This window comes from Condylura cristata, unplaced genomic scaffold, assembly GCF_000260355.1.
Source record: "Condylura cristata isolate star-nosed mole 26May11 unplaced genomic scaffold, ConCri1.0 scaffold00010, whole genome shotgun sequence".
NCBI lineage: Eukaryota > Metazoa > Chordata > Mammalia > Eulipotyphla > Talpidae > Condylura > Condylura cristata.
Genome location: NW_004567111.1, coordinates 58,662,941 through 58,719,709, shown reverse-complemented (window position 1 = coordinate 58,719,709; position 56,769 = coordinate 58,662,941). Strand labels below are relative to the sequence as shown.

Here is a 56,769-nt window from a genome sequence, read left to right as displayed (position 1 = left end):
ATCACAACAGACACAGCAGAAATCAAAAGAATAATCAGAGATTATTGTGAATAGTTATAAGCAAACAAGATCAACAATCTAGAGATGGACAAATTCATACAACTTTACAATCATCCAAAGATAAATAAAAAATAAATAGAACACTTAAGCAGACTGGTTAGAAGCAGTGAAAGTAAAGCAGTAATCAAAACTCTCCTAAAACACAAAAGCCCAGGGTGAGATAGCTTTACTAATTAATGCTACCAAACATTCAGAAATGAGCTAGTTCCTATCCTGCACAAACTCTTTCAAAATTGAGAAGGAAGGAATAATACCAAGCATGTTTTATGAAGCCAACATTACGTTAATACCAAAACCAAAGACATCACAAAGAAGGAAAACTATAGGCCAACCTAAAGAACACTGATGCAGAAATCCTCAATAAAATTCTAGCCAGCAGAATACAATTCATCAAAAAAAAATAATACATCAAGACCAAATGGGATTTATTCTAGGAGCACAAGAATGTTTCCACTCCCCCTAATCAATAATGTAATCCAACAAATCAACAAAAAGAAAAATAAAAACACAATGATCATATTAATTGATGCTGTGGGAACATTCAACAAAGTTCAACACCCATTTGTGATAAAGGCTTTCAAAATTCTCAGTATAGAAGGATCATTCCTTAACACAATAAAGGAATATCCAATATCATTCTCAATGGTGAAAATCTGAAAACCTTTCCCTTAAGATCAGGAAAAAGACAAAGATATCCACTCTCACCACAGCTCTTTTATATAATACTGGAAGTCCTTGCCAGAGTACTAAGACAAGAGAAAGACATAAAAGGAATCCAAATAGGGAAAGAAGAAGTAAGACTTTTACTATTTGCAGATGATAAGATAACATTCATAGAGATACTAAAGAACTCCACAGAAAAACTAATACAAATAATCAACCAGTTTAGCAAAGTAGCAAAATCTAAAATCAGCCCACAATAATCAATAGTTTTCCTATTCAGAAATAATAAATCTGAAGAAGAAAAAGTTAAGAAAATGGATCTTTTTTTTAATTGAAACAAAAAATCAAATACTTGGAAATAAACCTAATAAAGGTTTATAAAGGGCCTACACAAAGAAAATCATAAAACTTTGTTAAAAGAAATAAAAGATGGGTCCTCCCTGGTGGCGCAACAGGTTAGGACACAGCATTGCAAGCTGTCAGAAGCCACTTCAGTGCAAGTTTGACCCCTTGCCCTGGAGGTGATCCACATGGTGTGGCAGACCTCTCCTGACCCACCGGTGCTCCCCTCAGCAGGTTACTTCATTGATCTGCCTGTTCTGCTCCCCTTTCTATCTCTGGTGGATCTTTTTACCACCCCAGCACCTCTGGCCTGTACCCCAGTTCTGTATGCATTCTTTAATTAAAAAAAAAAAAAGATGACATAAAGAAATGGAAAGACGTCTCTTGTTCATGGATTGGAAGAGTCGACATAATCAAAATGGCCTCCTACCAAAGGCAATTTACAGACTCAATGCTATTTCAATAAAAATTTCAGTGACTTTCTTCAGAGAAATAGAATAAATATTGATGAAATTCATATGGACCACAAAAAAAAAAAAAAACCTGAATAGCTTAAGCTTGCCTAACACAGAGATCAATGAAATCAAGAGCAAAGAATATTCAGTGGACAAAAAAAATGTCTGTTCAATAAATAGTGCTAGGAAAACTAGGCTGTTACATGCAAAAAAAAAAAAAAAATGAAGCTGGACCACTACCTCACACTATGCGCAAAATCCAACTCAAAATGGTTAAAGACCGAAAACCATAAAATATCTAGAAGAAAATATAGGCAAAACACTATATGACATTCACTTCAGTAACATCTTTAACGACATGTCTCCAAAGCAGAGATAGTGAAGGAAAGGATAAATAGCTAAGACTACATCAAATTAAAGAGTTTCTGTACAGCAAAAGAGATTTTAACCAAAACAAAGAGACAGCCTACTGACTGGGAGAAAATTTTTGCACACAATAATAATAAAGATCCACAAAGATCTGATGAAACTCAACAAAAACAAAGTAAACAACCCAGTCAAAAAATGGGCTTTAGAACTAAAAAGACACCTCTCCAAAGAGGAAACAAACAATAAATCTGAAGAAAAAATTGAGAAATCAAAAACTTGGGAATAAACCTAACAAAGGTTTTCTAACAAATGGCCCAGAGACATGAAAAAATGTTCAACATCACTTGTAATCAGGGAGCTGCAAATCAAAACCACAATGAGATAATATCTTACACCAGTGAGAATGACACATACTAGAAAGATTAACAGCAGATGTTGGCAAGGATGCAAAGAAAAAGGAACTCTCCTACACTGTTGGTGGGAATGTAAAATGGTTCAACCACTATGGAAAGTTCTTTGGAGTTTCCTCAAACTGCTAAAAATGGAAGTTCCATATGATCCAGCAATTCCATTCCTAGGAATTTACCCAAAGGACACAAAATCATTTATTTAAAAGAGCACCTGCACCCTTGTTTATTGCTGCACTATTTACAATAGGTAAGCTATGGAAACAACCCAAATTCCCCAAAATACATGACTGCATCAAGAAAATGTGGTACCTATACACAATGGAATATTACTCGGTAATCAAAAAGATAAACACATGTCATTTGCAGCAACATGGATGTAGCTGGAATGGATCATGCTCAGTTAAATAACCCAGAATGAAAAAGAAAAATACCAGTGGTTTCACTCTTAGGCGGAATATAAAGGGTCCAAATAAGGGCTGGGGGGGATTATAATATGGTAAATATCAAAATTAACAGATAACTATAAGCCAGAGACATTCTGCAGAGGGGTAGAGAAGAGTAGGATCAATAAAGGGGTGGAAAGAACACACAATACTATGTTGATGGTACACAGGTGAACTGGTAGTGGGAACCCCATGGGGAACTACACTTGAGATGAAAAAGCATACATTGTACAAAAATGAAAAATCATGTTAAAATAGATATATAATAAAAATTTTTAAAAGGCAAAAATACAAGAAAATTAATATTAAATTTTTTTAAATTGTGTCTATGAGAAAAGAACAGTTAATGATAGAATCTGATTATGACAATAGTACTAAAGCTTTTTCACATAAGCCCATCCTAGATGTGGTTGATCTTACAGGGTTTCAGGAGGCTGCAGACAAATGACTGCAAATTGCCTCTGGCATTTAACTTATCTGTTGACTTGATATTCCGTGTGACTTGCTAGCTGATGAAATGAAGGAACTCAGATTAGTTTAGGACTCTCCAGGGACAGAAGCAATAGGATGTTTAAAGAGAAACTGGTTGATTTTAAGGTACTGGTTCATACAACTGACAGGAGTTGGCAAGTCCACAATCTACTGTGCAGGCCAGAGGCTATACCTAGGGAACACCTGAGGTAGCTCTCAAATCTCAAGACAGTCTCAAGACAGTCTGAAGGCAGAATTCCCTCCTCTGTCTCTTATTTCTTAAATCTTTCTACAGCTGAATCAGACTCACTCAAATGCAGTAGATCTGCTTTACTCAGCTTCTGTTAATTTAACTGATAATCACATCCCAAAATACCCATCAAAGCAGATGCTAGGCTAGTGTTCAATCAACAGCTAGAACCATGACTCAACCAAGAGACATGGAACATTAACCATCACAGCTTTTTGACCCAACCAAGAGACACGGAACATTAACCATCACAGCTTTGGCAGAGTGTCTAAGAGCTGAAAGGCTGCATTGGGAATAAGATGGAGAGAAAAAACTATAACCAGTTTCTCATTTCCATGTGACATGCTTCCATCACTTGCTGACATGGAGCAAACAACACTCTTGTCACAGCATCAAGCCAGCATCTCAGATGGGTGGAGGCACAGCCCAGAATCTGCACCTCCAGTCCAAATTCAACTCCAGCCAGTCTTTTCCTGCCATGCAGGGAGGAGAGCAGGGGAAAGAGAAAGGCCTCTAAGTCACTACATAGATTTCCCTCATGGTCATCCTATGAGAAGAAGAGGTTGTATTAGCTATCTAAACAGCTTGTAATCTACTAGACCCATAAGATGTCCTGTCTATCCCATGGAAAGGTACTATTCTCACCAGCCCCTACATACTCCTGATGAGAACACCCAGACCATCTAACTCATCACAGAATATGGAAAGCAACAGCAAAGGCCTGGCACTGACTGAACTGAAATGGAAAATCTCCTAAAGAAGTCAGAGGGCTCACATCCTTGAAGGGGTCTCTAGGAATCACAAGCTGACAACATGGATGTAAGCTGTGTGTCCTATTGTCCCTTGCCCCAAATGTTCACACAGGTCCTCCAGCTATCCAGGGTCCTGGAAGTGGCCATGCACAGTTCCTCCATGCACTGCCCTCCACACCAGTTTTGATCACCCTCTACAGAAAACTGTCTTCATGCCTAGGAGACATCAAGAGCCATTACCATTTTCCCTCAAGCTCCTGCTGAAGCTCAGTATCCACAAAGCATAGCCTCTGTCCATGCACAGGTCCGGCAGAAGACAAAACCTCAGTCCTTACAGAGGGATGTGACACAGACTTCATACATTCATGTCAGTCCTCTTTCTTTCCCAGATGGGTCCATAAGCTGGGCCTTGGGACAAAAGGGAATGAGGACATTCTGATGTATCCTTCCAGTGACTGAAGTTCTATTCTGGACCTCTGTTTTGGATCCTTGGAGATCTTGTTTCCTCTTCATTGCAAGGAGATACTGCCACCTGACTACTTTCTTTTGTCTGGCTTACCAGGTACACATGTGTGCTACATGTGTTCTAGTGGTAGACACAGTAAACTCATCCTGAAGTCCTGTCATGCTGCAATGTGTTCCTCTGCAGTTATGTAAAAACACAAGTGGTGAATTTAAAAATACAGAAATAATTTGAACTGTGGTTACTTGTAGTCATTGTAGTTTAATATGATTGTTTTTAAAATAATTTGACATTCCTGTTTATGAAAATCTATACCTCACCAAAAGTCAGCACATAGCTGACCAAAAGTCACCACTTGCTGTTGATGAATGCACACTTCCTCTTCTCTTTCTGGTACTTATAATTGGCTTGTGTTGACTCTCCCAAACTCCTGCATACCCTCTGTCTATGAATAAGAGTGGCTCCTTGCCAGGGGGTAGCTGACAAGAGATATTTGTCATTTAGTCCACAGTTCAAAAGATCAAAATTTTCGTTGAATGCAATAAACTACCACATTAATACTTATAAAGGCCTGATGTAAAGCTTGGTAAAGAGTCAGAGGAATCTCAAGCATTATCTAGTCTGGGCCCTTGACCTCTGCCCACATCTGACCCTGAGTGACACTGGTGGTCCAATATCGTTATGCACAGTTCTCAAGTCCCCTGGTTCATAAGAATTAAACTATATAGACATAAATTACCAGAACCTACCCCAAAGCTATTGGAGTATAGGGTCCAGAGGAGTTCTAAATCTCCTGGAGATTTTTGTCTGTATCCAGTCAGACTTGAGATCTTCTGATTCACTTAGCTCTGATTTTTGGGGAACACAGCTATGTCCAATGTCTGTCCCAGCAAATAAACAATAAGTAGTATGAAAGCTAGATCTTGACTTCAGGCTTATAAACTATGAACGTAACAGCATTACTTAAGAAATTATTAAATTTCTGTGTCAATCAGAAAAAAATCTCCATATTATAGATTAAAAAAACAAACAACTTAAACTGCTCCATCAATACTATTCAAATCTAGAAATAAATGCCAGTTGTAAAATGAGTCTTTTCAGTGGGTTGTAAGGAAGACTTTCCTAAATGCAAGAGCCAATCACTGAAATCAAGATTTATGAAGGGAGATTGTCAGATCCTCTTTTTAAAATGATCTTTTAAAAGTATTCTTTCTTTTCTCCAAAGATTTGAGAAATAGAGATAACTACTACAGTGCCTAGCCATGTCTTTGAAACCTAGAAAAAGTATAAGATAGGACAGCAAACAGCATACTTCTTAGAAGGAGGGAATGATGTAGGACCAGAATGACTATTAGCAGTTGTAAGGGCTACTGAGTGTGAAGAGAAGGCTATTCAGTTTGCTTCAGGAAAGAAGCAAGTCCTGAAAGGTTGGACCCAGTGTTTCCCTGTCACACACCACAATTGGATTTTCCTCAGGCCTTGTAGTTCATGTTGGTTTTGGATTTTTTTGTCTGTTTGTTTGTTGTTTGATTTTTGTCTGTCATGATCTTTCTTTTTCCTTTTTTTCTTTTTTTTCCTTCTTATTCCCCTAAGGTACACTTTGTCCAGTCAAAAATGAAGAGTTCTGCAAGCAGTAGTGAAGCATAATAAATTCCAGTTAGTCTCATCCTGGGCTCTGGGCCCCAATGTGCAGTCTCTGCTGCTCAGCTCTTAAAGTGCACCTCAGTTTTGAGAGCACTGAATCTCACAGAGCTCTCCTCAGTTCAGAGGAAGTATCTTTAGTCCTTCTTGCTAAAAGGATTTGACTTAGAACAAAAAATTTTACTCCTGCTATCATTAAAGTTGACTATCTTAAGACAACTCCGCTCACTTAGGCTCTGCCCTGTCCCTGGGAGAGACAACCCTGATATAAAGAGAAAATTTGGAAGTATTTTTATTTTGTTTGACCTAGCAATGAAGAGATCAGAAGGTGTGTCTGTAGATGAGCACCCATCCTCAAGGCACTGTGGCAGTAGGTATGCAGGGTTCCAAGCAAAAACATATAGTTCAATTAGTTCTTTGGCAAAACAACAAATATTTTTGTGTAGTAAAATTATATCCTATGCCATGCTTGAAACCTACTAAATACTGTTAATCTGAAATGTAACTGACAGTTTTTCTCAGAACCCTACAAGGGAGGAGACTGAGAGGAGAAGAAAACTTGGTACAGTGTCTGTGAAGGCTCATAGACAATAAGGCTCCAGGTAAAAGAAGCTGTAGTCAGTGACACTGAGACATTAGGCCTGAGATGATAGCAGTCCACTAAAACCTTTATCATTTATCCTCTCCCTCTGACTGGACACAGTAGACCTACTCTGAGCATGTGCTGATTAAGTACATAGAGCTCAACTGGTTTTCTGACTGAATTTCCCAGGCAGTGATCCTACTGGTCATATGTTAACTGACACTGCGTCCAATGGCTTTATCTCCAAAGAGGATACTTAGGCAGCCCCAATAACATTACCTATAAATGTACCAAGCACCTCTTCTTGCATGTAGGGCATTCTACAGTTCAGCTGGGCCTTCCCTGCTTCTGCCACCCCAGATACCACATGCACTTTTAGGAGTTGGCATGATGCTTGGCTGCTTGACAGAGAGCAAAACTTCCAAAACTCAGCTACCTACTCACTTATTACAGGAGCTTCTCAGAACAATTTGCAGCTAAGCAGCTTCTAGTTTTTTCCTGATTGTTCGATGAAAATAGTTTTTCATTCCCTTGTGTTTTATTTTCTCAGGTTTGTATGCAAAGTACCTGAAATCTCCAGCCATGTTTTGAATTCTCACTGGATGTATATGGGCCCACTCCTGTATGCCTTTCTGGATCAGTAGCCCTTTATGGGCCCTGATATTGATGAAACCATGCTGTTCTTTCTCTTCCCATTTGCTTCAATTTTTGTTATTTTTAAAATTGATCCCAGGACAAATGTTAGATTAACCCACCTAACGTAGACTTGACCAATGGGTGATCAGATACAATTATTTAAAGTACATCAGCTGTTCATCATCTCTGCTTGTTTGGACAATGAAAATAAAAGCAAAAAGATATCAACTGATACTTATGGAAATAGTTATCATCCAAAGACAAGAAGCAAGTGTTATCAGTTGTGTGAAGAGCGAGACAGGAGCCCTTATACACTGTTGGTGGGAATATAAATTGATACAGTCATTATGAAAGACCACATGGACATTTCTCAAAGAATTAAGAATAAATCATATGGTACAGCTATTGCACTGTTGGGTATTTGTCTTCCTCAAATGCTGCTTTCATCATGTAACTCTTGTCTCAACACTTTCCAAGGCCTACGGTTCCAAGGCATAGCCAGACCTCCTGCTACTCCCTGAGAGAACCCTTCCTCTCCTCTCCCTGAAACACCCCCCTTTCAGTTCTACCTTTGAGCCACATCTTTGCAGAAGGAGCCAGGACCCAACTCTCCTCTCCTACTGCACTGTTGCCCTCCTCCTCCAACTCCATCAGGTTACTTAGCCTTTAAAATGCTCTTGCACTTAGCCCATTTCAACATGTACCCATCTTTCCATTGCACAGAGCTCCTTCTTTCTCATTTACTCAGGAACCTGGCTCCCCTCCTTTACTCCCCACACCCAGAGTTGGACCTTGTGGAACTTTGACATGTCTAATGTTGACATTTTTGAGGTGATAGATCTTATTTCCTCAACCAGGCTGGAAGCTCTTTTGGAGCAAAGGCCTAGATGGCTACCCACATGTTATAGCCTCCAATAACTATTTCAGGGATGAATAACTGAAAGTGGCTGCTTTTGGCTCCCTAACCATGCAGAAAATGGGAAGGAACAGGTGGCAGGCATGCATGGCCTGTCAGAAGAAGGAACACATTCCTGCCAAGTTACCTGAAAATGTTTCTGTGAGAAATGACCTGTGACTGAGGTACATATAAGGATGATTGGCAATGGAGACAACAATGATTTTTACCCTAAGATTAAAACACAAAAATGAGAAAATTTCAATGCAGTCATTTTTTTAAAGATATATTTATTTATGCATACAGAACTGGGGTACAGGCCAGAGGTGCAAGGGCAGCGAGAGGATTCACCAGAGACAGAGTGGGGAGCAGAACAGGCAGATCAATGAAGTACACTGCTGAGGGGAGCAGCAGGTGGGTCAGGAGAGGTCTGCTGCCCCATGTGGAGCACCTCTGGGGTGGGCAAGGATCGAATTCTTGCTGAAGTGGCTTTAGCTTCTTAGTGCTGTGCTTTAACCTGCTGCTCCACCAGGGAGGGCCCTGCAGTCATTTTTTAAAATTACCTGTAAAAAGGAAAATAGTGCTTTCTGGAAAAGGATCTTATTACCCACAGTGAGTCACTGAGAGAATACTGTAACAACCTAACATTTGGGGGAGATCTATGCAAAGAGGGCAAATGTACCAAATGTACCCCTGGGCCTCTGCAGGCTTTCTCCGCCACAGTCCCTGAGCCAATAGCCCCAGTAAGAGCCTTACTGTAGCAATGCTGACTGATTGCTGAGCCTGTTCCTTTCTGTGGGATGTTCATACATCAGTTTTAGGGCTTCTTATTAATGAAGAAACAAGGAAGCAGTAAAGTGTGCTTGGCTGAAGTTTTGTTTGTTGTTTTGTTCTTGCTTCCCACAGTCAGTCACCGCCTGGCACACTGGGCGGATACAGGTGTGGGGATGGCCCTGTGTGTGGGAGAGGAATTCAGGAGAGAAGGAGAGTGGGCAGCAGCCACACTGGCTCATCCAGACTTGTGGCAGGAAGTGAGCCTTCCTCTTCCAGCATCACCTGGCATCTCTTCCCTGTTCGTGAATCTTCACATTCACAACTCACAAGCCAGCTGGCAGACACCCCTTCACAGGGACTCTACAGCAGAAGTCTTACAGGGAGCTGAGCAACGACAAACACAAACCTTAAATCAATGTTCCTTCCATCTTTCTCTCACCTCTCACGGAACATGCAAAGGGATAGAAAAATCCCAAATAACGCATTCAAACTAATAAATAGTGTTCCACCTTCCCCATATTTCCTTTCACCCTTTCAAACTCTTCACATCTGTACTACTTAGTGTTAAATTCCTTCCTGTCTCTGTTCACTGTCCATCAAGTATTCATTAATATAACTTCTGCAACTAAATGTGAGTTCCTTGCAGGCAGAAAATGATACATTTTAGTACCATTTCTCCAAGCACACGATCTGTCTAGTATAAATCAAATACACTAAGTGAATTAAATGATTAAAATGAATAGGAATAGTTACATGTATCATGACAGCTGCCCCAAATATGTATCATTTGTCAATCAGAACTGTCCTGGAAGAGACTCCAGGCATGAATGGGCTTCTTCTGGACATAGAAAAACCTAGCCTCAAACTAAGCACATGTCCCAAGATGTGCCCTGGTCTGTGGTCAGCCCCAGGAGGTCACAAAATAAGTTGGAGGTCAGGGTCAGTTGACTATATCAGTTCTGGCTCCAAAGAGCTGTGAGGCTGTGCTTCTGAGGGGAATCTATTTCCTAGATCTGCCCAATGAGGACTTGTGCAGTGAGAGTCTCAGCAGCAAATCAGTGACCAGTGTTGTTGTTGACCAGCCCTCAGGACTTTACGATTGCAAGGCAACTTTCAAGAACAGCATCAATAAACTGAAGAAAATCAGTTTATAATTTACAAGGCTTGTAATTACCCAGCATACTTGCAGACAATGAACTCTCAGGCTTGCTGCCCTGCTTTATTGGGATTTAGAAATTTGGGTTTCCAAAGTTCAATCTTTGATACTGACTATCAGTGGAAATCTGAAGTGTGAGATGCTATAAAACAGTGGTCCTTATGATCAGTTATGGAGATTCAACTGAGATCTCTAACAGGAAGGAGACTCAGTGGGGGGGCTGGGCCCTTTAGCAGGTTGTGTGGCTGTCACACACTAATGATACAATTAATGATCTTATTGAGATTCCTTCTCTGAACTGTTGCCTTCTTGGAAATGGAGGTGCCTGTTATCAAAGCTTTCCAACTGTCTGGCTGATAAAATGGAACAACCCACAACACAGATAACTGCAGACCTTTCTCCCCAAGGATGATGGGATATCTATATCATGCCAGCCCCAGTGGATGTTGAACAGGTCAGATACAGCATATGAAAAACTCTGGAGTTAGGGTGAGACTGTCCTGTCTGGTAGAGGCCACACACCAGATGCATGACAGCATCAGAGACTCCCCCTTGGGCCACAACAGCCATAGTAGAGATTGGCCTATGGCAGAAGCTATGTGCTTCTATCTCTCCCGAGATAGAAAAGTGCTGTAGAACTTGACAATGGAAAATCTTTGTCTGTTTGGTAGCAACAGACACTTTACCAAACCTGACACTAGCAAGAATCAACAGCATTCTTCTCTTAAGGGACTGGTTACCATAGGAACATTTGAACCTCTGCTTTCACCCCCCATCAGCCCCTCTTCTCTTTCCCTTCCATTCCTGTACCCCACAGGACTTTGCTCTTGAAAACTGAACCAGATGAGTTCAGGAGCACCTCTCAAGGCACCCTGCTCTTCTGCTCTGTACCTGACCACAAACACAGAAGGAGCCAAACCAAGTGAAAGTATGCAGCTGTTCCTGTGCTTTTTGCAAACTGTCCTCTTAGGGCCCCAGCAAACAGTGGGGCTAGCATGGCAGACAAAGTTTGCAAATCCTTTCCCATCTTCAAGTCTTTCCCTGTACAATACTCAGGGAGGAGGACACAGAGACCCCTTGGAAGGATACACAGAGACCTCAGAAGTGCACCAGGTCTCCAGTACAGACTCAAATGTCATGTCCCCTCCACTCCTAGAGACCCTATGATGGGTACTAGTAACCAGAGGGGGTCTTCCTGTCTCGTGAGGGTTAGTTTAGTTAAGAAGCAACTCACTGTTCTGCCCTTGCCCAACAGAGGGAGGGTGCCTTGGACTTCAATTCTGCCCTTTCAAAAAGAAAAGCCACCTGGAAGGTCTGAGGAAAGGAGCACTAGGGTAGCATTCCTGGGAGCAGGGGCTCTTCAGGGGGTGGTCAGGGATAGAGTGGGGTATTTATGGACCCAGTCCACAGCTTCCAATCAGCCTCTTCCTAGCCTACTCTGACTTCACAGTTCCTTGGGTCTATCCACCCACCTCTCCTCTCCATCTCTCCCCCCACTAGTCATTCAGAATTCTTGAATTTCTCTCTGGACCCTACGAAGTCCTTAAGACTCTCCTGGGAAGCTTGCTGGGTTACTCCCCAATCTAGTTTGAGACCCTACATGGGGCCCTGTTTCTGGAAATCGAGGAGCCTTTTCTGGTCAGGACAACTTAGAGGCTTTTGGGAAACCTCGGTCTGCTGCTGTTCGTATTTGCTTTGCTTCTGTATTTGCATAGAAGGCTTTTTTATTGGTAAGCCTTTTTAAGTTCAAAAAATAAAAAAATAGGTCTGGGTTTTCAGAAGTTCGCCCTCCCTCGGGTAGGGGGCTGGACCCGCCGGTATCTCACCCTCCTCCCGGTGGCGACCTAGTCTGGAATGTAGGGCCCGCCGCGGGGCCTCTGCAGGACGCGCAACGCCGCCTCCCCGCCTCCTAGCCAGAGAGGGGGCGGGCGCGGTGTTTAAAACCTCTGCGCCTCTCTGGGCAGCGGCTGCAGCTCCGCAGCTAAAGGTTCCCGCTGGGTCACCGCAGACACCCGACGGGACCAGCGCCGTGCCGCCGTCCCGGAGCCGCGCAGCGCCCGCGGAGCCACAGCCAGCCATGCGTCAGGTGCGTTCGCCCCCGCGCCCTGACAGCCCCACGGAGGACCAAAGGAAACAGGGAGACACTTTTTTTTTCCCCAGCGCGGTCCAGCTGATGCTAGTCTCCGATCTCTTACTGGCTGCAGGGCGCCCGCAGTGGGAGTTCATGGCTGGCTAGGTCTCTGCGTGACCGGGTGGCTGTATGGCTAGGTAGCTGAGTGGACTGCAGACCCTCGTCCAAATGCATGGGAAAGGATTCGTGATTCCTAAACCTGCTAGAATTTGGAGTTTGGCACAAGACTGGGACTTCCGAGAATGTGTTTTAGTGTATGAAGTCCACCTGCACTAAAATGAGTTCAGTGTGCATCCCCTGTCCAGGAAGTGGGGCACACCTCTGCTGTGCCCTGTGGGGGACAAGATACCAGTGAGACCCTGGGGTCCTGGGAGGGAGCTTGTCTCAAATTACGGGACATAAATTTCCATCTTCCCCAATGTTACCCTCAAGAGACATCTGCAGGCTTGTGCCTACCCAATCCTTTGACAGAAGAGGGAAGGGCTGGAAGTTGCTCAGGGAAGGTGGGAGGGAACCTAACTCCAGTCCTGTGCCTTCCTCTCTCAAAACAGGGAAGGAAAGAGAGGCCTGCAGCTCTCTACTTCTCTGCAGAAAACCCATCTTGACCAATATTGCACCTCTGCTTCTGTTTCAGAAAACACTAGAAATTTACTCTGTGGAGATCAATGGAAATAAAGCCATGGAGAATGCAGACAAAGGGGATGGCAAGGAGAAGTACAGGGGCCTGAAGAACAACTGTCGGGAACTCGGAAAGAATCACTCAAAAGAAGAACTCAAGAAAGAATTAGATCTGGTCAGTCCATTTAGTCTTTACACAATAGACAGACTTCCCTTCCCTGAGAGCTTGCCCTTCTAACCTACCGCCTACAAAAGGAAAATCAGTCTTAACTATTTGAACACCCCTGGAGATTTGTTTCCTTGTCTTTTGTTTTGGTTTCTTCAAAAAAAAAAGTGTGATAACATCTGCTCAGAGGTCAGTTCTCTGCAGCATGCTTAGTTCTGGTTGTAGGCGCTTCCAGGTAGAACTCAGGGAAGAATCTGTTCCAGTCCCCACTGGCATGGCCCAGACCTAGCTCCTTCCTGGTGCTTCAGACATACAAGAAACCACTTTGCCAGTTTTTAGCTGACTGGGTAAACCATTTGAGCCAGAGCTACCCCAAAGGAGAACCTTGATCACTAAATATTGCTGGGCATATATGCTCTGGGAACTAATAGTTTCATGGTGAGAATATTGGATTTGTACTCAGGACCCAGCTCAGTTGAAGCTCTCCTTCAAAGACTGATCTGTCACTTGGAGCAAATGATCTGTCTTCAATGAAGTGCCATTTTCTTCATGTAAAATGGGAAATAAGCAATGCATGGGTCTGTGCAGGCAAAGAATGAGATAAGGAGAGTACTTTGTAGTTGACAGTACCTTTTGAAAGCACACTGTAATTATGATTAAGGCAGAAACTTGGTGAGGAGACTGCCCAGGGGACAGGCAGTCTTTCTTTAGTCAAATGTGACAAGTTAATCTCAGGACTGCAAAAGAGTACTTCCATACTAAACTGCAGGTTTTGCTGAATTGTCGTATTAGTTCATCGGAGACTTTAAAATTCTGATATTGGTTGAGCAGAAGCTAAAAGTGTGAGCTCCTTTGACCTAGAGACCACACATGAATATTATTAAATATTCAGGAATTTGACAATCTATTTGACTTCCTGTTAATAGGTTAACATTGGCTATGGTGAGAGATAGCAAATGCTATAAGTCAGCAAATAAAAGCTTTTCCTTTTCTTCTGGAGAGCAGATTCAAGTTCTGAAAGCACCTCTAAGCATTTGCCCATGTATATTCTGATAGACTTTTAAGAACAGCCCGGAAATTGAACTGACCTGAATCAATCCCAGTTTGACTGAAGTTGTGTCTCCTATTTTGAAAAATAGGGAAAATCGTCCCTATCTCTTAGGGTTAGGAAGGTTAAATGAGGTGAAGTAGGAAAAAGACTTAGCAAGCAACACACAACAGCCAGCCTTATCTCTTATCGTTATCATTTAGCATCAAAGAAGACACATGTAGATTTCCAGAAATGCTACTTATAACATGACTATCTATCCATTATCAATGCCTGTATAAATGAAGAGATTCGCCCTTCTTTAAAGATGGAAACTTCTAATTAACTTCCAAGTATTAGCCTAAGTTTCCCTACTAAGAGAGGAACATCTTTCTTTCTCTCTTTTCCCCTAACGTTCTCACAATTTCTGATAGTGCACTTGGGTACTCCTGCATCCAGACCTGTCCGGCAGAATGTAACTTTGAGGATAATTAAAGTACCTCTAGCTTCGGAATAAAGAAAGGGCTGATGCTAAAGATTCCTGTGCTATTCCAGCGCTGGCCAGCAGAGTACGCTCCAGAGCCCCTGGCGCCTCTGCCCTTCCTCCATGCACTATAAAACCGGGAATAAGAGCGGGAAAGGCATTCTGTCTGACAGTACAGGCCCGGGAAAGTCTGATGTCAGTTCACGCGAAGATGGCAATAATCATCTGTGGTTTGTATCTGCCCAGAACTAAGACTGCTGTATACAAAACTGTGTCCTAACTATTTAAATCCCCAGAAATATCATAGCTAGTTTGTAATGGTACAATCATAAATATGCAAAACAGCCTCTGGCCAAGAAAGGGACCAAAAAAATTGTGTTTGAAAAATCTAATCTCTTAATGCAACATGTGGCTATTTTATATATAGTTAAGAAAAGACATGTACAAAGCACAGTGTAAAAAAATCTCAATTTCTGAGATTAAAGAATTTCAGAGCTTAAAGAATCCTGTATAGAATAAGGTAAATAAGCATTTCCCTGGATTTTCTGCATAGGAAGAGGCTTCTTGTCCTTTATCCCAGTGGCTGTGAAAGGGAGAAGAGATGAGGATTTAACAATGCCTGGAGATGTGTTTCCAGTTACCCTTACTCCTGGGAGAGTGCTAGTGGGCCTATCTAATGGCTGGAAGCCCCATAACAAAGAGTTATTGGCCAAAATAATAATGCCACTCTACATTTAAAAAAAAAAAAAGATTTATTTATTTATTCATACAGAACTAGGGTATAGGCCAGAGATGCGGAGGGTGAGGGGGTTCACCAGAGACAGAGTGGGGAGCAGAACAGGCAGATCTAAGAAGTACACTACTGAGGGGAGCAGCGGGTGGTCAGGAGAGGTCTGCCTCACCATGTGGATCTCCTCCTCTCCTCGGGGCAGGAAGGAAGTGGCTTTAGCTTCTTAGTGCTGCGCTTTAACCCACTGTGCCACCAGGAAGGGCTGCCATTCTACTTTCATGATTCTGTAGCAAAACCAGTGAATGTGGTCACATTGGTGTGTATTTGGCAGGTTTTCAACCTTCAGAGCTTCTTTAACCAGTGAGCTGCTTTGCCCCCTGTACTAGAATGAGGGCAGGCCTGCTTCTCTCTGAGGTCACCCACCCAATAGGGCTACATGTCAGAAAATTTGTCAAAACATGAGAAATGACTTTACTGTGGTTTTGCTTCTCACCCACCATGCATTCCAGAATTCATTTTGAGCTAGAAATGTTAACGTAGTGATGTCGTTTTTTAAGAGTCTGGGGCCCTTGGATTCACACTGGGAAAGGCTTCACCAGAGCTCCCCTTTCAGCGTCACGTGGCAAAATCCTCCACAAGACATTGACTCAGTTATATTTAAAGAGTAAGTTTATTAGAAAGAGACAGGAGAGGGAAAGGCATTTAAATAGGCACAAGAGGGCAAGAAGAGCTGCCCCTTTATGGGTGTAGCATTTGGTTTTATCCTCTTCTTCAGGAAGGGAGGGGCACATCCTTGCTAGCAGTCAGTTGCTGATTTAAGTATTTATCTTAAATGAACTTCATCTCCATATCCTTATCTTTTACCTTTTTGGGTCTGAGCTTCAGAGGTCACCCCCAACTGTCTGTCATCTGCTAGAACTTCCCACTGACATCCCAGCATCCAGGCTTTGGTGCCTGAGGACCTTGATTTTTATGGCTGTGTCAAGGATCTTGATTTTTTATGGCTGTGTTAATTGCTACACTAGCCCCTTCTACCCATCCCCCTTGTGTAAATCCATGTTGTGGTGCCTCCCGCTGCATTCCTTCCTCCACCAGTAGCAACTACCTAGACAGCATGTGTGCTTGGGTTTGCATGAGGTGGAGGTGAGACTGAGTAAAAATGTCCATAAGAACTACAGAAAGCTACTCTATGCAGCACATGACAAGTTAAATCTGAACTTCTCAGGGATAGCCAGAAATCCCCTGGTGTGTAATCTAAAAAGTCTTTCCTGCAACAAGACTTTCTTCCCTCCCTGCAACAACACCAGGCCCAATGGGGTCTTTCTTCTCCCTCTCCTGGCCCCCTTCCCCAAACTTTCTCCCTCACTGCCACTCTCCACTTAACAGCCTGTCCAGTCTTTAAATGACTGAATTCACTCAGTTCTTTTTATGGATTTCAGGATGATCACAAACTCAGCAGCAAGGAATTGGAAAAGAAATACAGTACAAACATTGTTATGGTAAGTTTGGGAAAACTCTTATTTACATAGAGAAGCAGGCTGTGTGCTCAGAGATGTGAAAAAGTTGATGTGCCTTCAGCACCTCAGAAACAACATTAACCTGTAGCAGCTGTCATCCACAAGCACTAACTTGTCTCAACCAAGGCCCCAAAGAAGCCCCTGGGCTAAGCAACTGCTTTAGTGAATAATTATTTCACCGTGAAAGAAGAAAAACTCTGGTGTCCCCAGAAGTGTTCAGATGCTTCCTGATTACCATGACTAAAGGTATAATGGACTATCAAAGAATGAAAAACCAGGCCTAAAAAGCAAGGTTGTGTAACAACCATGTATCACCTTCCTTAGGAAGGAGGGACTCCACTGTGTGCTCTCACTTCTCAAACCTTGCCTCCAGGGAAGTGGTTGCTTCTTCCTGTGAATTCAAATGCAAACTAAATTTCAAAAGTGTTGGTGTCTTGACCTCAGGAGATGCCCATACATCTTTCAAATCAGCAAAAATATCTACTATTTGTGTTACATACTGAGTTAGTCATGAGAGGGAAAAGAATAACCTCCTGTCTTCAGAAGTGACAGTTCTGAAGGGAGGTGCCGCATAACCAAGTGCCATAGCATCTTCTCTGTTGGGGAACAAGAGATGTAAACTGTGCACTGAGAAAGCAATGAATTCTGACAGGGATTTGACAAAATTGCTTTTTCCAAAGGCAGTTCTGGTGTATGGAAGTACCTAGAAGAATGGGGCAATGTTCTGAGACTGTGAAACAGAACAGCAGCTGTAAGATAGTGTTACCGAAGGCCGGTCTCAGTTTTCCTCAGCCAGTAAAAGGAAACAGAGTTTGAGGAAAAGGAAAGTGGTTTTATTTGTCGACAAATGAGGAGGGCAGCAGCCTCATGTCCGAAAGCCCACCGTCCTGCTCTTTGGCAAGGTTACAGGGCTATTTATACAATGTTCAAGGAAGAAAAGGGGAGGTGGGCGAGTGTCCGCAAAAGGGAGGGAGTAAAAGTTAGTGCTGAAATGGAGAACAGTGGGCACCAGCCTTTATTTACACAAAGACAAACAAAAATGGGGAATCAGCAAGAGTAATGGGGAGGTGGCAGGGGGCAGCACAGGGAGGAAGAGAAGTTGGTGTCAGCAAGCTTTCTCACCATTTGCTTTTGTTTGGGATTCCTTTCCTTGAACCTAAACCTGTCAAGGAAGAGGAATTGCAAGGAAAACAAACTCACAATCAATTAAGAGCTCTGGGAAAACCAATTCTGTCATAAATTTGTCAAAGAAGGCAAATCCACAAATTCAAATCTGAGAGCCCATTTACTGTACCAGTAGGTAGGGGAATTTTTCAGTAAAAAAACTGATGGGCTTTGCCTTAATGAACTCTTTCTCAGGGTCTCTCTGGCGCTCAAGCTGCTGAGCGTCTAGCTAAAGATGGGCCCAACGTCCTCACACCACCCAAGAAAACCTCAGAGATGGTCAAGTTCATGAAGCAAATGATGGGGGGCTTCTCCATCCTTCTGTGGATAGGTGCCATCCTGTGTTGGATCGCCTTTGGGATTCAGTACTCTGAAGACCCATCTACATCCTTCGACAATGTAAGACCCTGGGGTCTGTTTCTTGGATTTGCTGAAATTGTGATGGGATCAATAGACCGTAAACTGTGACCCTTAGTGGGCAATGCCAGGGCTCAGTGTAGGAATCTGCTACTGAACATTACTATGGAGCTTGACAAGAGCAGTGATCATCCCAATTGTAAAAAAAAAAAAAAGTATCTCACTGCTGTCTTACAAGTAGTGTAAACATACATTTTTAAAAGAAAGAGAGAGACACTCGGTTGTTTCCATCTGTTGTTGATGGAAACAACAAAATAGACATAGAAGCATTTGGGGGCTTTCTCCTCAAAGGCTTTTCTCTTGCTTTATCATGGAGAGCCTCTCTGCCCACTGAGAACCAAATTCTCAAAGCCAAATCAGCTGACTTGACATTAAGAGATTACGGCAAATTGGGAAGCCATGTTCTGTGCTTACCAGAGGACCACACCCCAGCAGGAGGACCACAGGGATGGGACAGGGAAAGGGTGGGATGAGTGATGATGGGAGATAGAAGCTTGGATGAAGAAGTTGTCCTAAAACTGGATTTGGGGGATTCCCATGCATCTGTGTAACATATGTGACATTGATTTTTTTTTACTTTCAATGATTGGATGTGGAATTTGCAAATTCCACCAGGACACAGTTCTATCACTCTTTAATTTTTATGGCTCCATCATTGGTGTGACTCTTTCCTAATGCCTGTTTTTCTGATCCCACCTCTCCTCCTTACTAGCTGTACTTGGGAGCTGTACTGGTCCTGGTTGTTATTTTAACAGGGATCTTTGCATACTACCAAGAGGCAAAAAGCACCAACATTATGGCCAGCTTCAGCAAGATGATTCCACAAGTGAGTAGTCCACTCCCTCTGGTCTCTGTGACTTCAGGTGAAGAAGTCGCTGTGTGAATTCATGTAGGAAGGAAGACAGAAACAAGGGTCTAATCTCTACACTGCCTGCCCTTGCTTCCCGAGAAGTCAGGGGCAAGTGACCTTATCTCGCTCCTCTGCATCTTCTCACAGAAAATTGAGATGATCAACAAGTGAAGATTGAGAAACATGCTTAGTTTAGAAACATGCAAAGTGGAAGAAGTGTTGTTCCGTAACACCTCTCACTGGGAGCTTGGCAGAAGTGATTCAGGAGGTTCTGGGGAATAAACTAAAAGTTTAAGAAGGGCGATCACTGGTACCAAAAGCCCAAATGCCAATTCTTATCTGTAACATTTTTGCTTTCCTTAGGTTCTGAGGTTCCTTATTAGTGCCCCCAAATGTTCTCAGAGGGAAAGGGGTAGGGGATCTGCTTTCCTCTTTCCCCAGGAGCCTTGTTGTGTGTCCTCCAGGAAGATCAGGCACCCTTTCAGCAAGGTGGCCAATACGCACAGTCCCTACCATTGAGTTGCCAGCTGGAGGGGGCGAAAGGAGGCCTCCTTGTGTGTTGAGATATAGGAGATCATCCTCCTCCTCCAACCTGAGCAAGATTGGTCCAACTCTCCCTGAAGACTGAACCCCCAGCTAGGAATGCTTATCCTTCATCAGCCCCTTCCAGTCAGTCCTGGGCTCTCATTTTTTCTATATGCCCCAAGCAGTATTTTCTTTTTTTTTTTTTAAATATAAGTGTTTAATAATATATGTATGTGTAATATATCACATCACATGAAGGCAAATTTCTTAAAACAAAAGATACATAATATGAAATTTTCTTAAATGAAATATGCCTCTACATTACTGATAAAGTATGTAATAATGCAATTATTAATTATATTTGGATATATATTTGTATTACTAGTATTGGTTACACAAAATAATTTTTATATCCTAGGTTTCACTTATATAGTATATTCAACAAGAATATATCATTTCTAATAATTATAATTTCACATTTCATTTATTTACTGTGAAATGAGCTATATTTGTTTGCTAATTAGTAAAGAATAACTTCAGTATGCATTATTACAATATGTCTTTATGCTAATATATTGGGAATAATAAAGAAGCATAAAGGTGAATTTTAAGTCATGTCTAAATTTAGATGTATACCAGTTACTTAGCTGGTATACAAAATAAGAAGTACTTTCTAAAGGGAAGTCTAGCTGACATATCTCAAAAGTTCTAATAATCATAAAATTGTTGCATCATCTGTGGAACCAAATGTTTTCTTTTTTTTTTTAATTTTATAATAGTTTGTTTTTACATGTTTTTGTGGATTTTTCCATCTCAGTTGCAATCCCCTTGGGTTTCTCATTACCAAATCACCCATGTGCCATCACCAAAGTCCAGTATATTTCCCTCCCCTCACTATTTTTGATCCCACTCCCCACAAAATGTCCTGGCATATAGCTGTTCATCATTATCATTATTTTCTCGCCTGTTCTGTTATATTCCTGCTATGAGAGAAAGCATCCGGTATTTTCCCTTTTCTTTCTGGCTTATTTCACTAAGCATGATCTTTTCCAGCTCCATCCATGTTGCTGCAAAAGACATGTGTTTCTTTTTTTTGGTTGCTGAGTAATATTCCATTGTGTAATGTACCACATCTTTTTAATCCATTCATCCATTTTTGGGCATTTGGGCTGTTTACATGTCTTTCCAATTGTGAATAAAGGAGTAATAAACATGGGGTGTCGAAGACCAGCTCCAACTTTTGAGGTGTCTGGAGGCAACACAGGCAGAACCCTAAGATGGGAAGGCATCGGCATGCGGAGATTCGAAGAGGGGGAGAGGAGCGGGTGCGAGGAAGACACGGGAGTTGGAGTTGGGTGCAAATCTTCCTGCTCTGCCTTCAGCAGAGGTTTATTTTATACATTTCTAGTAGGCAGGGGGATGGCATTAGCATACGAAAGGGGTTGAGATCACAATCACCTTTTTTCTAAGAATGGTCTGGGGTCATTTGACCTTTACTTGAGATTATAACATTCTAAAATCAAGGTTAAAGAACAGATACATAGGTGCTCAAAGTTTAAGACTAATATTACTATAGTGAAGATAGATAAGAATAAAGTCCTTTAATCCTTATCTATTATTTGATGGTTTTTTCTACCTGAGACATCTTGGGAGGCAGGAAGAGCAAATTTCTTGCTAATCAAGTTTCGGAAAAGTTCTTTGAAGAAACTTGCTAAAAGGTTTTAAGTAAGTTTCCTACTTTGAGGAAACTGGCTAAAAGGTTTTAAGTAAGTTTCCTTGAGGTCTAGACAGTAGAAAGCATAATTTGCTCTGAATAGGAGACATAGGTGAATTTCCTTATCTAAAGACTAGATAGTAGAATCCTGAAAGACTAGCCAGAAAGACTTTTGTGGATTGCTTTGAAGTGTAGCAGGTAAAAAACTTGACTAGCTCTAAAACAGGCAACCTGGATGAATTTCCATATCTAAAGCCAGACAGTAGGAAGTTTGAGTAATTCTGTAGAAGCTGAATAGGAGGCTAGGTGAGATAGTAGAATAAGATTTGAGTTTTCCTCCATCAGGCAGTGAGAGACTTTGCAGAAACAGCTCTTTTGCTTTTATTGATTAGCCAGTTGTTAAGTCACTTTTGACTTCAGAGGAATTTCTCACCCTGGTGCAGTGCTTGCTTGTTAGGGCAGGCAGGCCTTTTGCAGCTGAGGCAATCCAATTGTAGGCTGAAAGTTGCTCAGAGTATTTTGATATTACGATCATACAAAAAAGGGAGGTCATAACATAAGTTAGCATGGAAAGTCTGATCTTTTAGAGCTTTTCCCGAGCTACCCGGAATCTGTCAGACGATAGCCGTCGCATAGCTTGTGTCAATGGGGGTGCAGGTATCTTTTTGAATCAGTATTTTTGTGTCTTTTGGGTAGATACCTAGGAGAGGGATTGCTGGGTCGTAGGGAAGCTCCATGTTTAGCAGTTTGAGGAACCTCCAGTTTTCCATAGTGTCATACTAGTTTGCATTCCCACCAGGAGTGCAGGAGAGTTCCTTTTTCTCCACATCCTCACCAACATTTGTTGTTGCTAGTTGTTTAAAGCTGTGCCATTCTCACTGGGGCGAGGTGGTATCTCATTGTGGTTTTAATTTGCATCTCCCTTATTACAAGTGATGTTGAACATTTTTTCATATGCCAAGCAGTATTTTCTACTTCAAAAACATTTCTCTGAGCTCTATCTCCAGAAAAAACAGTTACTGGGGTCTTTGGGCCCTGAGTAAGAATGTTTGATTACACTTTTTGCCATGTGGCCTCTGTGAACTGTGGGGCCCCCATTCTTGCTGTTTGGCATCATCCTGGAACTGATTCATTCTCATATTTTCTTTACCAGCAAGCTCTGGTCATCCGAGATTCAGAGAAGAAGACCATCCCAGCAGAACAGCTGGTGGTGGGAGACATAGTAGAGATAAAAGGAGGGGACCGGATCCCAGCTGACATCAGGCTACTGTCTGCTCAAGGGTGTAAGGTGAGGGTCTCAAGGTTCCCCCAATGTGCTCATACTCCTGTGTGTCTCCCAATCTCAGTGCTTTGGGGCACAGACTACAGGAACTGATCCTAAACTGTTCCCAATATTCCCTCAAGGTGGATAACTCCTCTCTCACTGGGGAATCTGAGCCCCAATCCCGCTGCTGTGAGTTCACCCACGAAAGTCCTTTGGAGACCAAGAACATTGGCTTCTATTCCACAACCTGTCTGGAAGGTGAGTCTGGCTGCTGCCAGAGCCTGTGCCCATCCAGGTCACTTCACCCTCGGCTTTGTGGCCTGTGGCTTTGTGTCTTTGCAGCTCACAGAGACATCCCAGAGCTTCTCAAAGTACAAACATGTAACTAATGCTTGGCTTTTAATGTAATGTGTTGATGATCATGTTACCACCCAAGAAAGGATGGCAAGCAGCTGTTGTCCTCTGACTGAGGACCTGGAAGAACTTGTCTTCTTCTCCTGCAGGTACTGCAACTGGCATGGTCATCAACACGGGTGACCATACCATCATTGGTCAGATCGCTTCCCTCGCTTCTGGTGTTGGAAACGAGAAGACACCTATTGCCATCGAGATTGAGCACTTTGTCCATATTGTGGCAGGAGTGGCTGTTGCCATTGGTGTCCTTTTTTTCATCATCGCGGTGTCCATGAAGTATCGGGTCCTGCAATCCATCATCTTTCTTGTTGGCATCATCGTAGCCAATGTGCCCGAGGGCCTTCTGGCCACTGTCACTGTGAGTCAGACTACTTGGTGGCCTTTTCCCCAATCCTATTCACACAATCCATCCTACTCCATCAGGTGAGCTCCCCCACAGTGCATCCTTCCTTCTCCAGAGCCACAGGACCTCTCCATCTCAAACAGCCCTGGAATTTTCCAAGTGAACTGTTTCTTAAGGGGATAAAAAGAATTGTGACCTTGTTAACACTTGAGTGCATTATTCTTGAAAGCTTTCATTTTAGTTTTCAGGAATACTATCTGTAAGGAATGAATGTGGCTGAGAACCTTAGATAGATTCTACCCTCCATTCCAGGTTTTCTAAAAGTCTGATGCCTTTCTCACATTTCCACATTCTGAAAATAAAAAAAAGAAAACTAACTTCTGTAGCACTTTATACAATTGAGGGACTTAGGACATAGTTCACCTCCCTCCCCCTCCCTCTCTCAGATTCCTGAAAGAATCCCTCCTACTCTTTTCTGCAAAGCAATTAACTCTTCTCTGATCTGACCCCCTAAATTCACCTTTTTGACCTCCCTTTGAAGAACCCATCAGAATCATCCTGAAACATAAGGCCCCCACCCCATCTCTCCTATGGGGCTTGGCCGTGGGGAAAGAGAGTTCATGTTTGCGTTACATGTAAAGGGTCCAGTGATCATCAGCCTGCTGTGCCCTGTGCAGAGGGAAAAGAAGTCTTTGACTCCAGTAGACAGTCATCTGAAGAACTTAGGGCCAAAAAAATGCTTTAGGATCTTGGGGGGTTTGTGGCTTTTTTTTTTTCTTTTTCTTCTTTTTTAATTTTTATAATAGCTTATTTTTACATCATTTTGTGCCTTTTCCCATCTCAGTTGTAATCCCCCTGGGCTCTGAGGTTTTAAAAGACAGAATTCATAATCTTTAAGTACAAGTACAAATACCTCTTGATTCCCCAAGAGCAGCAAATTGGAACAGGTTCTTTGGCACATGCTGTGAGTGACAGGAGTTAGCAACCCTAGTTCCCTTTACAGTTACCTAGTGTCTTTGCCCCCCAGAAGTCCTCAGGATCATGTTCACCAAGAGGTAAAACTTTACAAAGAAAAGTTCCTGGTGCTTAATACAAAAGGGTGGTGGCCCGTTGCACTTTATAGTAGCTTCTCAATTGCTGAATCAGTTTAGTAAAACTTCTGTGACGGCACTTCTATCTGACATTAGATCCACTCCCCAGAAAATCTGTGAACTTGAGTTCCCAGTGATTATTCTTCCCATAGCTCTCTCACTCACTCTCTCCCTGCTGTTCAGGTCACTCTGTCACTGACAGCAAAACGGATGGCCAAGAAGAATTGCCTGGTGAAGAACCTGGAGGCAGTGGAGACCCTGGGCTCCACCTCCATCATTTGCTCAGACAAGACTGGCACTCTGACCCAGAATAGGATGACCGTGGCCCATCTGTGGTTTGATAATCAGATCTTTATGGCTGACACCAGTGAGGACCATTCAAGTGAGTGTTTTGGAATATGTCCACTAACTTAAGCCAGGGACAGGAGCAGAGGGGACTGAACTCAACATGCCTCATGGATCTGTATCTCAGTATCTGTTGATGGCTGGCTGCTTCCTTGAGAACAGACCCTGCCCCCAAAGCTCCACTGGCCTTCTTTTTTTCCAGATCAAATCTTTGATCAAAGCTCTGGAACCTGGACATCCTTATCAAAGATCATAACGTTGTGTAACCGAGCTGAATTCAAGTCAGGACAGGAGAGTGTCCCCATCATGAAGGTAAAGCTTCTACATCTTGGGGCTCACTCATGGCTACTTGAAGGTCATGTTTTCTGCTCTTATTTGTGCTTGATTTAATCTCTACAACCTAATAAGAGTAAGAAAGAATGAGACTGATGATAAGACCTGAAGAAAATTCTCTTCACTCTTCTCAGCTTTGACAGATCACTAATTCACTGTTTTTACAGATCTGATACATAGCTGCATTTTTATGAAACCTCATCTCTCCTAGTTTGAATTTTTATGAATTTGCCTAATCCAGTGGGCAGTGCCATTAAATTTAACATTTTTACTATGGTTACAGCCTTTCCCCAGTTGCATTATAGTTTCCCTCTCTGAATACATTGTGAGCTTAGACAGGAGATGTATTGGGTCCCAGAAAATATTTCCTTTGATTTACAGAAAGTTGTGGTTGGAGATGCCTCAGAAACTGCTCTCTTGAAATTCTCAGAGGTCATTTTGGGAGATGTGATGGAAATTAGGAAACGGAATCGCAAAGTAGCTGAGATCCCTTTTAACTCAACCAACAAATTTCAGGTGAGTGTTTTCTCACAACTAACCTGTTATCACTAAAAACACACTTCTTATCTGCATTTCTCTTGGTTGATATATATTTTTGAATGACACTCAACTCAAAAAATAGCAGTCAGGGCCAGAGTCTGGGATTCTGGTAAACCCAGAGCAGATTTCCTTTGCTGGGTCCTTTCTTCACCTGAAACAGGGAGAGAAAAAGAGAAAGGCAGGCTCATGTCAGGGCTACAATCTTTCTCTCTCACACACACCAGCCTCTCCCACTCCCATTGGTAACATTTGCACAAGTGAGAGGACAGGTGTACTACAAGGATAAGTGACAGGTGGGGAGTTGAGAGAACTGATATTTCCTGCCCCCTCAGTTTGTCAGGTACTTTCTGCTTTAGTCCTTACAATGAGACTGTGATTTTAGAAGGAATCCATCTCAATAAATAGGTGAGAAAACAGGCCATTAGAAGGTGTAGACATGATCAGAATCACAACAGGCATCTTAGTGGTACAAGGATTTTCACACATCTGTGTGACTCCCAAGTCTATATTTTCTCCACCACAAAACAGAGGCCAAGCAGTTTATTTCAGGCTCTTTGAGGAAAGCTTACCCTGTGAAGATAGTTAGCTGTCTCTTGATGAACAGCCCATGTGCAGTGACAAGGCTCTCCTTCCCACCCACTCAAAAAAGCTGGCTAACTCCCATCTTTCCTCATTCCTGGGTGACCAATGATAAGACATTTTCATTTTCCTCACATTAAGACAAATAACAGTGGAGCCCAAAGAATGGTTTCCCCAAAGTTCTGAGGCTGAGAGTGAGGCGTGAGGCCTCCCTATTCAGCCTTTACATGACAGTCAAGTCTATAAAACACACTGTGCAAAAGTTCCTGGTGGCTGCCCACATGTTTTGTTTGGATGAAATTGAGAAAAGAATTATTTCTGTTAACATCTATGTGGCTAAAAGACCAATAAAGAATCATAGTTAGACAACTAACAAAAATATGGGGTGTAAAATATGAAAGCTAGGAAACCAGATCTCTTGTTCCACATACGTGGAAATAGTATGAGTAACAATTCTAAAATGATAATTAATGGGAGGTTTTTGTTTTGATTTACCAAGCTAAACCAAATACATAATTTGGGTTGAGGTGGTTTGATTAGTTACTTTTGAATGTCTTCATTTGACTGTAAAGTGTTTACCTTCTACTTTTTTTTTTATTATATTCATATTCATCTCTGATATCCCAAAGTCTAAGAACTGCTTATTTAAAATTAACTGATAGACCCCCAGGTACTAGAATTTTTCTTTGTAGATTACTCATTCTCTCCCCCAGTCCAACTTTCTGAAATTCCCTTTTCAGCCTTAGAAGAGTACTTGATATATAAAAAAGGCTACATAAGAGTCAGCCTCTGAGAGTTAGTAATTTTATTATTGTCTTATGCTTCTCACATTTTCCCCAGTTTTCACTAAAGTGAAAAAGTTAAGGGTATTAATGTTCAACTTATGATATCTATTCCTTAGATGCCCTTCCAGGCTTTCCTTGAGTTGTCCAGTGCCTCACACCCTCCCATTTCTTCCTGCCTAGACAGTCAGTCAGACCCCATAAGGTGAATCAGATGAAGAGACACAGGCAGTCCTGTTGCCCTCATGCTCCCTGAGTTCAGAATCACTTGGTTCTAAAAAATTACTGCTCAAAATAGTGAGGGACAGCATGGAGGCAACATGCACATTGCAGCCCCTGACCCCAGGAGTACCAGAGATTACAGTCAGGGGATGGGATTTCAGAGGTTGATAGCCGCATCCCATCTGACTGCATACAGCAATCAGTCTCTATGTGAAAAGTGATTTCCACTTAGTGTAAACTCAAACTGCGATCAAGTGTCACTCTGCTTATTCCTTGACCACAAAATATAAAGTCTAGAACTCACCTGTGGAAAGCACTCTGCTTCATGCTTCATGGACATATAGCCCAGTGTCATGTCATTAATCGAAAGATCTGACTATCCCAGATATTTATGGTGAAGATGGTGTCACTTTGTGGCAGGCTATAGTGATCTGTTCACCACCTCCCTCCAGCTCTCCATCCATGAAACTGACGACCCCAATGACCAGCGCTTCCTCCTAGTGATGAAAGGGGCCCCCGAGCGGATTTTAGAAAAGTGCAGCACCATTATGATCAATGGCCAAGAGCAGCCTCTGGACAGGAACACCACTGAGGCCTTCCATACAGCCTACATGGAGCTAGGGGGCCTCGGGGAGCGCGTGCTGGGTAAGTCCTTGCAATAGACTCTCACGGATCATCATCAGGGAGTTCAGTGATGGCTCAGGACACAACTGAGACAGCTTCTGTCTAGTAGAGTAGCTGTGACATCCATATGTATCATAAAAAATAAGGTATACACTGTGTCAAACACATCAGAGATGCTATGTGACATCACCAGGGGTCAGGCCACTTCCTTATAAGGAAAATTGGGGAAGATTTTATCAGGGAAGGTGCTTCCTTGTGAATTGGGCCTTGAATGACAGTATTTGAAGGGAAGTGGGAAGTAGTCACAGTGTCAGAAACCACATAGGCCAAGTTCAGATGTGGAAGAACATGGGCATTCATGTGCCTGATCTGAGAGCCAGTCTGTGAGTAGTGGCGCAGGTAGATGAAGTGACAATTGTGGAAACAGTGCTGAAAACACAGATAGGAAGTCAGGATATGGAGTGCTTATATGGGTGAGAAGCTGTCATGTCACTCTGCAGTTACTGAGAAGCTACTAAAGTAAGCAGTGTTTTCTAAAGGGTAATAATTCTCAGCAGCAACCTGAAAGTAGAGTCCTGAGTCTCAGCAATCCTCTTTCCCCTGCCTCATTCAGGGGAAAGAGGATTGAAGTTTGATCTAAGGCACCGAAGACATGAAAGATGATCAGATAAAGGAGATTCTATGGAGGCTGGATTGGTAGGACTTATCAACAATATTAAAAGGGAAAAGTAAATTTTAAAAAAAAAGAAGAAGAAGCTATCCACTTCATTATTAAGGGAAAGTGCTACCAGCAGCTGAGACGGGGATTGCAGAGGTGGAAGTAGCCTAAGAGATACACTGACAATGCCAAGAACCTGGTAGTGGTGACTTAAAATATGACAGGACAAACCTTGTCATTACAATTATGGGTTGACAATCCTGCACCTCAGAAAACCAGAAGGGTGAATTCAGGTAACAGAAGGTCATGGTTTATGATAAGGCTCATTTAACATTATGAAAGTTCTTGCCAATAGAACTGAAATCCGTAAAGTGTTTCTAGAGGATATTCAAGTTTTTAAAGCAGATAAGAGAGATAAATGATAATGATAATGCTCTTAATAAGCTTTAAATGACCTGTAAGTTTATGGACTCAATGCAAGATTGATCACCATCTACTAGAGCCATCTAGGAATTGAGATTCTAATTTGGCTCTCCAAATCATTAGTTGCTGAAACGTATAAAACCATAGACCATGCTAATTATAATTTGATATAAAAACAAATGAGAAAGTCACGTGATCACAAAAGTCCCACCACACACTGTGATTGCTTTTCCCTCAGCCTGTGAGGGCAGGTATCTTCTGAGAGATGAAGGTCCTTCTCCATTCCTGCAGCCATACTCTCACACTTACCTTGATTTAGAAGTTTACTTCTGTGCCATACCTCATCTTCCAGGGTCTTGCCTCATTTTGCATTAGTAGCACATATGATAATTCCTCTTGTTTCTGCCTTCCCACATCCAGCCCTCCCTTCTTTCCCTGGACAATATCTAATGCCTGTCTCAATAATCATCTTGCATGTGACCTTTTTGGGGAAGTCTTTCCTGATCACCAGGTACTTAAACATATCTCTACCTGTAATCCTCACTGTGCTGGGGCATCTCCAGAAATGAAGACTGCCCACTCTTTAAATGTAATAGAGAACTTGATGGTCACAAAAGACATGGTTTTGGGAGAAAATATGTCTTCCTTAACAATAACAATCATTATTAAAATGAAGAAATTAAGTAGTTCTGTGATATTCTAAAGTATTGGCAAAATAGTGGACTGAATATTTGAAAGTGACCCTCCTTTTCTTCTGTTCCCTCTTACCCAATTTTGATTGGCTCTCAAATTCATCCCCACTCTAGGTTTTTGCCATCGCTACCTACCAGCAGATGAGTTTCCAGAAACTTATTCATTTGATGTAGATAACATGAATTTTCCTACTTCCAACCTCTGTTTTGTGGGACTCATGTCACTGATTGATCCCCCACGGTCCACAGTACCTGATGCAGTCACTAAGTGCCGGAGTGCAGGAATTAAGGTGGGACTTACTTTTCTCATTTAAGAAATCCTCCTTTTATGTTGTGTCGTAAAGATGTTTGTTACAGGAGATCTCCTATGACAAATATTTAGAACTCTTCAAGTAAATATCATAATTCCTTTTCTCAACTCTATTTTTACTAGAGTAGGATTTCAATAACTATCCCATACAAACAGCATGATTCTGTCTGTGTGGAATTACTATCAGAGTAACTGGAAGAGTTCTTTTCTTGTACCATGAACTGACGTGTCTTGCCCTAGACTATGATAGTAAAAATATTTAGTGCTTGGGCCCTCCCTGGTGGTGCCACTGGTTAAAAGCACAGCACTAAGGAGCTAAAGCCCCTTCAGCATGAGTTCGATCCCCACCCTGGAGGTGATCCACATGGTACGGCAGACCTCTCCTGACTCACCCACTGCTCCCCTCAGCAGTGTACTTCATTAGATCTGCCTGTTATGCTCCCCACTCTGTCTCTGGTGAATCCTTTTACCACCCCTGCACCTCTGGCCTGTACTCCAGTTCCATATGCATAAATAAATATATCTCTTAAAAAAATTTAGTGATTGATCTTGAGAGCCAATATTCATAATCCATTTGTCTTTTTGACAATGTCCAAATATAATTTCCATTACAGTTTAATGTGAAGACTGCTGAAGCAGCAGGAGACTGTCCCAAGTAGAATTCTATCAGCCCCTTCTCAAAATACAGCAACAACAAAGGGCAAGGGCTCTTTTAATGTCAGAGAAGGAAATGTAAGAAACTTAGGACCAAAGGGATACCCAATGGGATCACAGTATCCTTCAAAAATGATTGTACCTTTGATATAAGAATCATGAACTGCCCATAAGGTAATCAATTATTGATCACATTCTCACAGATCAGAAGAAGCAGTACTGATTGGCCTTGCCCTCACCAGCGAGGTTCCTTTTTGTCTGGATGCCTTTTTCATTATGTGTCCTCTAGGTTATTATGGTCACAGGTGATCATCCAATAACAGCCAAAGCCATTGCCAAGAGTGTAGGTATCATTTCAGCCAACAGCGAGACAGTGGAAGACATTGCAAAACGTCTCAACATTGCTGTGGAGCAAGTTAACAAGCGGTAAGCCCTCAATTTCTTATCCATTGCCCGTGATGGCCCTAAAAAGCTGTGCTATTTGGAGCAAATTCTCTTTATGCCACACCTCACTCAGAGTGATGCTATACTGATTCATTCTGTAATTCATATATCTATTCATTCACTCAGAAACTCAATGCCAGACACTGTATCACTACCACAACTACCTTTCATATATTCCTTGTACAGAAGTTCAAAGCCCAGATTAGAGCTGAAAACTTAAGTGCCCAATTTAGAGTAAGAAAAGTTGGAATGAAACTGCTTCCAATTAATTCAGCTTGTGTGATCAGAAATATTAAGAACCCTTTGGGTTTTGTGTTTATACAGCCCTAGTGCCTATTTTGTGTATTGTCTATTCAGTGGACTTCATGATGTCAAGCTAGAAACATACTCTTCTTTTATATGTGATAGTAAATAAAATAGTAACTTCCTAAGGGAAGACATGGTATTTCCTGTGTCCCCTAGTTCTTTTCATCATATTCATCCTTTAATCTAGTCATCTATCCACTTATTCATGTCTTACTTTCAGCAATTAATTGTTGAGTGCCCAGTATGCCTCAGGCACTGTGAGAGATGCAGAACTCTGGTAGGAATGGACTAAGCACCAGCTTCCCCCTTTTGGGGCATGGCGGGGGTAGAGTGGGGCCTTCCATTTAGCCAGACAGCCAAAAATAAAGAATTGTGATGTGATAAGTACAGTCAAGTGATGCACAATGTATGAAGGACCTAGCTCTGGCTGGAGAGGAACCTGACTATTGTTATTTTAAATGAGTACAAGATGCCGTAGTATTAATTTGAAAATAAATGTCATTGGTTTCATTAAACTCTCATGTGTGTGGAGTAAGAAGAAGAGCACAAAGAACCTCTTCTCAGTTACCCCAGTTTATATCCTTTAGAGATACAAAGATGTCAGATGATAAATTATAACTTACAGAAAATTAAGGCAGATAAAACAACCACCCAGTCACTGCCTCTGGGAAGAAGAACAATAACTGGACTCCTAAGAATTTTGCAGCATTCCTTTGTACAAATAACATTCATCTGTACAAATGGATTTGGATCATTTGTTTCCTTATCTTGATTTCAAAATATTAGAACTATACATTTTTATGCCAATAACCACACTAAACTGGAGAGCAGGTTCTAAACTAGGTTCTTTTATGAATGTTTTCAGTTAACTTATTTTTCAGTTCTAGCTTCCTGATTGTGTAGTAATTGTACTTCTGCAGTTGGGGCAGTAGGAAGAGAGGGCCAGGAACCATCCTGTCCACCTTACCTTACTTTTATATTTTCTACCAGAACATTAGGAAGACCTGCAGTTTATCAAGTGCTAGAACTACAACACTTAATGCAAGAGTTTTTGAAAAACGACCTAAAGTAAAATCCCAAAACTGAAAAAAAAAAATATGTGTAAAGGAAAACAGGCACATAGTATTTGATACTTAGAGTGCGTACACTGAGATTTTAGACTGAAATATTGAAGCCAGAGGTGTCCATTTCTGGCAAGGGAAGCAAGGTATGTGTAGGGCTTGGGAGGGGGCATCATGGAGGGCACAGAGCAGAGGAGTCTGGTGGCCTGGAGGGAACCAAAGGAGGCAAGCACAGCTATATTGAGCATAGTGCAATCCTTCCAGATGACTGTAGCAGACACAGCACAATAGATCTGCATAATCAATAGCCTTGAGAGCACTATTCTTAGAGTTAGCAGATAATGGTTTTCCTCAAAGTAGACCTCCATAAATGTGTCTTAACTCCTAGCATAATTTTCTGTAAATTAGAAAATAGAAAAAAAAATGTTACCTGTGTGTTTTGGCATAAGCTGAATTCTAGTACCCAAAACATAAACAGACTTTTTTTAACCCTTCTTTTACTTGTGAAGTAAAATATCACCCAGAAAGTATCTGGAATGAGAATATTGCTTTACTCATTCCTATTGTTATGTGATGGCAGGGAAAGACCTTAACTTTTACCCTCAGTTTATGGCTCTCAGATCATCCTTAGTATCCCTAATCCTGCCACCAACTAGGGTTTGAGTATCAAGAACATTGGGTTCCACCCTGGCCAGAAAGTATTTCAACCTGAGTTCCAGCCTTTGGTCTCACCTAGGTCACTCTGGCCTTTCTAGGGATGCCAAAGCTGCAGTAGTAACTGGTATGGAGCTGAAGGACATGAGCCCAGAGCAGCTAGATGATCTCCTGACCAACTATTCGGAGATTGTCTTTGCCCGGACATCACCCCAGCAGAAGCTAATCATTGTGGAGGGCTGTCAGAGACAGGTGGGTGCAAACCATTTCTAGCAGAAGGCAGGTCAGAGGTTAGGTTGGTACTGGGGCTGGTCACCTTTGAAATGTATCCAGAGGCTGCTCACTGCTATCCCTATTGCTTCACATTACCAACCTCAGGGGATGTTTCTACCCTCCTCTGATAGCCTGCACAATCCCTGGAGGGTTTTCTGACAGTGAGGCAGTTGGTACTGCAAGGGGTGTGGGGACAGGAAAATTCAAAGATTTAAGATATCAAGCCAAAAGTGTAAAAACAAGGTACGAGATACCCATGTTTACCCACATATGTGGGTTTTAGTTATGGGAACGTGTCTGGTTTAAAGTTACTTGTTTTCCCTTCTGGGACTTCTAGTCTTTTTTTCTCCTCCCATAAGGGCCTTGATTTGGCTGGTCATTCCCCAGCCAAATCTTTAGTTCCCCTGGACCCTGCTTACTCTACTCCCCTTTACTCACTGTGTCACCATAGGATGCCGTTGTTGCTGTGACAGGAGATGGAGTGAACGACTCGCCAGCTCTGAAGAAGGCAGATATAGGGATTGCCATGGGCATAGCAGGCTCAGATGCAGCCAAAAATGCAGCCGACATGGTTTTGCTGGATGACAACTTCGCATCCATTGTCACAGGGGTAGAAGAAGGTAGGTGACAGTAACGGTGGCCTCACCCAGGACTGGGATCACCTGGAACAAGAAAGAAAAAAATCTTGTAAGAAAAAAATCTCTTTGCCTAGGTCGCCTGATCTTTGACAACCTAAAGAAAACTATCGCATACACCCTGACCAAGAATACCGCCGAACTGTGCCCCTTCCTGATCTACATTATGGCTGGGCTGCCCTTGCCCATTGGCACCATCACCACCCTGTGTATTGACTTGGGCACGGACATAGTAAGTAGCAGGATCTGTTAACCACCTCAGTAATGTAAACTTCTGAGTCATTACCTTCCAGGGCCAGGAGCAGGACCAAATTAGTACCTCTCAGACTTTGATGGAGAGCCCTAAAGTTCTGCATTTCTAACTAGCAATTATGTGACAGCAATTCTGCTGGGTCACCCTCTACTCTTTGGACCACAGGACTAAAGATATGTCAAATGTCTGGCTCTTAAAACATGACTCTCCATCTAAGAGTTTTTTTAAAACAGGAGTTACCTTCCAAAAAAACATAGGATATTAGTCCCACATCTCCATTGGTCTATGCTCTCCAACAATGCCCTTGTGTGCTGAGTGTCCCATAGCTCAAATCATAATAGCTGCCCCTATTAAGTGAAAGAATCTGTGATCTCGAATCCCCTCATTTGAACACAGTCAGAAGTTACAATTCATGAACACACAGTGCAAGCACTGAATGACACTAAATCCACCTAAATCTCCCTTGTCCGGTGTGTATCCATTAAGGAAACCTCTGTAACACTCATCACATGGCTTTGGATTGCACCAGGGAACAAACTTAGTTCACAGGGAGAGAAGTTTCAACCTGGACTGGTAACTCTGTGCTCCCCTTTGATGCATTAGGCAGTGAGCCCCACATCTCAGGCAGACTCATCCTCTGGTTTATGAGAATCTGACATCCCTAAGGTTGGCAGTCACATCATTTCCAGGCCCTTTTGATGCACTCATTTTCTCTCGCTAGTGAGGCCTTAGCATCCCCTGAACACTCATGCGAAATGGAGATTCTCTGGCATTAGCCTCAGACCTTGGGGATCAGAAAGCCTACAGCTTGGTTTAGTGCCCTCCAGGTGGGGACCTATGAGAGAAACACTGTGGTTCTGTGGTGTGCCTGAGGGGAGAAGTTCTAAGAGGTTTCCCGTATGGGACAAGAGTCTTCAGAATAGGAGGTTTAGAACTAAGCACATGGTGGTGACAAGACAAGTTGCCTTTAAAGCTGGGTGTTCTCTAGTTCTCTGCATACAAGGCACCTCCATTGCCAGTACCCTGGGTGCTGCTGCCCCAGCCCACCACCACTCCATCCCCAGCCTGCCCACTTGTTGCTATCACACCACATAGTGTTGTGTGCAGGGTGAACTTCCCAGGTTCTCTCCTCCTCAGATTCCTTCCATTGCCTTGGCTTATGAGAAGGCAGAAAGTGACATCATGAATAGGAAGCCTCGCCACAAGAAAAAAGACAGACTGGTGAACCAGCAGCTTGTCACATACGCCTACTTGCACATTGGTATGATGGGGTCATTTCCATGTGACACACAAGGAACCACAAAAGCCCATTCCTGTCACACTCAGCACTGCTTCCTTGTGGGGTTTGGGAGATGGAGGAACCCAGAAAGCAAGCCCATTCTGAAGCCATTGTGAAGCTCGACCCTCGTCTCTTTTACTTCTCAGGTCTGATGCAGGCCCTGGGAGCCTTTGTGGTATATTTCACTGTGTATGCGCAGGAGGGCTTCCGCCCCAGTACCCTCCTAAACCTGCGGGTGAAGTGGGAAGATGACACCGTGAATGACTTGGAAGACAGCTATGGGCAGGAATGGGTGAGGGGGCTCTGCCATCACATCCCTGCCTTTCCCTTTCTGTCACTGCCTTGTCAGGGTGATGCTGAACTCTTCCCTCTGGAGACCTTCATGAGACAGGGAAGGGGAGCATTGTTTAGTGAAGAAGACCCAGAAATCCTAGATTACATTGGTTTGACCTTTGCCAGGGTGCAGGCTCCTCTCTCAAGTTAGATACTTAGGCTATTTTTCACTCTAACTTTGGACATCATGGAAAAGTATCCAGTTCAACATTGCCCACTGCTCAATCAAATCAATTAAATTATCACCCAAATCCTACACTGGTTAAAAGGAAAAATGTTTCTTTCCAAAGACAAGAGGGTGATCATTTCTCAGCCATAGTAAGGTGGGGTGAAAGTGAAACTTTACAGAAGTGCATGAGAACTTCCCTGAAGTCCCTATTCACAACCCTGCTTTCTTTGTCTATTGACAGACCAGGCATCAGAGGCGATACTTGGAATGGACAAGCTACACGGCTTTCTTTGTTGCCATCATGGTCCAGCAAATAGCTGATCTGATCATCAGGAAAACCCGAAGGAATTCCATTTTACAGCAGGGCCTCTTCAGGTACTACCCATATCTGTCCCGAGGGCTCGACCACCAGCATGATAGGGCTACAACGAATGAGGCACTCACTCTGTTGAGCAAGGATCCTTGGGCCCTGGGAATTAAGAATCTGTTTGCTTTGTTGTGTCTTGTAGAAATAAAGTCATCTGGGTGGGAATTGCCTCACAGGTCATCATTGCATTAATCCTCTCCTATGGCTTGGGAAGCATCAAGGCCCTGAATTTCACTATGATCAGGTGAGTTCCACCTCAACAGTGGGGGAAAAGAACCACCCCCTTTCTGAGATGAAGCAGGATTCTGGCAGTTCTTTCCCTCAAGTCTTTCAAGAGAGAAAACAAAATACTTTCCAATGTAAGTCAAAGGCTTAAACCTGCTTTCCAGGAGAGGAAATGGGCTTTCGAAACCTCACCATCCCTTCTCTACCCTCATCTAATGCTACTGATAGCCTTCACATTCCAGGTTCAATAAGGAGCTTTCCAGTTTTGTTTTTTGTGACCTAATGAATTTGTTGTTCTCTCCAGTGAGACAGAGAACGTGAAAGAGAAATCCCCTCCCCAGTGGCAGTGACCAGGTCCTCCCTGTGTCTTCACTGAGTCTCATGTCCCTTTTTGGTTCCAGGCCTCAGTATTGGTTTGTGGCTGTGCCACACGCCATCCTGATTTGGGTGTATGATGAGATGCGAAAACTTTTGATCAGAAGGTACCCAGGCAGTAAGTAACATTGTGATTTTGAGATGCTGGGTCTCTACTTCAACAACTTCTCCCATTTCTAACACCCTTTTCTGCCTCTGCAGGCTGGTGGGACAAGAACATGTATACTTAAGACCACCTGACTTCTTCACCCTCCCAGCTGCACATTGGGGATGTTCTCGATCCTCTGTCCACCAGCCAGGAGATAGCTTCAGTAGGGACATCACCAGAATACAAGCAAGAGAACTGTCTGAAAGATGCTTAATAATGTTTTATATTTAAGGCAGAAATTTGACTGTTTTCTATATGATTTCATCTCCATACCCATATTTCAAAACATGTGAATGTCAAGGTAATGGTGTAGGAAAGAATGATGTATTATATGTATATAGAGCTCACTTGTATTAAACAGTGTGGGTAATCTGGGCATCTGCTAGGTTCTCTCTGATCCTCAAGCTATAAATAGAACCACACAGATATCCATGCCCCATTAATAGTCCATTGACCTCACTGAGATTTCTGAGAATTCACATATAACTTATTTGTTAAGATATTTTCATAATTACCTTGCAAAAAAAAGAAATGGCTAAATCAGCTAAAGGTTTTCAAGAGATGGAAGTGATGACAACTTTACACCATGGCCTCACAGATGAACTCAATTGTGACTCAGAAACATCCTTCTTAACATTCTCACCACCTGGTTACCCTCTAGACCCCTGACTCCTCTTGATGAGTCTTTTAGTTCCTCCCCTCCTACCATCTGAATTTCTCTTTCCCTCTCAGATCATCTTCCACTTCTGCCAGCAGTTTCTTCAATTCTGAACTGTAGTCCACTTGGCATATCCAACTCCAGATGCTCAATCAACCATCTATAATCAACATCACTAAAGAATCCCTATGTCTTAAAATAGTGGTATTGTCTTTTTGTCAAACATTTGAAAATTACCCCCTGACATTAATGTAGGGTAACTTCTGTATGACACTACCATCTTGATAGCCCCAGTGAGATCTTATTTTTAAATGAAATATATTTTATAAAACCAGATCTAATTGTAGTATTCTAATTAATTTGATGATTTATAGCATGCCAAGCATAAGACCCAAGAAAATGATAATGTCATTTAAATTCTTTGTCTTCTTCCACTGGTTTTACTTTTCTAGGTCTGAAAATGTGGAATTTGCTCTCTGAACTGTCCCTCACCATCTCTGCACCCTGAGTCTTTACTCCCATATTGGAGTTGGGGTTTCTACGAAAGAATTGTCGTTCAGTAGCTATACCCTAGTGCAGACTGATTAAAAGCAGAAAAATGATATCTGGTGAAATGTTTTCCATTCAGAAGCCTATGCTTCCCCCTCTCCTCCAATCTGCACTTAGAGAAGTTTTTCTAGAAAGGAAATGGGAAATTTAGGGCTACATATACTCTGTCATTTTCTGAAAGGTCCCATTTAGAAGCATGGAAGAGGTGGGGGAATTACCAACTTCATGTAAACAGATTGTGATGACCAATGTGCACTGTGCATGTACATTTACATTACAAAAAAATGTGTCGCTGTCTTCAAGGCCATTAACCTCTACTTGTACACAGGTTTTGTTACAGGGCAGGGAGAGGGGCACCACTGAACTTCTAAACCTGCCTGCTCTAAATAGGTTCTGCCATCCACTGCATCAAGACAAAATATATAAGACTTTAATGGAAAGGAACTTTAATACAGTGAATATACAATACAGAAGACAAAGAATATAATTTCTAAATCAAACACCTGAAGTTACCCATCTCCTTGTGGACAAAAGTCAACCCAAAAGGGATTGGCCCAAAGCAGGACCTGAAAGCCTGCCACAAGGCTAAAGCACCTTCTGGCCGGGACCCATAAAAAAAAGGGTCAGAAATGGCCAGACAAATCTGTGAGGAAAAGAGCAGAATCAAAATCAATATACACACTGCCATAGTCAACCTCCCCCACAGGTCTCTCACCCACATCACCCTCAATCAGTCCAGGGCCAAGAAACAAGCACGGTTTCTCCATCACATGTTTGCTGCTCCATGTATCTTCCTCAGGTCTCCTTCCGGCTTTCCATCCTGCTTCCTTCTTCCTCAGATTCCCTTTCTTTTTCTCCTTTTCTCTCCTCAGCTCCACCCTCCTTTTGGGAGGGGCAGGAAACCTGGACCTTCCCTTTTCCTAGGGACCACCCTGTTACTGTTTCATAAAAATTTTTCCAGGCAGCATCATCAGCGCCTTCCCAGTCCAGTTCCAGCAAGGTTACTAACACTTTCTAACCTTCAACCAAGTCATTTATCCTCACTATTTCCTTCCAAGTTGTCCCCACACTCTTGGCTGTGACAATTGACAGCTTTTAGTCCTGCTATAGCCGGTGGAAGACACTAAAGCACTCTCCTGTAAGATATTTAACTTGGGGATGGGGTTAAGTTTGAAAGAGAAAAAAACTGAAGTAGAAATCCACATCAGGAACCTATCTGAAACAACATTCATATTTATACATAAATACTCTTCAAAAAACTCAACACTCAAATATTTGTATAAGTGTAACAGGGTAGTCCCCAGGAAAGGTGAAGGGGGGAGGGCTCCAGGTTTCCTGCCCCACCCAAGGGAAGGCAGAGCTGACAGGAAAAGCTGGAGAAAGTCTGAGAGGAAGGAAGCAGGCTGGAGAGCCAGAAGGAGGCACATGGAGCAGAGAGACACGTGAAGAAGCTACACTTGCGTCTTGGTCCTGGACTATTTAAAACAGATGTGAGTGAGAGATCTTTGAGGTCTCTCTTATCTTGATTTTGTTCCTTTTGTCCCAGAGGTGCTGGGCCCCTTCTGCTCCTACCCTAGAAGGTACCTTAGATTTGTTGCAGGCTTTTGGGCCTCAGTGGCCCAGCTTCAGGTCAACCTTGTTTGGCTGGACATTTACCACAAAGGGATGGATAACATCAAGTGCTTTGTTAGGAAACTATTTTCTTCCCCTTTTCTTTGTTGCACACTAATTATATCAGCATTTCTTTCCATTAAGATCTTGTATGTTTTGTCATGATGCAGAGGATGGCAAAACTTATTTGGAGCAGGCAGGTTTGGGGATTTTGGGATGCCCCACTCCCTGTCTTGTAAAAAAAAAAAACACTAAAGAATCACAGAAATGAGACATATCACATAGCTTTATTAAGTAGTAGACTGAAAAAAGGCAATAAAATCTCACATAAGAAGGTATTTTGTGAAGGGACAGCTTCATTGAGCACATTTTAGATGCATTTTAGAGAACTATTAATTTAAATCTGATTTGTGTGGCCAAGTAACTCAGAAATAAAGATGAGTCTGCATTTATTAAACAATCCTCAATTTATTTTAATTCTAAAATAGTAACTCATTTTTTAAATTTGGAATACTTGAGAATGAAAAAAATATCCCCACATGTCCACTACCTAGTAATATATCTAAGCTAAAGAACAATTACTTGGGGGTGGGGAGCAAGGAGAAGATTTGTAGGGGCAGAGAGGAAGTTTCCCTCATCCCTCAGGCTGGTTGGACATCAAATTATTATCAGATAGATCAGTAGGAGGAAAAGAACAAATTTAATTACTTATAGAAAATCTTCATAACTAAATTCTAGAGTAGGTAGGACAAACCAAAGGCTTTTATCCCAAAATAAGAAATGGGGTAGGTGCCTAGGGCTTCAAAGAGAGAGGTAGTTTTATCACTTATGTGACAAAAATCAGATGCTCTGTAACTAGATGTTTTCCCTGTCATATAAATAAGTTTTTCTGATAGAAAGGTTATTTCTGGAGATAAACTTAAGTCTGAACCATGGCCCCAAACTTCATTCTTTTTGGTAGTTAAGGTGATGGTAATTATTTTTCTTGAAATCCACAGGGTCTCCATTGACCTTAGCTCAAAATAAATCACATGCCAAGGTCACATTCTTAGAAGGTCTGTTCTGGATATCTTGGGAAGGCCTATCTTGATATTTTGGGAGGACTATACTTCAGGATTTTTCCATTGCATATTTGTTTTGAAGCAAAGTTGTAATATAAAGTTTTCTATTCTGCCTTTTCATTAAATATTGAACCCTGATGTGAATGACACAGCATTTCACATTGAGAGAGTTTGAACCATAAGATACTCCATTTGTTTCTTACTATTCAGCTTTCTTTTTTTTTAAGCTGCATCTTGTCATTAAGTCCTGTACCAAAATGCTCATTATTTTTATAATAAATTTGTTAAAATGGACTGAAGGGATTAAACTTGCTTTAAGGCTGTTGATACACATTGCCAAATTTATTTTCAAAAAAAGTGTACCAACTTAAATTCCTACCAGCAGTAATAAAGTGAATATTTATCTTGTCTATCATGAAAAGTCTATCAACTAGAGGTTTTTATTCATTTAATAAAGGTACACAAAGCCCCAGGGAACAGCCCCAGTGGAGGGGTTGAAAAAATAGTGTAACTGTGATCAGAGTTTTAGAAAACATAAGGAAGCTTAGTCAGTTAAGGATAGGGGTATGGCAAGCCTACTTCTAAGGAGAAGGTTTGGAAAGCCCTATGTGAGAATGTGATTGAGAATGAGCACCACTATGACAAGTAGAGAAGACACTTCCAGAAAGAGGGCCAGTGTGTGCAAAGCTCTGAGAAGGAGAGGTATGGCAGAAATAAAGAACCACAAGAATAAGTCATCAGGCAAGTGGCAAACAGGATCATAGGTCATGTTGAGGAGGCTAGGTTTCATTATAAATACAATGCCAAGCTTTTGAAGATTATAAATGAAGGCAGTTTCCATGGTAAGATCATACTGGATCCTGTGTAGAGGACAGAAAAGGGGTCAGGCAAGAATGGGCGCAATGAGGTGAGTTAGGAGGCAAGGAAAACTGATTCAGATCAGATAGGCTGGTGACAGGTAGGACCAACCAGTGAAGCTCTGGGCTGTCATGCATATGTCTGTGTATAACTTCAAGGAAGAAACAGATTTCCATGGTATTTTGATATGGAAGTTATTAGATGATTGAAATCTGGATGTGCAAATCAAAAGGTCAAAGAGAAAGACCCACAAATTTCCCTAACTCACATTATTATCAAGAGGAGAGAAAGTGAATAGAGTGAGCAGCTATCTTCTTAGTGGGATACTTAAAATAAACAAAAGAAATGTCTAGATCCACATATTGGGCACTTCTAACTCTACACCAAAAAGATAATAAGGTGGAACATTATTCATTGTTCCACTAGTGATATATAATGTCTTTTTCAGGACAGCAACAATAGCTCATGTTATTAAATATTTTTGATAATCCTGGCACTGTGCTACCTTCCTAAAAGCACTATGTCCTTCATGCTCACAACATTCCATTAATTAGCAAATTCCTAATTTGCTTTGGAATAAGGACATTGAGGCTTAGTGACTCCTACTACTGATTTCTTCTTTTCCACTAAGAAGCTGCACTTTAGAATCCATGCATGATGTGGGAAGAGCCAATGCCCCTGGGAAACTCCTTCCTGCCTCCTGCTCTCCAGCTCCAATTTTATGAAGAAATGATAGCATTTCAAAATAATCCCAGTCTACAAAAATGCAGATGATCCTATCCTTAGGAGCAGCTCATCCTTTCTCTGGAAAAGCCAGTTTTGCTTCATTTGCACAAAAATCTGACATTCTTGAGTCCAGATAAAATGAGCTGTTTGACTCTTTTGAACTGATTCTGACAACTGCCTAATTTCCCTCATCTAAATAATGAGGTAACAAGATCTTTAATATTTTTTCATTTTATAGTTGTATAAATTGTGATTTTATCTTTTCTTTATAAATTATCTTTTCACAATGAAGAGAGAAAGGAAACCATAATTTACTCCCATTGGGGAAGGGAAAATTCTTGTTTCTCCCCTCCAGCTGATCAGATTATCAAATTGACATTTGTTAAATAACAAGAAAATAAAAAAAAATTAAGTCCCATAATTATGGGAACTAAGTTACAAGGTTCAAAATGGCAGCCAGAAGGAGGAATGAAAAGGGATGGGGACTTGGGAATGTAAAAGAGCAAGGGAATGTAATTCAGAGGAAGATATTTGGAAAATAAGTTTCTTAGATGAAGATATATGTTTAGTGACATTTTTTCCAGATACAGTTCTTCCAGGTGAATTTAGGGAATGCAGGTGGACAGAAAGAGTTCTTCCTAAATCTGCTGAGTTTCCTTCATCCTGAGCACAAAATAAGCCTATGCCAACTCTATGATCATATAGCACTAGGACAACTGAGTAACCTCCAGAGTCACCCAGTACAAATACATCTTCAAATAAAGACAAAAGTTGGGGATTGAGGACCAGTAATAGCAGGTTACCAGGAAAGGCACAGTATACTGGAGTCTGGTTGATATGAAGATTAAGTTGTGCCTTCTCCAGTGGTGAACAATCCAGAGATTTGCCTCCTCCCATATAGCCAGGGAGACAGCCTCCCAGAGAGACCATTGACTTATCTAAGTGTACCCTTACAAATGGGTAACTGATATTCTGTTTTCAGAGCTTCTCCTTTGATGCTTCTTTAAAATAACCACCTTAAAAGAATCCTTATACCAAAGAGACATTATTTGGGCTAACGAATTTTGTCTCCTTCATTCCTTTTGTAGTACTCATCTTTGGCACTTTTGGGCACCAGCCAGCTCCAGCTACACCTGAATCAAACTGCTCTGCAAGCCCTGCCTGGTGAGCCCTGCCAGTACTGGCTCCAGACCTGATTTTTGCCTCTTGCTTTTGCCTCAGTGATGCTATTTTGTTCTGCTTCACACTTAGGCTTCAGACTCCTCTTCCCTTTTCCTCATTTCTGATATACTGCAACTCAGCTTGGGACATTCTATCTTTTTGGTCCAGAGATTCTAAGATAAAATTTAATGGAAATTTAAGACAAAAGCCTAATTCGTTTTAAAGGGAAAGAATCCCTTCTACAAAGTTGTTATAAAGCTTAAATTGATATATGTGAGAAAAACATTTTGTAAGACTGAAATTACTAGAATTTATTAAGTTTATTTTTATATTTTGTATTTGAAATATGGTATTCTTTCCTCCTGCTTTCACCCTTTCAACAAATTCAGTGATGAGAAGAGACACAGCGTCAGGCCAATGCTCTGAGATCAGTTGAGGTGGTACCAGCCTCAGAAGAATGGGATATATTTGTGCAGAAGCTATCCTGCAGGAGTCAGCCCACCAGGCTACCCCAGTCTTGAAGAACTGGGAGTCCAATATCGGAGAGGAGGTACAGAGAAAGGCTGGAGCAGGATCACACATGTGCCCATGGGATCACAGCATGTTCTGGAAGAAAGTGCCCTTCCAGGCAGGCCTACAGCTACCTACCTGGGTAAAGTCACTACAGTGCAGAACATGTGTCTGGCTCTGAGATTCCCTGTGAATTTGAGACCAAGACTCTACTGGGGACTGCAGTATCTGTGACCAAGAAACAGAAATAAGATCTCTTGAAAGACTGAATCTGTAACCAACACATCCAAAGAAGGCCAGAGCAGAGATGACAGTGTCAGCCTAAACAAACAACTATGACACTAAAGACTATCAGTCAGATGACTCAGTCCCTGACAAAGAAAAGGGGCACTGAGAAAAGGAACACACCCACCAAACCTCTGTCAGGGGAAGGGTCCTGGTCTGCCTGAGCTGTGCAGTCATCTCCAGTGTGGGGCCCAGATCAAAAACACACCTGCTTCCTCTAAATTCATGCACACCTGTCATCTCTGACAGAGGAGGAGACCTGCTTGAGGAAGGCAAAGACTTCATGCCCTTCGCAGTTATTTCCTAAAGTAAGTTAATAAACAGACCTCAGGTCTACACATCTGAGCTTTTAAGATTCCAATCATGGTCTCTATGAAAATTCCAGTGGAATCAGTTTCTACTAAACAATCAGTTCCCAAAGACAGAAGGCCAAAGTCCTGACAAGTAAAGACAAAGGTTGAGGCTATCTAGAGACCTGGCAGTCAGGGGGTGGGCAGGCAGCAGGTTTTGCTTGCTGGCTCAGGTGCCAGGACTCTACTTAGTCAGCAATGAAGAATAAAATGATGCCTGCTCTGTTGAGGGTATGAGGATGAAACAAGCTGAAAAAGTTAAAAGCCCATCAGCAGCCTCAAAGGTGTTAGTACCCTCCTTACATATTTGCAAGTCCTTACACTGGCCAACAAGACCCAACACAGAGTGCTCTGACACCCTCTTCTGACTCCATTCTGACTCCTGCAGAACACTAAGGAACCCCCAAATCAGAGCCATGATGTTGGATGGGATGCTCAACTCCACTGCAAACACCTCTCTCAAACATCCCAAGGCTTCCTTGCCTATCTGCCTGGCCCCTCTCCACTCATTCAACCCAACACTACCATTCCCTCTTCACTTTGCTTCACAGCAATCCTCACATCTGACAAACTCCATTTGTACATACTGGTCTGTGATGTTGCCCATTTCTATGAAATGCCCTGAAGGTAAGCTCCAGAAAGGCAGGATCCCTATCTGTCTACTGCTAAAGTCAGAAATAGTCCCAGCACTTGGTGCCTGCTCAATAAGCAACTGATGAATGAATGAATGATTGGAGAAGCATGGAACAGCGTGTTAGTAAGGAATCAGTTAAGAGAAAAAGTTGAGAAACAAAAACATGGTAAAACCTACATTCAGAAGGAAGAAAGTTGGGAAGTGGTAGACTGAGCCCAGAATTTGTGAAATTACTCATAGTGGAAACACTTGGCTTATGGAATCACACAGAGTTAGTTCTTTGCTCTTTGCTAATTATGATGTTACTGTGGTGACCTCTGAGTCTCCCTTTATCATATGTACAACAGGGATAATACTGCATCCCTCAAGGGACAGCTGAGAGACTTCACTATGACCACAGGACATACTACACATCCGGTTCCTCTTAGCTGCCACCCCAGGTACCACGTAGGTCAACAGGTAGAGATCTATTTTTTCATTAACACTTATATAACCATATAGTTTTAAAAAATGGGACCAAGTTGGGTTGCAACCTTAGGAGTCTCCTGGGTATACTCAGCAAACACCCCCTATTGGCAAAAAGCAAGAGAGACCTAAGAGGCAGTCCAATCTAGATTGGTAGTTGGCAGTTTTAAGGAACAATGGAAATTACTTAGGAGGTTTGTCATGGGTGATGGCAACATAGTAGTTTTCTGTTCCACCACCACAGCTACCTCCTTACTCCCCCTCCACCACTACAAATTTCAAATATTTTAGAAGGGTCTTAACTGAATCTGGTCCCGTATACATTTAAGTCTCAAAACATATTAGCATTTATAGGCATACCTTGTTTTATGCTCTTACTTTTCTGTGCTATGCAGATAATGTATTTCTATATGACCCTCTACCAGCAAAAATGTTATGGTTTGATGAAGACTCAAGCAATGGTTAACATTTTTTAGTAATAAAATATTTTTAATTAAGGTATGCACATTTTTTTAACATAATGATATTTCACTTTTAGTTGACTACAGTATAGCGTAAACACAACTTTTATATGAACTGGGAAATGCAAAAAAAAACTCACATTACTAATATTATTACAATATCCCCTTTATTGTGGCTGTCTGGAAGTGAACTTACTAATATTTCCAAGGAGTGCTTATGCATATCACAACACATTTCTCAAACTTGTACTCTTGGAGCAGCTGCTATGAACATAAATTCCAAGAGGCAAGGCTATTATATATATTCCAAGGAGAAAGAGTGAGAAACTCCCAGTTACCAGAATATAGCTCCCAGGTCAACAGGCTGTCATGTTCTTTTGTTTGTCTTTCCCTATAGTTATATTGTACCTATCATACTTTTCATATGCAAGTGTTTTTCACTTTTTGCTTGGAGTCAGTGGAATCAGTCATTGATAAATAGGCCTTAGAAGATATTAGTTAACATTTTCCAAGATCTGTCACTTTGACATGTGGATTATTTTGAGTTGAAGTCAATTAAGGTCATGCAGGTAGGCTCATAAGAAACTTTACCATTACCTTTCAAGAATGAAAATGAATGGGGGCAGGGGGTGTATAGTGTTCATTACACAGAATATTTATCAGAAATTAACATTCTATTGGAAAAAACTATCTATATAAAAGGGCAAACATCCAATTAGAGAACATCTGTCTTTGTCATACAAGTCACCCTTTCTGCTTCATGTGAGCTCCCTCCTCTCTCCTCAAAACCCCAGACCCGTCTTATTCCTTAGCACAGAAGTTTACATATGTGTGTATATACACACACACACACATTTATCCTCATTTTGCTCCATCTTCTTAAGAATCTGCATCCATGTAAATTATCCAGACATATGTAATTAAATGTGCTCTTTTCTCCTACTAATTTATGTAATGTTAATTTGATTGTTCTATGTCTAAGAAGAACCCAGAAGGGTAGAAGGAAATTTCCTCCCCAAGCCTATTTCATCCTCATACCAGATAATTTTTTTAACAGACTGGCATGCAGACTTCCTCACTTTACTCCATGCAAATATAATCATAAAATTCCAAGTGTAGTAATAATGCAGTATTAACGTGAAAGCTTAATTAAGAATATAATAAATACCAGTTTTGTGAATACATAGAATGCAGCAAAAACAGTAATGCCCTAATTTCTGCATTCTTCTAATTTTGACATTTGAGCAAATTCTACTATAATGATTCTAGGGATAACAGCCTATACATGCTTTCCTTCAAGAGGAGCGAGAAACAAATTTATTCATCTCCTAGACTAGTAAGGATCAAGTCCTCTAGATCTTTTCCATTCCTCATAATTTAGTTTCATTTTATTTATTTTTTTAAAGACTTATTTATTTGTGCATACAGAACTGGGGTACAGGCCAGAAGTGCAGGGGGGGGCGGTGAGAGGCTTCACCAGAGACAGAGTGGAACAGAACAGGCAGAACGCAGTACACTGCTGAGGGGAACAGCGGGCGGGTCAGGAGAGGTCTGCCATGCCATGTGGTCACCTCCAGGGCAGGCAGGGATCAAACTCATGCAGAAGTGACTTTAGCTTCTTAATGCTGTGCTTTTAAGCCGCTGCTCCACCAGGGAGGGTCCTAGTTTCATTTTAAACAAATAGTAAATTCTCAATACTTATTTAAAAAGCAACAGATTCACAAGGGTGCTGAGATCAGGCTGGAGGTGTGTCAGTTATTTGACCCATGCAATATTTAGTAGTCGGTTATAATTTACATTTGAGCACACAGAAATGATGTCTCTTCTCTGCATTCTCAAACTTCATTTAGAAAGTTGTCTCCCTTGGGCCCTCCCTGGTGGCAAGGGGTTGGATTGCTGCACGGCCAAGCTAAGCCAAGCCATGGCTGCTTCAGTGCAAGTTCGAGCCCGCTCTAGAAATGATCCACAAGGTGCAGAAGACCTCTCCTGTCTCACGCACAGCTCCCCTCAGCAGTGTACTTTTTAGATCTGCCTGTTCTTCTCCCGACTCTCACCACTCCTGCACCTCTCTCTGTCCAGTGCTCCATTTCTGTATGCATAAATAAATAAATAAATAAATAAATTTTTTTAAAAAAGAAAGTTGTTCCCTTTACTGCTTCTGCTTCTGCTTCCCTTATCCTGAATGCCTTGAGATCTTTTTTCTTCACAGTCCCCATCATACTTGATCTCTTGCAGCATCTGATAAGGACATTACAGAAACTCCCTTCTCCATTTCCCTGGTTTTGTCCACCCTTAGTAGGTAGGGAAGGGGCATGTCTATGTGATACTACTGAACACCAGTGATGAATTGGAATCAAAATAGAATAAGGAAAGTCATTTGTCACAGTGCTGATGATAGGGACTAGGAAATGTGGGACCCAGTAGGACACTATGCATGGTATAGTAAGAAATATGTGCACACACATTGTTTATCGGTGTCTACGCTGAGTTAAGTTTCCAGTGCAAGGATAAATCTGGAGGAGTGCAGGGAACCTGTGCTATCTGAAGACCAGATGTGCATAAGGACAGTATTTAATTGGAAGGTTTTTCCTGAAACTTTAGACAGCCTTCACATTACTGGACTCCATAGAAGAAGAGATTGATAAGAGAAATCCAGGAGGGTGATGAGGAGCTCCAGGAACTGCATGCACATCAGGAACTCTTGGCAGTAGTGAACGCCCACTTACTACTGAACTGCCTCACAGTAAAAACCAGTTGGAAATGAAACATTAAGGCAGTTTCTTTAGTGTTAACCTTTCTGTCTTCCAGATTGCCAGCTGTCTGATGAAAGCACACTTTTAAAGTTTCATTTCCTGTCTTTACTTGATTGGCATTTATGGTGACAGGTAGCCGGAACTCTGAACTGGTTACACTGATAGGTATAAACCACTAGGTCAGACCACTAGGATCTTTGTCAAAACCTACCTAGCAAAGCTAACCAGGAGCACACCTGTCATCAGACACAGCTAGATTTAATTACTTGTTTCTCCAGAGAGAAGAGCACACAAAAACAAACTTGGGACTCAGTAAGATGGAATTCAGAGGGGCTAGCATAGGATTTGCTTGTTCTGGGACATCCATAGGAGGGTCTAGGGTAACAAGATCCATTTTTCCATTGGTTGCCATCAGGAAGCAAGAGAAAATTGGCAGGGGAGTGTTTTTGGTAATCTTTAATTTTTATCTGGGAAATTAGAAAATTAAGGAAGTATAAAACTGTTGTAGGTTTAAAAAAAAAACTCTCATAGCTGGAGAAAGGGATACTTAGTTATTTCTAATTTCACAACATCCTTGTCTTTTTAAAAAGTTCAGACATTTTTAGCTTCTTTCCATCCTGTTCCCCTTAGCCACAGAGTGGACATATCTGAGTGTTGTTTAGAATCTATGAATATTGTTCATGCATTGTTGGGAATATTATGACCAGAATCCCAGATGCTGGGATGGTTTCTTCATTACTCAGGGAGAATGGGTTGCTTTTATTTATCAGCTTTGTGAAGTCTCATGCAAAAAGACTCTCTGTGCTTCAATTTCTTCATCTATAAATGGTAATGAATATTATCTCACCTAATAGGATTCCTGTGAAGACTGGAAGAGATAATACACATAAAGACTAAAGCATGGCATACAGTATCCACTCAATAATTGGTGATTCTTATTATCAACTTAATTTTCATTATAATCATTATCACAACTTTCTGTTAAGCTCAGAAATGACTTTCCTGAAAGAAAACACAAACAGGCACAGTGATCTGAAGGAGGTGGTATTTGTCTAATACCAAGAACAAACTCTTAGGCAAAGTATTAACTTAGATGACAATTTTATGTAAATGTAGATTAATTTCTACTCAAAAAATAAAAGTACAGTTCTGGTGAGCAATGCTGGTAACAGGAGAATCTATGCATGTGTAAAAGCAAGGGATGTATAGGAAAACTTTATTTTTCTTTCTATTCTAATTAAAATTAAAATCTCAAAAACAAAAAGGAAAAACAACTCAAAGAAGAAGAAAGAAAGAGGAGAGGAGGAGGTTCATGAGAAAGGAACAGGAAAAAGAATAACATGAGGAGGAGAATGAAAGGAAAAGAAAGAGGAAGAGAATGAAGCCACATAGCAAAGTACACAGTTCAAAAGATCTGACATTATACAAAGAATTACACTGGACACTGATTTTGGAGCTTTATTTAGCGCCAGACATAGTTCTAAGCACTCTTATACATGTTAACTTATTTAATCCTCACAACACCATAGGAGGAGAGGTACTATTAATATGACTCACATTTTACTAAAAAGGAGACCAAGACAGGTTAAGTTCACCCGCAGGCACAAACATCATTAGCTTGAAGTGGAAGGGCCAGGAGTCAGATCAAATCAGTCTGACTTCAAAGTCTGTGCTCATTACTGTTATGCAACTCTGTCTCTCATAAAACCTGGGTCAACGCTTAAAAAAAATTATTTATTTCTATCACTTGTACTTGAATAGAGCATATTCTCCAAGAATTTTTTCCATAGTAATTTTTATGTATTAACCTAAAATATAAAACCCCAAGTATTTGGCCTTACACAATTCTTAAATTCTATTTAGCTTTATAGTCTTAGAGTGAATTAAATGGGAAAAGTGGATGTACTGCTATGATCCATTTTGTGGGAATAAAGCAAAGACTGAGATTTTAGTCCTAGGTCAAAGGCACTGTAGCTGGCTTTCTGGGTCACTCGTGACTTCAGTTAGGTCCCACCTCCAAGATGTAATTCAGGTTCAATCAAGTGCAGAGCTGGCAAAATTTTGAATTGTAGGATAATTCATTTTTCAAATCCCATTCCTGTAGAAGGAGTGCTGATGTGGTCTGGCCATGAGATCTTAGGAAACAGTCTTCTGAGAAGTTTGCACAGTTTCCATCACACTATTCACCTTACACACATGTGGCCCTTAGCCACAGCCCCACATTCTTTCCACTCATTAACATAGTCCAGAACAGGGGAGGTCAATGTCACTTAGGAACAGCATTAATATCTCACCCCTGTTAACAAGAGACTGTTTACACAGTCCTTTTACACTTGACTTTCATAATAAAGCTTGAGAAATGATCTGGACATTTCACAGATGAAGAGAACTGATCTCAGAGATATTGATTTGCCCAAAGTCACGCATATAATCAGGAATAGAACTGAGTTTACCTGCCTCCTGGTATGGAGTGTTTCCATAACCCCAATGAACTCCCATTCAAAATTCTTTATTAATGGAGAGATTTAAACCACAGCATTGAGCAAGTCAGGCATCAATGAGCTTTCACCTGTTAGATCCCTCTTGTGTCAGGCACTAGGGGCCCCTAGACAAGGAACCTTTGAACAGCTACATAGAACAGGGACTACTGACTACTATTATACCCATTTGACAGGTAAGGGGAAAAGGCTCAGAATCTTTTTTTTTCTCCAAGGTCACACAGGTAACGAGAGTTCATAGAGCCATGTCTGCCCATTCCGTGCCTTCCTGCAGCACCACCTGCCTCTGTTGTACAGGTCATTTCCTTCCTCATCTCCTTGGTTGGCATTATCCCAGGTAGGAGAATCCCTAGTCTATGAGTATAAGAACTACTTGTTGTGGAACTAAGAACAATAATAACAACAATAATAACTGAAGCCCTTCTCCCAGCATTACCAACTAACCCCCACAACATAAGAGAAAGCAGCTGGATAGTGTCATTTCCCTGCTAAATAAAATGCAGTGTTAGTAAAGCTGGCAATACTTGAATATGACCCACCTCTGCCCACCTCTCCATTCCACACAGCTTCACCATTCTTACCCACCAACAGGGAGAAGTCAGGGGTAACTGCAGGGGTAACATGGGGTAACATAGAGTAACACGGAAGCCCTCTTTAGGAAAATACAATATGCTTCTAGAAGCAAAACTCACTTTGAAACAATCAAAGCCCTATAAAAAGCATAACTGAACAGTGGCAAAGGTCTGAGGGAAGTGCTCCATGGCAGTGGGATACACCATCTGATTCTTCATGGGGCAGTTTTAAAGGAGTTTTGTTGTTTGTGAGCAGCTTCACGTGTAAAAGCAATGGTGAAATATGACATTTAATATATTGTCTTCACCAGATGAAGTAGACAAGTGACTCTAAAGGTGAGTATTGAATGAATGTATTGGCTTTCAGAAAACTGTTAATTGAGATGTGACTTTGTTTGCCTTTAAAATGAAAGGTAACAGTTTGAGAAACCTCTGAACAGCTTTCCATAGTGGTTGGACCAGTTTGCATTCCCACCAGCAGTGAAGGAAAGTGCTTTCTTCTCCACATCCTCGCCAATATTTGTTATTGCTAGTTTTTTGGGTTTTGTTTTTTTTTAATATTCCCCATTCTTTATGGGGATTACAACTAAGATGAAAGAAAAATGTTTAAAATGAAGAAAGATGTAAGTATGTTTTATAATAAGTCAGTAAATAAATGTAAAATAAAATGAAGGGGGAGGGGTGGGAGTAGGGAAGAGGGAAACCTCCAGAAAGGATATGTGCTGGGATTTCACTTTTCCCATGTGAAAAATCAAGTGGTGAGCATGTCATGTGTTACCCTCAACAGCAGGCTCCATAGTTCTCATATCCCCCTTCAGCACAGTAAACACAAAAACTCCTCTTGTTCTTTTATCTGGTACTTAAAGGCTTTATCAAAACTGATGCCATATCTATAAGAAGCATAACTGGAGGCTGTCGACTGCATTTATTGGCCTCTCTGACTAAAGCATGGCAGGTAAGGATGAAATTTAGACCTAAGTTAGTCATAAAATAGCACAGCCTGATGATATAAGACCAAAGTGACTATTTCTCAAGTTTTGCATTAAATGTTTTTATTCTTTTACAATACTGGAGAGAAAGGATGGAGAATTTTTGCCCATGGGAAAAAGGCAGCTCAGAGTTAGGAAGATAGGGAGCAGTGGCCGCAGGTGTGTGCCTATCACCTGAGCAGATGACTATACAGGAATATGAGGAAACACCTTGGCCAGGAATTTCTCACATCCAATAGCACAGTTTGCACAATCATGACTATTAGAGTCTGAAACAACAGCCATGTTTTTCCATTAAAAGTCAACCCCAATTGCACTTCCCACCATCTGTCTCACCACAGAACCTAGGATTGGACTGGCTACCTTCTGGAGATTGCCAAATCAGAGTAGCTTGACTCAAGTGCAAACAAACAAAAATCAGTGAAAATATGGGTGTTTTTCTCTTGGTATCTATAGCTTTATGTTTCCAAAAGAAGCACATTCTGTGTAGATAAACAGCAGTGAATGTGTGTCAAGGAATGGAAGGAACTAAAGAAGTATGTGTGAATCATTAAGACAGTTTTAAGAAGCTTCAGCCATGTGATACAATCTGTCCCTCAATGTGAGCCTTATGCCAGTTACATCAGCAATATAACACCAGTGAGGACAGCTGCCTGGGTTTCTCTGACCTCCTGAATCAGAATCGCCCACACTTGGGCCCCTTTGTTCCTAAAACCTCTTTAATAGTTGAGCACAACAAAGTCAGGCTGACTTCTAGCCCAAGTCAGCAGGCTAGAAGTACCAAGTTATGTGACCCAGTGCCCCCACCCAGCTCAGTCAGAAGGGTGGTCACTTCCCTGTCTGTGACAAATGCAACTGGAACATTCACGTAGCAGTCCTGAAGAGACCATGGGAAGCACTATGGCAAATGTCAGCACCCTGCTTCCCTCTACTCTGGGTCATAGGAACACATTGGACTTTTGGAATCCCAGAGCTCTCCACAGGCCTGTTCTTCATGAAGACATTGCAGCCTGCATTCTGACCCCTAACTCTTCATATCAGTAAGGTTGAATTTGCTGATTTCTACAAAAGGTCCCCCAAATGACCTAGAACAATAATTGTATCCTCCTCTATTATCCGAAATTTTTTGGCCGTAGGGTCCATCTCTTTAATTATTCCCAAAGTGGAGTTTTGGAAGTGGACATGAAAATCGGTGTAGTAATTGCACAAGAATGACCATGGAAATAAGAAAACTGAAGGTATTGGCTTTTCTGCTGCCTCTGGAATCCATACAGGAGATAGTTTAGACCTTTCTCTCCACACATCTCTGCTAGGACAGAAGGTCAGGATCTAAAAATCAGAAGTAAAGTAATGGAGAAGTTGAAAACTACCTCTAAAAAGTAAAGGAAGAACCTAATTGCAAATGTTTTTGTTAAAGTCCTGGCGCCATCTACTGCATTTTGAGACCATTGTTATGTTCTCCCTACTGCCATCTTGTGTTCTGACACCAAGTGAGCATTTAGAACTATATTTCTATGAGCACATGACTATGAACATTGTATAATAGGTCATATCTATTACAACCTGATACTTTCAGTGAGTTCTAGAAGAAAAATATTAAATCCCGTGTTTTATCAAAGTTAAAATAACTTTTTTAAAATAAATCCATTGTCTAATAAATACTATTCTGGAATACCTATCTCTGCATTTGTGGTCTACTATGGCACTATGCCAATGGTGTATATGAAAGTCATACATGTAAAGGTAAACCAATATTAATAAACCTTCTCATCCAAATTACTGGGATTTTGTGTTTCTATTGCATTCCTCTTCCCCTCACCACCACCAGCAAAAGTGAATCTTTTGTTTCATTTTGTTTTTTAATCAAGGTGATATTAGGATGCCTACTATTGCCACTGTAATACACCCACCACAAAATGAACCAAAGTTCAACCCCTTAGTCCATTGTGCTTCCCTCCCTCTTTGTTTTTTGCCAGTCCCACATCTCCTGCTCACTCTGGATGCTTCAGTTCTACAGTCAATTTTCAAGAATTACTTCTCAAGTTTGTCTTTATCTAACCCTTAGTTTGGTCTATATTCTACATATTAATGGCATTATCTGATATTTATCTTTCTCCTTCTGACTTATTTTACTTATCATTGTCCCTTCCAGTTCTATTCATGTTGCCACAAATCCCATGAGTTTATCTTTTTTGATTGCTGAATAATATTCCATTGTGTGTATATACCACATGGGGCACATAGGTTGTTTCCATAATTTGGCTATTATAAAGTGTGCTACAATAAACATGGGAACACAAGTTTCCTTTTGAATTAGTGTTTTTGTATTTGGGGGGGTAGATAACTAGGAGTGGTGTTAATGGGTTGGGTCATATGTTAGATCCATTTTTAATATTTTGAGACACCTCCCTATTGCTTTCCATAAGGACTTGGACAATCTGCAGTCTTACCAGAAGTACCGAAGGGCTCCCTTTCCTCCACATTCTCCCAGCACTTTTTCTGTTTTGCTTTGTTTTGTTTTCAATATAGGCCATTCTCACACATGTCAGATTATATCTCATTGTAGTCTTGATTTTCATTTCCCTGATGATAAGTAATCATAAACATTTTCATGTGCATGTTTTCAGTCTACATATTTTCTTTGGAGAAGAACCTATTTAGTTTTTCTGCCCATTTTTTTAGATTATATTATTTGTTTTCTTTTTGATGAGTTGTATGAGTTCTTTGTAGATCTTGGATAGCCCTTTTCAGGTGTATGATATGAAAGTATTTTCTCCCAGCCAGTAGAATATTTTTTTCACTTTAGTTGCAATTGTTTTTGGTGTGCAGAAGCTTTTCAGTTTGATATAATCCCAGTTTTTTTTATGTTCTCTTTTGTTTTCCATGTGTTGAGGATGAATCCCTAAGGACATCAGTGGGGTTTGTCATGAAGTGTTTTGCCTACACTTTCTCCTCTGTATGTTGTGGTTTCAGATATTTTATCTAAATGGATTTTTGTGTATTTTTGTGTATGAGATTATGTAATCTACTTTCATCTTTTGGATATGTTTGTCCATTTTCCCAACCCCATTTCATGATTTATTGAAGATGTTCCAGTGTATATATTGGTCCCTTTGTCATATTTAA

The 56,769-nt window shown here is 41.4% G+C and overlaps 1 protein-coding gene across 2 annotated transcripts; it reads left to right on the top strand.

Moving 5' to 3' along the window:
• Positions 1-13,158: 13,158 nt before the first annotated feature.
• Positions 13,159-37,624, top strand: ATP12A (ATPase, H+/K+ transporting, nongastric, alpha polypeptide). 2 transcript variants are annotated; one of them, XM_004680272.2, is made up of 22 exons: positions 13,159-13,287; positions 16,959-17,018; positions 18,396-18,599; positions 19,330-19,443; positions 22,860-22,994; positions 23,111-23,228; positions 23,474-23,742; positions 25,002-25,200; positions 25,366-25,475; positions 25,878-26,012; positions 28,072-28,264; positions 30,131-30,306; positions 31,270-31,406; positions 33,547-33,697; positions 34,170-34,338; positions 34,431-34,585; positions 35,744-35,867; positions 36,032-36,177; positions 36,629-36,762; positions 36,897-36,998; positions 37,381-37,472; positions 37,556-37,624. In XM_004680272.2, exons 1-22 carry the CDS (start codon positions 13,174-13,176, stop codon positions 37,582-37,584), a joined length of 3,066 nt encoding a protein of 1,021 aa, XP_004680329.1. In that variant the 5' UTR covers positions 13,159-13,173; the 3' UTR covers positions 37,585-37,624. The 2 variants fall into 2 exon arrangements, with proteins under 2 accessions (XP_004680329.1, XP_012578634.1); XM_012723180.1 differs by having other exon boundaries at positions 13,174-13,287; positions 23,111-23,232; positions 23,442-23,742.
• Positions 37,625-56,769: the final 19,145 nt, after the last annotated feature.

Bases quoted from the DNA above. Each gene is read 5' to 3' on its own strand.
- ATP12A (XM_012723180.1), top strand. From the start codon at position 13,174: ATGGAGAATGCAGACAAAGGGGATGGCAAGGAGAAGTACAGGGGCCTG. The intron at 17,019-18,395 runs GTAAGTTTGGGA...ACTCTTTCTCAG, and splicing joins ACAGTACAAACATTGTTATG to GGTCTCTCTGGCGCTCAAGC. The intron at 35,868-36,031 runs GTATGATGGGGT...TTTACTTCTCAG, and splicing joins ATACGCCTACTTGCACATTG to GTCTGATGCAGGCCCTGGGA.